The 72089-nt window shown below is 39.2% G+C and overlaps 5 protein-coding genes across 5 annotated transcripts; 3 read left to right on the top strand and 2 right to left on the bottom strand.

Moving 5' to 3' along the window:
- Positions 1-5786: 5786 nt before the first annotated feature.
- Positions 5787-7281, bottom strand: LOC110800248 (uncharacterized). Its single transcript, XM_022005549.1, has 3 exons — positions 7057-7281; positions 6372-6974; positions 5787-6236 (listed from the first exon to the last, which is right to left on the bottom strand). The coding sequence occupies exons 1-3, from the start codon at positions 7279-7281 to the stop codon at positions 5787-5789; spliced, it is 1278 nt and encodes a 425-aa protein (XP_021861241.1).
- A 15346-nt stretch (positions 7282-22627) lies between these two features.
- LOC110800241 (peroxidase 57-like) lies at positions 22628-24221 on the top strand. Its single transcript, XM_022005543.2, has 4 exons — positions 22628-22892; positions 22985-23164; positions 23258-23423; positions 23524-24221. Exons 1-4 carry the CDS (start codon positions 22662-22664, stop codon positions 23934-23936), a joined length of 990 nt encoding a protein of 329 aa, XP_021861235.1. The 5' UTR covers positions 22628-22661; the 3' UTR covers positions 23937-24221.
- Positions 24222-51438: 27217 nt separating this feature from the next.
- On the top strand, positions 51439-52899 carry LOC110781231 (peroxidase 57-like). The gene is made up of 4 exons (XM_021985454.2): positions 51439-51711; positions 51804-51983; positions 52077-52242; positions 52343-52899. The coding sequence occupies exons 1-4, from the start codon at positions 51481-51483 to the stop codon at positions 52753-52755; spliced, it is 990 nt and encodes a 329-aa protein (XP_021841146.2). The 5' UTR covers positions 51439-51480; the 3' UTR covers positions 52756-52899.
- A 2512-nt stretch (positions 52900-55411) lies between these two features.
- Positions 55412-57019, top strand: LOC110800242 (peroxidase 57-like). The gene is made up of 4 exons (XM_022005544.2): positions 55412-55667; positions 55796-55975; positions 56081-56246; positions 56351-57019. Exons 1-4 carry the CDS (start codon positions 55455-55457, stop codon positions 56761-56763), a joined length of 972 nt encoding a protein of 323 aa, XP_021861236.1. The 5' UTR covers positions 55412-55454; the 3' UTR covers positions 56764-57019.
- An 11070-nt stretch (positions 57020-68089) lies between these two features.
- On the bottom strand, positions 68090-69901 carry LOC110800247 (uncharacterized). Its single transcript, XM_022005548.1, has one exon. It carries the CDS (start codon positions 69899-69901, stop codon positions 68090-68092), a length of 1812 nt encoding a protein of 603 aa, XP_021861240.1.
- Between the last annotated feature and the right edge of the window lie 2188 nt (positions 69902-72089).

Genomic DNA, 72089 nt, shown 5'->3' with positions numbered 1-72089 from the left:
GTCAGCCACAAAATCAGCCAGAGCTTGCGACTTGATGGTTGTGCGAGGTTCGTATCTGATGTCGTAACATCCTAATTGTATTTCCCATTTGGACATCCTTCCAGACAACTCGGGTTTCCTCATGATTGATTTCATGGGATAGTTAGTTCTAACAGTGATAGGATGACATTCGAAATAAGGGCGTAATTTAACAGAAGCGACGACTAAAGCAAGGACAAGTTTTTCGAGATGAGAGTACCTTGTTTCGGCGCTAAGTAAGGACTTACTGACGTAATAAATAGGTAGCTACTTTCCGTCTTCTTCCCGTACTAACACCGCACTGATGGTCGACTCTGTAACTGCGAGGTATACTTGTAGCACTTCATTGTTTGTTGGTTTGGACAGTAACGGGGGGTTTGACAGGTATTGCTTGAGTTGCTGCAATGCGGCTTCCTGTCGGTCAGTCCAGCTGAACTTCTCATTCTTCCTGAGGATGTCGTAGAACAATTTGCACTTGTCGGACGACTTGGAGATGAAGCGGTTGAGGGCAGCCACTCTCCCTGCCAATTTTTGTACATCCTTCTGGTTTCGAGGTGATTGTAGGTTGATGATTGCGCGGATCTGATCAGGACTAGCTTCGATGCCTCTTTGAGTAACCATGTAACCTAAGAATTTTCCAGAAGAGACTCCGAACGAGCTTCATGTTGTATTCTCGCAACACGTCGAAGGCTTGTTGGAGATGCGTGATGTGATCCGAGGCTTTCTTGGATTTTACAAGCATGTCGTCGATGTATACTTCCATTGTGTCGCCCAGCTGTTTTCTGAACATTTTGTTGACTAGGCGCTGATAGGTGGCGCCTGCGTTCCTTAAACCGAACGACATGACCTTGTAACAATAAGTTCCCCGCTCCGTGATGAAAGCAGTTTTCTCTTGATCTTCTGGGTGCATCAAAATCTGGTTGTATCCACTGAACGTGTCCATGAATGTGAGCATGTCATGTCCCGCGGTAGCATCAACCATGGCGTCGATGTGGGGTAAGGGAAAAGAATCTTTAGGGCATGCTTTGTTGATGTCGGTGAAATCTATGCACACTCGCCATTTCCCATTCTTTTTCCTGACTACGACGACATTGGCCAACCAGTCTGGGTATTTTACTTCCCTGATCTTTCCTGTATCTAGTAGCTGCTGAACTTCATCGTTGATAATTTGGTTGCGTTCTGGAGTGAACTTCCGCCGCTTTTGTTTGACGGGCTTATGTCGGGGGTCGACACTGAGTTTGTGAGTGATGACGTCTGGGCTGATGCCTGACATATCTTCATGTGAACATGCAAAGCAATCCGCGTTGGCTTTGAGGAATGTAACAAGTTCCGACCTGATGTCGTCGGGTACATCACATCCAATAAAAACGACCTGTTCTGGCTTCGCAGGATCCAAGATGATCTCGTCAAGTTGTTCAGATTTGGGCTCTTCGTAGCTTGCTGGTTCGGAATTGGACTGTAATTGCTATAATGAGGATTTATTTGTGGCCGATGGCTTTAGGGCTGCCTTGTAGCACTCTTTGGACTCTTGCTTATCTCCTTTGATTTCTTGAACCCCCCATCGAGTCGGGAACTTGATGGTTTTATGATATGTCGAAGGGATGGCCTTCATGTCGTGGATCCAGGGCCTGCCCAAAATAATGTTTTAAGATGAAGGGCAATCAATAACACAAAACTTTACCTGTTGGTTGATTCCTTGTGCGTAAACAGGTAGGGTAACTTCTCTGAAGGTGGTTTTTGCTTCGCCGCTAAACCCTATTAGCACGGTAGATTTTTTGACGACATCTGTGTCTGGGTTGAGCCCCATCTCCTTGAGGGCGTCGAGCATCATCACGTTAGTTGAGCTACCATTGTCGACAAGGACTCGTTTGATCATGCAGTTTCCAACAGGAATGGATATTACTAAGTCGTCGTGATGTTTGTCCGAGATGTCCCATGCATTAGATTCATCAAAAGATATAGGGGTTAGGTATTTGGCGGCTACGGCTCGGACCGGTCTGTCTATCTCATTTTCTCGGGCATGTCTCTTCGCTGCAGAATAAGTTAAACCACAAATGTCAGAACCTCCAGCAATAAAATTCACAGTTTTAGTATGAGGGGGAGGTGGAGGAGGTCGGGATGGAGAGTTAGAGTTGTCTTTGTTGACAACGCCACGAGCTTTATCTGACATGACGTCCTTGAGGTAACCATTTTTCAGCAGGTAGGCCACTTCTGTTCTCAACGCAACGCAGTCGTTGGTTGTGTGACCGATGTCGGCATGGAAATCACACCATTTAGAGGGATCCTTCTTTGACTCGGGTTTGCTGGACTTTGGTGGCCATTGCACTGCTTTCCCCATCTTCAAGAGGTGGTTCATCAGACCTACAGTGTCAACACATAAAGAATATTCGTTAATTTTTGGAGGCAGATCCGGGCTGTTCTTCTAGTCGGAGTCGTCGTCTTCCTCCACCACTGCTACATGTTGAGGTCGGGAGTAAGGAGCAGGGCGTTCGTTGCTCCTCTTGGGATAGGGCAATCATCTTTCCGTCTTCGAGTAGTCATTACCCCCTTTCCGAGAATGGAGAGTCTCTTCCAACCTAACTTGGGCCATTGCTTTGGCTTGAGCATCTTCGAACGTCTTGCAGGGGTATTTGATTAAATCCCTCCAGAGGTCGGTTTCGCCATACAATCCCTGCCCGAACGCTTCGATAGCCGTCGGGACATCACATTCAGGAACAGTCACCTTCTCCCTGATGAACCGGGCTATATAATCCTTCAGGGGTTCGTCAGGACGTTGGATCACTCGGTATAAGTCGCTTGTCTGCTTCTCTAAACACCTGCTGCTAGCGAACTGTTGGTTGAACATGTTGTCGAGGTGAGCAAAAGAGGTAATGCACCCATTTGGCAGGCTAGTCAACCACTTCAAGGCGGGCCCAACCAATGTCGAACCGAACCCCTTGCAAAGGCTGGCTTCTCTCATGTGTTTGGGAACTGGAATGGTCATCATCCGCTGCTTGTAGGTCAAGATATGCTCCCTTAGGTCGGTCGTCCCGTCGTACATGGGCCTGTTGGGTGGGCTGAATCGTTTTGGGATGTCTATTGCATCAATGGGATCAGCATATGGGGAGTCGGCATAACTGTCTAGGCTAGCTTCTTTGATTGGTGTTGGTACACCAGGGATTTTGTTTATCATAGTCATGATTTGTTGGAGTTGGTGATTGGTGTTCTCACAGATGCTGTTGAGCACCGGGACGAGGGGGCTAAATGTTTCGGGAAGGCTGGCTTGGAGATGTTGATAATAGGTACTCTGCGGGTATACACCATGAGGCTGATGAGGAGTGAACTGCGGCACCACTTGTTGCATGTAAGGGGGCGTTACTTGAGTAGCGTGGGTACCTGCAACATAAGGGAAAGGAGTTACGAAACCGTGACTAACCGGAGCGACTGACCTGTTAAGAGGAGTGTATGGAGAATAGTTTCGAGAAGAGTCAGGTCGCATTAGGGCGTTTGGTAACGCTGCTTGTGGCGCCTGGCTGGCCAGAGGAACTGCCATCAACTGGGGGGGTGCTCCTGGCGCCGAAGTGACTACGTTAACGACAGGTTGGACGACTTGCTGAGAGAAGAACTGGTCCCATGGCATCTGAGCTACAGGCGCTGATCCTTGTGTCTGAAGTGTAGCGGGTAGAGGCATTGACATGGTTACCATTGGGGGAGGTAACGGTCGAGATGCTGGAGCAGAGGCAGGGACCGATACCATGGTGGATGTCGTCATGCCGACTTGAGATGGGGTGACCCAGGCAGCTGTCGCCGATGTACCTGCGGAAGATGGTTGAGTTGGAGGCGGGGGAAGCCAACTCGGGTTAGAGCGGGGCTGATTCGGTAATGGATCGAATTCGCGGATCTGCTGGAGAACAGGACCCCCAGGTTCGCCAAAGGGTACATGGAGGGGGTGATCTGGAGCAGCATCAAGATCCAAGCGGCGGCTCAGCCCAGAGGTGTATCGTCGGTACTGGAACCTGGATCCGGTGGCGATGGAGGCGGTGGACCTGACTTGGGAGTGCAACGCTCCGTTTTCCTTTTGGAGGATGTTGATGCGCTGCTCCATGGGTTCGAAGCGACGAGTGATATCATCGGACGAGCTAGTATTTCCAGCCATGGTGATTGGAATGGTATTCTCGAGCTGCTTTAATTTGATTGTCAGCCCCACGGTGGGCGCCAAATTGTTTTGGGCAAATTCGACTCAGAGACGAACTTGCCTTGATGAAGGTGCTAACAATCGATTGAGCTAGATAATTGAGAATGGTGAGAGCAAGTTGTAATATCATAAGATAATCGTAGGTTTATTGCTTGGAAATCATGTATGTAAAATAGACAAGACTAAGCCATTTTATAGGCATTTACAACAAGAGTGTAACGTTTATGCTCAATTGCTCATAATTAGATAATAAATGCGTAAAGAAGGCCGACTTCATCAAGGGTTTGTAACGTTCGTTTTGAGCCCAGCAGTTGGGAATACCGTTCGAATAATGCCACCTTGCGTCTTGTTGGCAGCCACGTATGCAATGCTTGCCACGTATGCCCATGTCACCAAGAGGGTATTTTCCCCCTAACAATATTCATCTAAATACTAGATTCGTTCACGTACGTACTATTTGTGTGATCCTACGGGTTCAGTCAAGAGTAAGTTGTGGCATTTATAATATTAATGTCACTTGAACTGAAGCGGCCACTAGCTAGACATTTAGATCACTTGATTTCACTGAATAATTAAATACCTTGCTTAATTAATATTGAACCACATTTTTTTTTGCTAAGCAAGTGAGAGATAAAATTAATGATCAAACAAGAAAACAACCTAGGCTAACTCCAAGAAATACGAACCAACTAGGTTGGACCCTATCTACAAGGAGTCAGCAGAAACAAGCTATACAAGGCTGCACAAAACAAAGTAAACTGCCAAGCATTACAAAGACATAAACCAATCACTATCTCTTCTACTGACACTCTTAGGCATAACAGTTTGGATTCTACCTCTCACCACTTGCTTCAACTTAGTCACAGTGTGACTTACAGTAGGAACACAACTCTCCCAGAAACTGGTATTCCTATATTGCCAAATCAGGTACACTGCTGCTACAATGGCTGCATAACATACATGCTTCTTGAATTTGGAACATCTACTATGACCAACTAGCTTGTCTAACCAGATTGGTCAAGTTGTTACTAGTGACTGACACACCCAACGAAGCTTTGACTGCTCTGAGACACTCACTACTGTAAATACATTGAAAAAACAAATGCTGATGGGTTTCATCTCCTTGACTACAAATCAAGCATTGAGCTGACTGGCTAACACCAATTCTGGCCAGCTTTGAGGTGGTCTGATGTCTTGACTGAATGGCTAACCAACCAATAAATCTGTGCTTGGGAATGTTCAATCTATTCCAGACCACTTTGTCCCAATGCACTGTAGGTTTAGTCCGAACTATTTTATCATACACCTGCTTCACAGAATAAGTAATCATTGCCCCTAAATCTGTCTCAGTGAAGAACTGTTTCAACTGATCTTTTGTCTTACAGATTTCCTTCCAATACCAACTTGCAGAAACTGGAGGTTGATACTCCCACCAATCCCCGTCCTTGAGATACACATAAGAAACCCACTTAATCCACACATTATCCTTCTTGTTAACTAATGCCCATACATACTTACCCATTGCTGCAGTATTCCACAAGATGGCATCCCTAAAGCCCAAACCACCAACTTGCTTCCCACAAAAAGTGTTCTCCTAGGCAATACTACTAGGTTTCTGACTGTAAGCTTGTCCACTCCACAGAAAGGCCCTACATATCTTAACAAGGTCTTGCAACACACTCTTTAGAAGCACATAAATCTGAGCCCAGTAAATATGAAGACTCAGCAGCACAGAATTGATCAACTGCATTCTTGCAGAATAGGAAAGATTCTTAGAGCTCCATACCTTAATTCTGGCCATGATTTTATCCACAAGATGACTACATTGAGAAACTGAAATCTTTTTGGAACATATTGGAACACTCAAATACTTAAAAGGAAGTAAACTTCTGATAAAACCAGACACATCTACAACCCTCTGAACATCTCTTTCTGACATACCATGACAATATATGGAGGACTTCTTTTGGTTAGCTTTGAGACCAGAAGAATTAGAAAAAAGCTTAAAAGCTTGAAGTAGTAACAAGATAGAAGGGTAATCACCCTTGCAGTAGAGGATTAAGTCATCAGCAAAGCACAAATGAGTAAGCTTAATCTATCTACACCTTGGATGAAAACTGGAAAGAGGCATATCACACATTTTGTGCAAGATTCTGGACAAATACTCCATGCATATGACAAATAAGAGTGGAGAAATAGGATCACCTTGCCTCAACCCCCTCTTGGAATTAAAGAAACCATGCATGGAACCATTAAACATCAGTGAGAACATGGGGGTGGAAACACACTGCATGACAAGATCCACAAAATGTTGAGGAAATTCCAAGTATTCTAACATTTCCTGAAGAAACTGCCAATCAACAGTATCATAAGCTTTTTGCAAATCAATTTTCATGAGACAACTAGGCTTCACTCCTTTCCTTCCATACTGTCTCACCAAGTCCTGAACAACCATGATGTTATGAACAATGAATCTACCATTTACAAACCCACCTTGGTTTTCAAGAATGAGATCAGGCAGCACTTGTCTAAGTCTCCCACGCAAAACCTTTGTAATACACTTATATAGAGTATTACAGCAAGAGATAAGCCTAAATTCACTCACATCTTTAGGGAACTTAGTTTTAGGGATTGAAGTAATGACTGTATGATTCAGCTCATTCAAAATTTTACCATGTTGCAGCATATCAAGAACAGCAGCAACAACTTCATCTCCAACAATATGCCATGAGTCTTTGTAGAAATGAGAACCAAAAACCATCTGGACCAGGTGCCTTGGCTCCTGGAATAGAGAAAAGAGCAGCCCTAACTTCCTCTTCAGTGTAAGTGGCATTCAGAATTTCTTTGTGATGAGCCTGGCATACAGGGCCTAACTGCACCACTTGTTTTAAAACTGGAGTTCTAGACTCATGTTGACTCCCCAATAACTGCTTATAATAATCCAGAAATGCACCAGCAACCTCAGTAGGATTTTCCTTCCACACACCACCCATATCATGAATACTGTAAATTTGATTTTTCATATTTCTACTTCTGATACTCTGATGAAACAGGGCAGGTTTTTCATCACCATCTCTCAACCAAGCCATCTTTTCTTTTTGGCTCAAAAACTCCAAATATGTTTTATGTTTAACATTATACTCCTTAATGTTCTCAACTCAGCATCAGCTAATTCCAGATTTATGGGATTCTTATGCATAGCTTCTTGAGCTTCAACTAACTCATGATAAGCTTTCAAATCAGCAGCTTGCACATCAGTAAAACCTGTTTTGTTCAGCTCCTTAAGGGCAAGCTTAACTCTTGTCAATTTCCTAACAACAGTAAACATTTTGCTCACTCCAACCTGAGTGTTCCAAGCTGACTTAACAGTATCAGAAAACACAGGAGAAGCTTTCCACATGGTAAAATATTTGAATGGCTTCTTTCCCCCATCTACCCTAGGATAGACAGTAAGCAAGCCTGGAGAGTGATCAAACTGCCCTTCAGGTAAGAAACATACCTCTGCATCAGGATAGCCATCTTGCCATGCTTGATTTGCTAGAATTCTATTAATCTTTGAAAATACTCTCTTGTTACCTTGCTGTTTATTGTTCCAAGTAAAAAGATTACCCACACTCTTTAAATCACCACACAAAATCCAAGGTTTAGCAGTCTTAAATCTCTCCATAAATCTTGTCTCATAACAGATTCATTATGAGCATAAATGAAGGTGCAGAAGAAACTAAGCATACCACTAACAGGAGTAACATGACAGTGTAAAAATTGACTAGAAGCAGCAACAATATTGACATTAAAGCTTCCAGCCTTCCAAGCAACAATAATTCTACCACCAGGATGATAACTAGCATTACTAGTAAAACACCATTTTGCAAAAACTTTCTGATAAAGCTTACCCAAATTCGACAGCTCCACCTTGTGTTCCAGAAGTCCCACCAACCCCACCTCATATTTCTGAATGAAATGTTTAACTTCATTATGCTTTTGAAGTGAGTTGAGACCTCTGACATTCCAAGCTATCCCTCTATCCATGAGAGCGGGAAGGGTCCCCCCTTCCATGTGTTTAATTACATCCCTTTGTTCAACACTGTTGTTGTCTTCACCATCCATTCCTGCATCTCCATTCAATCTAGTGTCCAAAATCTGAAAGACATTAGATGTTCTAACTGGCTCTCTTGGAGATGTTCTAACTCTAATATGCCGTAAGGATCTTTGGAACCCCTCTGGATCCATCACTGGACTTGTAAACCACATTTATTATATTTCACATTAAATAAAAACTTGGACCAAGAACATATTTCCTTAGCTACAGGCATACACGTGACTACGGGGTAGGTGAGAGTGTGAGACCGCATTAAAAGTTGAAAATCTAATATATATAAATAAAGGGGAGGTTTTTGGAGAACATTTAGGGCGCCATATAGGATTTCCACGTCCTCAAATATATATAACTGATATTTTTTTCAGATTTATTAAAATAAAAATAGATAAATAAAGACCAGGTAAAAGATAAATAAACACTTAGTAAATTTAATAGGAGTCAACTACTGGTAAAAAGATAATAAGAGATAATTCTTTCTAGGAGTCCAAATAAATAAAGGAGAGATTAATAGATAAATAAATACTTTGTAGTTTTAATAGGAGTTAACTACTGGTACGTGAAAAGATAATAAGAGATAAAATTTGTTAGGAGTAATAAATACTTAGTAAAAGATAATATGAGATAAATTTTACTAGGAGTCAACTAACATGCTCTATATAATGCAACTACATTACCACAAAAGAAAACAATCTCATTGACGGACTCAAATCCCGTCTTTTAAGTGAAATATTCTACGATATGCTATCTAATTACCGACATAATATAGGCGTTGATGTGTACTTTTACACCATAAAAAGTAACAAATCATGCATTCTCATTGTAATTTTACTTTATTGATTCGTGCATCGCACGAGCTTAATTATAGTTCTATTAATAATGCGAGAGAGTAAATCAATAGGAGTAAATTAACCCCAATTCAAGAATTTCGATAAGTAACTTTTAACTATTTTTACTTAACTTTTATTGCCATGTAAAATTTTATTGTACACCACATTCCTTTAAATAATAAATTTTGTTCTTATCATACGTTAGGATGGTATGTGATAGAAAAAAAATACACAATGGTTACTCCTTCGATTTCAAAATTGTTGCTTCATTTTTTTATTTAAAATTTCTAAAACACATACAGAATTTGACAATATTTATTTTTAATGTAACATAGAGTATATGTGAAAATGATATATTAAAAGGTTTTGCACGCACAAGGTGTATATTAAATATATTGTATAAGGGATAACTTTCACCGAATTCTTTTTATAGTTTTTTAATATATTTTAGTAACTTTTATATTAAGGAAAAAATGTTGATGGATAAACATTTTAAAAGGTTAAATAGTTACCTCTGTACATTATAAGTGATTTTGAAAGAATAATTACTCCCTCCATCCCGAAATACTCGAAACGGTTTGACCGGCACAGAGTTTAATGCATTGTAATTGACTTATTATTTAATTATATGGTAGTTGGGTATTTTTTTAATATAGGTAGTGGGATGCGTGTCAAACTTTTAAAGGGGTAGGAGGTGGAGGTGGGGGTGGGGGTAGTGGAATTTTTTAATGTTTTTTCAGGGAGTAGGGATGTAGGTGGGGCATTGGGTAAGTAAGAAATTGATATAATATATATTAATAACATTTTTCATTTTTAGAAACGTTGCAAGTAATCCGGGACGACCTTCTAAGGAAAACATTTTGTGTATTACGGGACAGAGGGAGTATTCTTTATTAAAATGAAAAAAAAAATTATCACTAAAAAGTACAATAGATAACTTTTACATATCAGAATAACTTTTAAGCATTTTCATTTAAGTCTTACCCTGATTTACAACATTTATTGTATACTGTTAGGGGGGAAAATACCCTCTTGGTGACATGGGCATACGTGGCAAGCATTGCATACGTGGCTGCCAACAAGACGCAAGGTGACATTATTCAAACGGTATTCCCAACTGCTGGGCTCAAAACGAACGTTACAAACCCTTGATGAAGCCGGCCTTCATTACGCATTTATTATCTAATTATGAGCAATTAAACATAAACGTTACACTCTTGTTGTAAATGCCTATAAAATGGCTTAGTCTTGTCTATTTTACATACATGATTTCCAAGCAATAAACCTACGATTATCTTATGCTATTACAACTTGCCCTCACCATTCTCAATTATCTAGCTCAATCGATTGTTAGCACCTTCATCAAGGCAAGTTCGTCTCTAAGTCGAATTTGCCCAAAACAATTTGGCGCCCACCGTGGGGCTGACAATCAAAAGCAGCTCGATAATACCATTCCGATCACCATGGCCGGAAACGCTAGCTCATCCGACGACATTATTTGTCGCTTCGAAGCCATGGAGCAGCGCATCAACATCCTCCAGAAAGAGAATGAAGCATTGCACTCTCAAGTCAGGTCCACCGCATTCATCGCCACCGGATCCAGGTTCCAGTACCGACGAGACACCTCCGGATTAAACCGCCGCTTGGATCTTGACGCCGCTCCAGACCATCCCCTCCATATACCTTTTGGCGAACCTGGGGGCCCTGTCCTCGAACAGATCCGCGAGTTCGATCCGCTACCAAATCCGCCCCGCTCTTACCCGAGTTGGCTTCCGCCACCTCCAATTCGACCATCCTCTGCGGGAACATCGGCAACAGTTGTCGCCACGACGGCTGCCCGGGTCACCCCACCTCAGGTCGGCATGACGACATCCACCGTGGTGACGGCTCCCGCCTCCGTTCCGGTGTCTCGTCCGTTGCCCCCCCCCAATGGTGACCATGTCAATGCCTCTGCCCGTTACGCTTCCGGCGCAAGGATCAACGCTAGCGACTCAAATGCCATGGGACCAACTCTTCTCTCAGCAAGTCGTCCAACCTGTTGTCAACCTGGTCACTCCGGCGCCAGGAGCACACCCCCAGTTGATGACGGTTCCTTTAGCCAGCCAGGCGCCGCAAGCAGCGTTTTCCAATGCCCTAATGCGCCCTGTCTCTTCTCGAAACTACTCTCCATACACTCCTCTTAACAGGTCAGTCGTTCCGGTTAGTCACGGTTTCGTAACTCCTTTCCCTTATGTTGCAGGTACCCACGCTACTCAAGGAACGCCCCCTTACATGCAACAAGTGGTGCCGCAGTTCACTCCTCACCAACCTCATGGCGTATACCCACAGAGTACCTATTATCAACATCTCCAAGCCAGCCTTCCCAAAACATTTAGCCCCCTCGTCCCGGTGCTCAACAGCATCTATGAGAACAGCAATCACCAATTCCGACAAATCATGACTATGATAAACAAAATCCCTGGTGTACCAACACCAATCAAAGAAGCTAGCCTAGACAGTTATGCCGACTCCCCATATGCTGATCCCATTGATGCAATAGACATCCCAAAACGATTCAGCCCACCCAACATGCCCATGTATGACGGGACGACCGACCCTAGAGAACATATCTTGACCTACAAACAACGGATGATGACCATTCCAGTCCCCAAACACATGAGAGAATCCAGCCTTTGTAAGGGGTTCGGTTCGACATTGGTTGGGCCCGCCTTGAAGTGGTTGACTGACCTACCAAATGGGTGCATTACCTCTTTTGCTCACCTCGACAACATGTTCAACCAACAGTTTGCTAGCAGCAGGTGTTTAGAGAAGCAGACAAGCGACTTATACCGAGTAATCCAACGTCCTGACGAACCCTGAAGGATTATATAGCCCGGTTCATCAGGGAGAAGGTGATTGTTCCTGAATGTGATGCCCCGACAGCCATCGAAGCGTTCAGGCAGGGATTGTATGGCAAAACTGACCTCTGGAGGGATTTAATCAAATACCCCTGCAAGACGTTCGAAGATGCTCAAGCCAAAGCAATGCCCCAAGTTACGTTGGAAGAAACTCTCCATTCTCGGAAAGGGGGTAATGACTACTCGAAGACGGAAAGACGGTTGCCCTATCCCAAGAGGAGCAACGATCGCCCTGCCCCTTATTCCCGACCTCAACATGTAGCAGTGGTGGAGGAAGACGACGACTCCGACTGGAAGAACAGCCCGGATCTGCCTCCAAAAATTAACGAATATTCTTTCTGTGTTGACACTTTAGGTCTGATGAACCACCTCTTGAAGATGGGGAAAGCAGTGCAATGGCCGCCGAAGTCCAGCAAACCCGAGCCGAAGAAGGATCCCTCTAAATGGTGTGATTTCCATGCCGACATCGGTCACACAACCAACGACTGCGTTGCGTTGAGGAGAGAAGTAGCCTACCTGCTGAAAAATGGTTACCTCAAGGACGTCATGTCAGATAAAGCTCGTGGCGTTGTCAACAAAGACAACTCTAACTCTCCATCTCGACCTCCTCCACCTCCCCCTCATACTAAAACTGTGAATTTTATTGTTGGAGGTTCTGACATTTGTGGTTTAACTTATTCTGCAGCAAAGAGACACGCCCGAGAAAATGAGATAGACAGGCCAGTCCGAGCCGTAGCCGCCAAATACCTAACCCCCATATCTTTTGATGAATCTGATGCAGGGGACATATCGGACAAACATCACGACGGCTTGGTAATATCTATTCCTGTTGGAAACTGCATGATCAAACGAGTCCTTGTCGACAATGGCAGTTCAACTAACGTGATGATGCTCGACGCCCTCAAGGAGATGGGGCTCAACCCAGACACATATGTCGTCAAAAAATCCACCGTGCTAATAGGGTTCAGTGGCGAAGCAAAAACCACCTTCGGAGAAGTTACCCTACCCGTTTACGCACAAGGGATCAACCAACAGGTAAAGTTTTGTGTTATTGATTTCCCTTCATCTTACAACATTATTGTGGGCAGGCCCTAGTTCCACGACATGAAGGCCATCCCTTCAACATATCACCAAACCATCAAGTTCCCGACTCGATGGGGGGTTCAAGAAATCAAAGGAGATCAGCAAGAGTCCAAAGAATGCTACATGGCGGCCCTAAAACCATCGGCCACAAATAAATCCTCATTATAGCAATCACAGTCCAATTCCGAACCAGCGAGCTACGAAGAGCCCAAATCCGAACAACTCGACGAGATCATCTTGGATCCTGCGAAGCCAGAACAGTTCGTTTTTATTGGATGTGATGTACCCGACGACATCAGGTCGGAACTTGTTACATTCCTCAAAGCCAACGCGGATTGCTTCGCATGGTCACATGAAGATATGCCAGGCATCAGTCCAGACGTCATCACTCACAAACTCAGTGTCGACCCCCGACACAAGCCCGTTAAACAAAAGTGGCGGAAATTCGCTCTAGAACGCAACCAAATTATCAACGATGAAGTTCAGCAGCTACTAGATACAGGAAAGATCAGGGAAGTAAAATACCCAGACTGGTTGGCCAATGTCGTCGTAGTCAGGAAAAAGAATGGGAAATGGCGAGTGTGCATAGATTTCACCGACATCAACAAAGCATGCCCTAAAGATTCTTTTCCCTTACCCCACATCGACGCCATGGTTGATGCTATTGCGGGACATGACATGCTCACATTCATGGACGCGTTCAGTGGATACAACCAGATTTTGATGCACCCAGAAGATCAAGAGAAAACTGCTTTCATCACGGAGCGGGGAACTTATTGTTACAAGGTCATGCCGTTCGGTTTAAGGAACGCAGGCGCCACCTATCAGCGCCTAGTCAACAAAATGTTCAGAAAACAGTTTGGCGACACAATGGAAGTCTACATCGACGACATGCTTGTAAAATCCAAGATAGCCTCGGATCACATCACGCATCTTCAACAAGCCTTCGACGTGTTGCGAGAGTACAACATGAAGCTCAACCCCACCAAATTCTCGTTCGGAGTCTCTTCTGGAAAATTCTTAGGTTACATGGTTACTCAAAGAGGCATCGAAGCTAGTCCTGATCAGATCCACGCAATCATCAACCTACAATCACCTCGAAACCAGAAGGATGTACAAAAATTAGCAGGCAGAGTGGCTGCCCTCAACCGCTTCATCTACAGGTCGTCCGACAAATGCAAGTTGTTCTACGACATCCTCAGGAAGAATGAGAAGTTCAGCTGGACTGACCGGCACGAAGTCGCATTGCAGCAACTCAAGCAATACCTGTCGAACCCCCCGTTACTGTCCAAACCAAAAAACAATGAAGTGCTTCAAGTATACCTCGCAGTTACAGAGTCGACCATCAGTGCAGTGTTAGTACGGGAAGAAGACGGAAAGCAGCTACCTGTTTATTACGTCAGTAAGTCCTTACTTAGCGCCGAAACAAGGTACTCTCATCTCGAAAAACTTGTCCTTGCTTTAGTCGTCGCTTCTGTTAAATTGCGCCCTTATTTCGAATGTCATCCTATCACTGTTAGAACTAACTATCCCATGAAGTCAATCATTAGGAAACCCGAGTTGTCTGGAAGGATGTCCAAATGGGCAATACAATTAGGCTGTTACGACATCAGATACGAACCTCGCACAACCATCAAGTCGCAAGCTCTGGCTGATTTTGTGGCTGAATTCAGCCCGAGCCTCCAACACGAAGTCGATCACGAAGTCAACACACTGACCAACAATGGATCCTCGTCAACATGGACCCTACATACTGACGGCTCCTCCAACATACGGGGGACAGACCTCGGCATCGTGCTAAAATCGCCACAAGGGGACACCATAGTACAATCTGTCTGTTGCGAGTTCAAAGCTACCAACAACGAAGCAGAGTACGAAGCTTTGATCCTGGGGTTGTCATTAGCACTCGACATAAATATCCGTCGACTTGAGGTACGTTGGGATTCTTTATTGATTATCAGCCAGATTAACGGTTCGTATGCAGCGAAGGACTCAAAGATGCAGGCCTACTTGGAAATAGCAAAAAGGCTCGTGAACAAGTTCGACTCATGCACCTTACAACAAATACCAAGAGACCAAAACACCCAGGCTGACGCCTTAGCCAATCTTGGCTCAAACATCAAACCTAAACTCACCTCCATCCCCGTAGTCCACTTAATGTATCCGGCCATCACCAAAGATAACCTACCCATCACCGAACAGTCCCAACCTACTCAAATGCCCTCATGGCGCGACCCTTACATACGCTGGCTTAAACACAACACCACCCCACCTGGAGTCACCCACGAAAAAGCCTTCCGCATGAAAGCCTCCAGATTTATCCTAATCCATGGAGTATTGTTCAGAAAGTCGGTTGCAGGACCGTACCTGAGATGCCTCGATCATGACGAAATCGAGTCGACATTGCGCAATATACATGATGGAGAATGTGGAAACCACGCCGGAGGAAGAAGCTTAGCCCACAAAACCCTTACCATGGGATATTTCTGGCCCACCATGAAGAAAGACGCAATCACCTTTGCTAGGAAGTGCGACTCCTGCCAGCGGTTCGCTTCCATCTCTCATCAACCTTGTGAAGTACTCCACCCTATCTTGTCCCCTTGGCCCTTCATGAAATGGGGGATGGACATAGTAGGACCCTTACCACAAGCGTCAGGACAACGCGTCTTCATGTTGGCAATGACTGATTACTTCTCCAAATGGATCGAAGCAGAAGCTTTCAAGCGAGTTCGAGATACTTAAGTCATCTCGTTCATCAAACGAAGTATCCTTAGTCGGTTCGGTATCCCTTCCGAGATCGTCTGCGACAATGGTTCTCAGTTCATCAGCAACAAAACCAAAGAATTCTGCAGTAGGTATAACATCACCTTGCACACCTCAACACCAAGATATCCTCAAGCGAATGGCCAAGCCGAGTCAAGTAACAAAATCATCATCAACAACCTCAAGAAGCGCCTCGACGACGCCAAAGGAAGATGGGCAGACGAGTTACCTATGATCCTTTGGGCCGACAGGACGACGCCCAAGACGGCGACCAATCACACTCCTTTCTCCTTAGTCTTTGGTTGCGAGGCAGTCATCCCTCCCGAAGTCGAACTCCCCACAGCAAGAAGCAGTTTCATGGCACCAGGAATGAACGACTCAGTCTTGGCTTATGACATCGATACTATTGACGAACTTAGGGAAGCAGCACTGGTCAGGATGGCCTCCTACCAACAAGCTGTCGCAAACAGCTACAACAAAAATGTGAGGGTTGGGATATTTCAGCAGGGAGATTGGGTTCTGCGCAAAGTCTTCCCAAATAAAAAGGATCCTCGACACGGCAAACTAGCTTTAACATGGGAAGGTCCTTACCAGATCGTGAGACGAACAGGTCATGGTGCGTACGAGTTGGTTGATAGAGACGGCACATCCATTCCATGAAGTTAGAATGCAACACACCTAAAACTGTTTCATTTCTGAACACTCAAGCTCTTTTTCTTGCTTTTTAGTCTTTCCTAACACACAGGCGTACTAGCGTTCGCCGTCACTGTGACGACGCTCCGAAGTGGAGAGGGCACAATGTATCACAAAACCGAGATCATCTCGGAAAGTATACACTCACAAGTAACAAAAGTTAAGTCCCTTTCCTCTATCTTTTTTACTTCTTTTTCTCTCCACATATTATTATCCTTACTGACTTAGGCATCGGAGGGCCGTTGGCTCCACCAACGGCCAATCCTCACGCCATCGTTCTGTTTTGCAGACAATAATTGTGACAACGACACGAAGTGTACACTTAGAAGGAATAAAAAACATAAAGCATTTCGGCTAAGACTTGGTCCAGTACCTCTCTTTAACCTTCCTTTTCTTTTTTCTTCTTGTCGTAATTCCCTCTCATCTTCATGTCGCTCTATACTGACTTAGGCATCGGAGGGCCGTTGGCTCCACCAACGGCCAATCCTCATGCTCTGTTATGTTGACAGTATAATGCCCACATGATGATGGATTCGACAAGAAAAGAAAAGACGATGCGAAGTGTACAACACAACATACAGGAAAACAACATTCGAAACTGAGTGCAAATGATCAAAGAAACAAAGTAGTAGGAAATATTGTTAATTTTATTCAAACATGATTGTATACATTACATATTACAAGTCTTACACAATACAAAACACAATTTAGGCCATTACAAAAACGCTTGGTACACTACAATGTACACTACATACATAATGGAATACAGATTTACATTTTCTACAACATACATTTCTTGCAGGTTCCCCTTTGACAGGCTGGAGGCGTCACCAAAGTCGAACTCGAGGTATGTGCCCAACCTGCAAAACAAAACACCAAACCCAAACACATTTTCCAAACACGCAAGCAGTTCACACAAACTCAACTTAAAATTAAAAAGTCCACAAATATTTACATGACTTGCCCCCTTGGACAAGCCAAAAACACACACAAAGGACTGCCGCCTTCAAGGCGAAACACAGCCACAAATATTTTTACCTTCCCAAAGGCCGAACACACAAAATATTGTTTAAAACAAGCCATTATTTAACAAAACACAAAAATTAAAATTTTAAATTTTTTGAGAGGGGGGGGGGGGGGACAGAACTACTCCTGATGGTCTGTTGGGCCTGCATTCTCCCCTTGTTCGCCATCGCCTGGTGCCGCCATCGTCTCGACATTGGGGCTGGTTGCAGGTGCACCCTCCTCAACGTCTTCTTCATCGCTAACGACACCATGGGGGATATAGTCCTCGGGGAATGCAGTGTTGAACTGAGCAATGTCTTCGTCAGGAGTCCAGTTCGCATGTTTGCCCGCCTTGAACTCCTCCATCATCTCGGCCTTCATTTTCCAAGTGTAGTAACCAGCACACTCGTAAATCCTCGCCTTGACTTTGGAGAGAGACGTTTTCAGCTCGTCGACCTCAGCAACCAGAGTCTCCTTCTCGGCGTTCAACTGTGCGACCTCAGCAGCCCCTTTCTCTTGGCTCACCTGCAGCGCCTCAGCTCTTGTCGTCGCCTCCTTGGCCACACCGCCAAGACGGCCAACTTCCTACTTTGCCTTCTTCATGTCATTTTTCAGTTTTACTATTTGATCTTCTAACATGATGACATTATGACGTGTGGCTAGAGCAGATTGCAGGGCCTGTACGAAAGAAAAATATTTAAAGTCACTAAAATGACGAGATGAGGATGGAGGAGGCGAAGAAAAGAAAAAGAAAAAGAAAACACATACCCTCCATGCATCCGAGACTCTCTCGACAGTTGCAGCTACTGGGGACAAAGATTCCTGGCGCTCCCGGCTTGACGGCATCCAGAGGCGGTCGACTTCGGGCCAAAGCTGAACCCGTGGCGCATCTGCTGACCCATAGTCGTCAGGGAACTCCACTGCAAGCTTCCTCTTCCGAGATGGAGGCGGCAGCTTTTTCTCAGCAGGCAGAAGCGAGCTAGTCTCCCCCGTCACCGTGGCGTCAGTTGAAGCCTTTGGCGGCTTCGGTGGTGACAACACAGTAATAGGTTTGGGTCGAGACATACTTCCCAGTGACTCCAGCCTCTTCCTCAGCAATGCATCCGCAGATGGGGCCTTGCCAGAGCGTGTCGACGGGCCAGTACCTGTTGACAGCATTTATTCGACGACTCAGTCTCGTCACAGCAGTTGTAATTTGTATTTTGTATTAAAAAGGGCGACGAACCCGAAACAAAATGTAAACTAACCCTAATCCATGTTTACCCGTTGATGTCGACATGTTCGCAGGTTCAGAAACTACTTCTTCTTGAGAAGGCTCTTCGCGTTTTGAGGCCGATGAAAGCTCTGTCCTTTAGAGGGACCCCCAACAGCACAGCAGTCTTTTCTATGGCTTCGGCACCGACACCAACTGTGTCGAAAGATGCACCTACAAAAACACAAAAGTGAGACAAAGTCAAATCAATAAGCCCAAAAAACACCAAAAAATGCCAAAAAACAAACAAAATACCTCTAGCCATCCACTCCCCCGTCAAGAAGTCGGAGTCGGGCCCTAAACTAGCCAACTCCACAAAAAAGAACCGACCCATCCACCCGCGGTCGTTCGACTTATCCGCACAAAGAAGGGCCTCCCTGTCGTCCTTGACATGCAGCAAGTACCTACCAGCCCCATAATTTTGGACCTTGTAGGTGTACACAAGGTCCTCAACCCGGAACTCCATGTCTAGTTTGCCGGCCAGATGGTCGACCAAGTGAATTACCCTCCAGACCTGCGGCATCAGTTGCGCCGGCGGCACCGCCAGTGCCCTTAGAACTCCTCGCACCAGTGGCGAGAAGGGATAAGTATACCCAATTCTGAAGGGATACTCGTAGAAGCACACCCAGCCGTCCGATACCCAATCGGCCCGTTCTTCGGGCTGCGGCAAACGAATTACCGCCGACGGAGGAAAACCACACTCCTCCCTGAGCGCCTCCACATCCTGCTTCCCCCAAGTGGCCGGCCGAGCATTCTTTCTGTCCAGAATGTGGGTAGGGCTGAAAATTGGCCCCTCAACCAGATCGCACTCCACCACTACTCTCTTGTGCTTCGCGCGGGTGGATTTCGTTCCCATTCGTTGCGACATAGAGAAAATCGAAGAAAGAAGGAAGGAAAGAAGAACATGGAAGCCGAGCAGTTACCTGAAAAAAGGAGAGAGAAAGAGCGCCGATCGTTTTTTCTGGGAAAGAGAAGAGAGAGATTGCAGAAGTGATTGCGGATGGTTGGAAGCGCAGTCTTATTTATTGGCGCAGATGGACGGTTGGCTTCTCCAAGGCAAAAGTCATCATGACTCTAACGCCGTCAGTGTTGGGGAGGTTAAGAGGCGGTTTCCATTTTTCCTCCGTGAAACCCATTTTTCCTTTTTGAACTTCCCGGAATAAATTCAAAATGGGTTTGGGGACAATTGTTAGGGGGGAAAATACCCTCTTGGTGACATGGGCATACATGGCAAGCATTGCATACGTGGCTGCCAACAAGACGCAAGGTGACATTATTCGAGCGGTATTCCCAACTGCTGGGCTCAAAACGAACGTTACAAACCCTTGATGAAGCCGGCCTTCGTTACGCATTTATTATCTAATTATGAGCAATTAAGCATAAACGTTACACTCTTGTTGTAAATGCCTATAAAATGGCTTAGTCTTGTCTATTTTACATACATGATTTTCAAGCAATAAACCTACGATTATCTTATGCTATTACAACTTGCCCTCACCATTCTCAATTATCTAGCTCAATCGATTGTTAGCACCTTCATCAAGGCAAGTTCGTCTCTGAGTCGAATTTGCCCAAAACATATACCATGTGTAAATAAGAATTTGTAATTAACATATACTATCTTATTGTACACTTCCGTTTCAAAATGATGTTTACACTTTTCATTTTAGTCTGTTTCATAATATTATTTACACTTTGCTTTATTCTATTTTTGGTAATGAAAATTTACTATCTTATCCCTCTTACCCAATAACATTTACAACTATCTACTCACTTTCTCTTACTTTATTCATTTTTTTCTTACACTCACTCACCTCCCATTTACCATACTTTATCTATATTTTATTATATCCACCTAATTTTTATACAATTTTTCTACTTTGTCTTAATATTTATGAAAATAGTTACTGTAAAGATCATTTTAAAACAGATATAGTATAATATTTCGTACTAATAAATTATAACGGTTTTATAACGGTTTTCGTACTAATATTTCGTACTAATAAATTACAACGGTTTTATGTAACGGTTATCGTACTCAATTATAACAGTTTTAATAAGATCTATCTATACTATATATTAAAACGCGTTTCAAAAGAAGTTTATGTGCCACGTGGCGCTCTGCTTGTGATTATTTCATTTCACGTAATCTTCATATATTTCAAAATGTAGCATGTATAAGACTCGAACCCGCGACCTCACGTTTAAACACTGAAGTGTTTACTATCGAGCTATAACACATTGCATGCTATCATTGTAAAAAAATATACTAATAAATGTAATAAAAAGGAACTGATTAATAATATTTTTAAATACAAGTAAGAATAATATAAATGTTACTAATGCAGTAACCCGATGCATCGCCCGGGCCTAAAAACTAGTTAAATATGATAATGTGTTTTCTTATACATTCCACGCGTACTCCTAGTGTATATCACTATATCAGTGACAAAAATATTGTTGAAGTTGACAAAGTTAAACGACAACTAGGGATGTCAATGGGCGGGGCGGATGCGGATGTAGGTCCCTCCATTCCCATCCCCACCTAAAATTTTCATCCCCATCCCCGCCCCATCACCCATGGCGGGTACAAAATCCATCCCCATCCCCGCCCCAACGGGTACAAACTAAAATCCATCCCCGCCCTACCACCCAACTGGGTATCCATCCCCTTCTTATCCCCGCCCCATACCCGCGCCAATACCCGCCTAATTTTTCTTATTTAGCAAATATTTGTCATATATACGGAGTAATGAAAGTTAATTTTAGGAAGAAAAAAAAATCTTATGACTAAAATAACATATATAGTAAAAAAAAATACCCGTCATAACAAAAATATCCAAACAAAAAACTTAAAAATCTCACCTAAATTCATATTATCTCTTAGACATGCAAATAAATTCACACTTACCCCATCACTCATGGCGGGTATGAAGCGGGGAGAGTGGGGATGGGGCGGAGCGGGCGGGGATGGGGCGGGTTCAACACAAAATCCACACCCGCCCCATCACCCATGACAGGTACGATTTTTATACCCATCCCCGCCCCATCACCCGCCAAACCTACCTCCATCCCCGCCTACTTGGGGCGGATGCGGGGCGGGTCTCCCACGAAACCCGCCCCACTGACATCCCTAACGACAACCATTTTAAATATACAACTAGTTGTACTCTATCTATGTATGGAACAACCAATATTGTTTAATTAGTTGTTCATTATTGGAGGCCTCCGAAAAAAAAAATTTAAACAGATGACGCAATAAAATAATTCTTGTTGCAAATTGTTTTTTTCAACCTATTTTTTTAGTTATTTTTTATTTTATTTCTATATTATATGAAAATGACTATACGTAAGAGTTGATCTATTTTTACAAAACATGAACATGTTATTGTCATCCCTAACTAACAGGGACTACATTACCATTAAACTACATTATGCAAATCAAATCTTTAATCTTGAGTTAACCGCTGGACATGGTTTTAGGCCAAGGCTAGTCAACTAAATTACATAGTGGTAGACATTACCTACACAGAAACATTCAATCCAAATAATTTATCAACCATAGGCAACCATCTTTCGTATTATTTTTTCGCAATTTTAGGACTAATAAAATTAAGATTAACCTTTAATATCTCATTGTAAGTCGTTATCATTTGTCAAATTAAAAAAATAAAAAATATAACATCAAAGTGTGCACGTCGATCGTTGGGCACACTTCGTGCATACATGTGTACTAAACAACTTGGTTGTGCATTGAAGCATATAGTTGTGCTATAAATACGAGTCTCCATTTCTTGTATGTCATATCAACAAAAACAAAAACAAAAAATAAATACAATAGTAGCACAAAATGGCTAAGGCTAGAGCAATTTCTTCTTCCACAACGACACTAGCCATTGTTCTTCTCTGCATGACCCTGGTCGGTCAGTCTTATGGTCAGCTGAAGCAAGGGTTCTACAATGGAAAATGTTCGACAAACGTCGAGAGTGTTATTTTCGAGATAGTTTATAAAGCATTCCAAAATGATAGAACCCTTGTTGCTGCTCTTCTCCGAATGCAGTTTCATGATTGTGCTATTAGAGTACGTAATTTAGTGAATAGTACATATGCATATTGATTATTACATTTTCTGATTATATATTAACAAGTGCTAATTTGTTTGTAATGGAAAAGGGATGTGATGCTTCCATTTTGTTGGATGGAAGTGGCTCAGAGAAAGTTGCACCCTCAAACGGCAGCGTTAGAGGTTATGAGCTTATCGATGCTATCAAGACAAGATTGGAGCAATTGTGTCCAGGACTTGTCTCTTGCGCGGATATCATCGCCATTGCAACCAGAGTTGCAGTTGTCTTGGTATGATTTATTACATACAGTTTGATTACAAGTTTTATATGAAAAAATTCACACAAATATAATGTGGAACGTACATATGATCGATACTTTCAGGCTGAAGGAAAGTGGTACGAAGTTGAAACCGGAAGAAGAGATGGATTCACTTCAAGTGCATCAGAAGCCGAAAATGGGCTTCCTAAAACCAACATCCCAGTTTGGGCTGCAGTCAAACTATTCGGAAGCTGGGGATTGAGTGCTGATGATTTCGTCCTCCTCTTGGGTACAATTATGCCATACTCCTAACTCTGTTACATAATGTTCTTAATTAACATGCACTTTTCTTTTAGTTCGTTCCATAATATTCTCAAACGTACGTACAGGTGGAGGTCACACCGTTGGAGTTATTCACTGTAGCAAATTCCTAGACAGGCTGTACAATTACCAGAACACTGGTAAAGAAGACCCATCCATAAACAAAAACACCCTAATTGCCTTCAGAAACACATGCCCTAAATCTGGATCCAACAACTTTGTTTTCGCCGACCAAACTCCAGGAAGTGTATTGAAGGTTGACAATGGTTACTACAAGGCAATTAAGCAAGGCCAAGGTGTACTTGAAATTGATCAACGTATTGAAAGCGACTCAATTACCAGGGATACTGTAAATAGGCTGGCTTATAAGGAAGGGGACTTTGACTACCAATTTGGTGGTGCTATGGTCAGGCTTGGTAGAGTTGGAGTCCTTACTGGCACCCAAGGCCAAGTCAGGAGGAATTGCCGCCGTAACAATTAATAACTTACACCTTCCTTAAATTTGAAGGCTTAACTATTACTAGTCGATGTTAGTTCGATTATTATTGGATATTAAGCACTCATGCACTAGTACTATTCTTAATGATTTCATTTCTTCAAATGTCTTTAATTTAACATGTATTTTCTGTAATATTTGAATTACATATTTGTAAGTTCAAACAACGCTATGCTTGTTTAAACAAATGGTTAACAGCCTACTACATTGAAAGTTATATCCGAACGTTTTCTACGTTACTTAAAGAATTTGAAGGCTCAAGTTGTTTGGTTTTGTTTTCCTTAATCACAAGGCTTGGTTTCTATATTTCAGTGCGATATTTGTTTGTAATCTTGCAAAGCTGCGCAGCCTCCATGTCTTTCTATATATACTCCCTCCGTATTTATTTAAGGGATACACTTGGTCGAGCACGGGTATTAAGAAGAAAAATTAAATGAAATAAAGTAATAAAACAAGTGGGGTTGGGTAGATATTTTAATAAGTAAAACAAGTGAGGCCCATGTCATTTTAGGGGGTCGGGGGGAGGGGGGTGGAGGTGTAGATAGACTATTTAATTAGATAGTGGGTTAATAAATTAATAAAAATGGCATGTGTATCTCTTAAATAAATACGACCGGAAAAAACATGTGTATCCTTAAAGAAATACAGAAGAAGTACTAAGTAAGGTATAACTAAAACCTATAGCATGGACAAACAAAATAAGCAAACTGTACATAGCAGTTGTACATAGGACAAAAATACAAATCATTCTATGATCATGCATTGAGGAGTATGGTACTCCTGTACATCCTACTAGACATATGACACCATTCTTCATTCTTTTCACCGCCTTCAAGTTGGAGCTTCTCCTGTAAGCAGGGACATAACTAGCATATACCAGATCATGTGCCATTTGAATCTGTTGTCGATTTATCTTGTGGATGCTACCCCAATGCATGGTATTACCCAAGGATCGAATCTCCTTCAAATTGTAACGCATTGAAAATAAACATGCGAGCGATTTCGCTTGTAGAGCCGACTCCGCTATTCTTAGTAGCTTGTGCCCCTCTTAATTAAGACCCTATATGTGGAAGAAAGTTGATATTCAAGATACTAACCCATACCAGTAATTCGAGTTTGCTTCTTTCACGAACCATCGATCTGAACAAGCTCACTTGTAGCTTCCATTTCTTTTCCAGTAAGTATAGCTCTAAAAACCCTGGTGGTTACAGTGGATGAAGAAAGCGTAAGTTAGGCAAAGGTTGTTTGATTAAAATTTGATGTTGATTCATTCCCTTTGTGATAAGAGTAAGAACTACTCCCTCCGTCCCAAAATAGTAGCCGTTACACTTACCTTTGCACAAAGTTTTAGGTGATACTCCCTATGTATTTATTTAAGGATATACTTGCCTTTTCCGGCCGTATTTATTTAAGAGATACACTTGCCATTTTTAGTAACTTATCAATCCTACCATCTAATTAAATAATATTTTTACACCCCACCTCCACCCCAATCCCCTAAAATGGCATGGTCCCCACTTGTTTTACTTATTAAAATATCTACCCCACCCCACTTGTTTTATTACTTTATTTCATTCAATTCTTTTTCTTAATACCCGTGCCCGACTAAGTGTATCTCTTAAATAAATACGGAGTTGTTTGGTTATCAATTGTTATTTTATTAAAAAAGTAGATTTGATGGGAGTTAGTGGGGTATTTTTTTAATTGAATGAGAGAGGGTGTGGGGACAAAAAATCAGTGAGAAGAGAGAGACAATATAATAATTGTGGGGTCAGAGGGAGTATATTAAAATTATCCTTAATGTTCATGAAAATCCTGTTATTCCTGGATAACCACAAACCCTAAATAGAAGCATTATAAATTCTATTTAATTATGAATAAGCTTCAAATGTTATTGGTGATATTTCATGAAAGTCCTAATTTCTAAACAGTTCTATAGGTATATGTAGTACTAAAAAAATGGTATATGCATGTTGTCTACTCCGTAATCCGTATGTAGTTAAATGATGCTCACGTAGTCTCTTTATTTGCTCTATTTGTCATGTAATGCTCATTTTTATAATCAATATTAATGTATAGTTTCCTTATTTTCATATTTGACAATCGCCAGTTGAGGAGAGGTGTCTGAACAATACTTTGTAGTTGGAGAAATTGACGAAAAGGAATTGTGTTATTTGATAAGAGGTACTTTTTTCCTTATTTGAAAATACATATTTAATTTGATCGTAGTTTTACACCCGTGATTATCAATTACTATAAATAAGGATTGCATTACGAGCACGAGTATGGAAGCAATCCAAACGTGTGATCTGTCTAGAAATATTGTTTACATATATATTTATATCGCAATGTTTCCATGCATTATTTTTCCTCTTCATTTTCTTCATACATGTTTTATAATTTAAGTAATTCCTTCTAGCGGAAGGAGTATATGTGACTGAAATTCTAAGTAGATAGAATAGCTTGTAACTAAAATATATGAAGTATTAGCAAGTTAGGCAAGAGGTCCCTTTGATATTTTTAGCCTTTGCTTTTGGGTAATCTAACCCTCAATCTGACGTACTACTAATACATCCTTCAAGTTTAGCATTGGTAGGGATTACTTTTGATATTTCCGATGTGTGATGTTGGTTAGGTGTTTTAATCGATTGCTTAACTCGGCTTTTGTTGGAGTGAATTAATGTCACCCTTACTTTAGTAAGCAAAGGTATTTAAACTTTTTTCACGGTAAAATTTATAAGAAACTACAATTTATTGCAATATTTGTGTTATATTTGTAATAACATAATAAGACTAAATATAAGAATTGTTGATGGCACAAGTGCAATGTGTATTACACTTTCTAGACAACATGCTGAGACGATCGTCGATTTTAAAGTTCCGGATATTAAAGAATTTTAAACCATGTAAGTAAATGTTCAAAATTTTGCAAATATATTATATTTATATTTCAACATATATTGACCCAAAATTTTATTCATAATTAGAAATTTGTAGACATCATTTTGGAGGACAACTGACGGAGTGTTTAATGAATTATTTCACTTTCATGCTACATGTTTTCGAGCTAGAGAATGGTGATATCGTAGTTACATCGGATTTTGAGAGTGAGATGGGAAGAAAATTCTACTATTGGAGGAAACAGATCGGCAAGAAAGGAAATTTAAAATTGGAATTTTGAAATGTTTAATTATTTTACTAAGAGTATATGGTTTTAAGAGGGTCTATTTGTAACTATTATCCATTCAAAATTGACTGTGTACCTTTATTTTTATTTCCAATATTATGTATATCCCATGCTTATGCACAGGCACATTCTAGTTAATATAATGGACTTGTGGAATTTTTTGCTTTAACTTAGTAATATAGTAATGGTGTCTATTGTTTATAATTAAGTGACATCATTTTTTAAATTTTTTTTTACATTGGAAATTAAGTAACATCATTAATATTAAAAAAATCCTTAATAATATTAGTAGTAATTGTGCATGCCTAATATTTAAAGTAACACTATTAACATACAAAAGTAACCATAGTAAAATAATCTTTATTAAAGTAATATTCTAATATCTAATTTAAGTGAATAAGTAGCTTGAATAAAAGTGCATCTTATAAAACTATAAAAGTAATGGAGATTATATATAGAATTAACTGATTACAAATAAAAGTAAACCTTAATAATATTAGTAGTAACTAGATTAGGTCCCGTGCAATGCACGGAAGAGACTAAATAATTTTTTTTCTCTATTCTGACTAATTTATTTAAAATAATTTTTAATGCAACAAAATCATATCAAATTTTATCATGGGTTGTTGGGAAATTAGAGAAATTTATTATTTTATTCGAATTATAAAGTGATTAGTGCAATCTTAGGTGTTTAGGGTTTCGACAAAAATACTTATGTTGGGCAAAAAAATACTTATCATACCTTTATCAGGTAACCGTTCTCTTTTAAAATTGAATGATATCCATAACTGTAACAATACCCGTACTCGCTACATTATATGGAAGAAAATAATAATAAAAAAAATGCTTGTTTAGATATGGATATAATAAAAAAAAATTATTTTTTTAAAACTATTGCATGTAGGCTAAGGGTATAATTAATTTTTTTTTTAAAAAGGTTTATGAAAATTAAAACACTGCTTTGCTTTTACGGAGTAGCAACTTACTACATATATTATAAAAACAATAATATCATAAAAAATATAAATTTTCCTTTCATGACCCAAAAATTTAATTTTTTTGGGCGGGTTTGGGAAACACAAAACTACACTTTTTAGTTATAAATTTGGCCCGGCCTGAAAATGGCCCGAAAAGCCCGATAATTTAGGCCCGAAAAATAGCTGATTTGGGCACAAATTTTCGGCCCGAATCTTGGCCCGGCCCGGCCCGACATACCGGGCTGATTTTTTGTGCCCATGCCCGGCCCGGCCTGCCGTTTGATCACGTCAATAATATATTTTGTTAGATTTTTGCCATAATACACATGAAATTGTAAATAAGAAAATTACATATTTTAAAGATTCTTTAATTAATTTTTTTTTAAAAAAAATCTAAGAACACACCAGGAGATGACATGTGTCATTCCTGGTGTGTCTTTTGTTAGGTTATGATACATATGACAAAACATAAATCATGCGGAAAAACCATAAAGCCAGGAAACATATTATTCACATAATCATTTAGCGCGCATAACTCAGATGCATACACTTTGTTGCGTGCCCTCCCTAGCTGCGCCCGAACCGAACAAGAACAAGTCTTTAGGACTCCAAGTCTCGTCCCTCCGTAGATAGTCCACAGCACGTCCGGATCCGCCTTAAGCTTGACCAACTAGAATCGCCCTTAAGGTTACTAGGATTTTCGGCTAACAGGTTGCAAGTGTTTGGCTGATTTTTGCTTCAAAATCTTACCTTTAGAATACTTCAATTGTATCTATAAATTGTGACCCTAGGCACCTATTTATAGAGATATGGAAAAGGAATTATAATCCTACTAGGATATGGATTTATTAATTAGAATCCTATTTGAACTCTAAATAATAAATTTAATCTATTAGGATTAGGATTTAATCAATGCACGAATTCCGATAGGATTAGGATTCGTTACGAACACGAGTCACACGACCACGAGCATCGCACCACCCGCTCAGGCCTTGCGGCCCACACGAGTGAGCGCTGCCTCGCAGCCCGCGAGCATGCAGCCCGCGCTGCCTCGCAGCCCACGAGCATACAGCCCGCGCGCCCCTGCAGCCTTGCTGGGCCTGGCGAGGTTGTGGCCTCTCGTGTTGGGCGCTCGGCTTGCTGGGCGCGGGCCTGGCTTCGTGTTGGGCCTTCGTCTAGCAAGCCTCGTCCGATGCTAATTCGTACGATGCGCTTCTGATTAAATTCCCGGTTACGAAATTCATTTCTGATACGAACAATATTTAATATTTCCGATTCCGGAATTAATTTCCGTTTCGAACAAATATTTAATATTTCCGTTTCCGGAATTATTTTCCGATTCCGATAATATTTCCAATTCTGACAATATTTCCGTTTCCGGCAATATTTCCAATTCCGGTAATATTTCCATTTCCAATAATATTTTCCGATACGTACCATGTTTCCGTTTCCGGCAACATCTACGACATGGATAATATTTATATTTCCGATACGATCCATATTTCCGTTTCCGGCAATATCATCGTTTCCGGAGTATTCATTTCTTACTTGTGACGATCTCAGCTCCCACTGAAACCAAGATCCGTCGATTCCGAATATCCATAGATGGAGTATTTAATGCCATTAAATACTTGATCCGTTTACGTACTATTTGTGTGACCCTACGGGTTCAGTCAAGAGTAAGCTGTGGATTAATATCATTAATTCCACTTGAACTGAAGCGGCCTCTAGCTAGGCATTCAGCTCACTTGATCTCACTGAATTATTAACTTGTTAATTAATACTGAACCGCATTTATTAGACTTAATATTATATGCATACTTGGACCAAGGGCACTATTTCCTTCAATCTCCCACTTGTCCTTAGGGACAAGTGTGCATTACCTAATTCCTTTGTCGCTCGATGCTTGCTCTTGAACATAAGGTAAGAGTTGTCATCCTTATTATGTCCAGAGGTGTTTCTCGGTTTCAGAGTTCAACTGATCAAATAAAACAGATAATCATAGCCTATGATTCATCTGAGCACGGCCATGCATTTTACAGTTTCTAGCTCTCCGAGTGGCCGTGTACAACTTTTAAGCATCTCATCCCGATTTATGGGAGGGCAACCCCAATCTTGCGATCTTGAGATTAGACTTCGTTTGATAGGTGATTACCTGAGTGTTGCCTTTACAGCCTCCTTTTACGGTGCGACGGTTGGTCAACGTCAAAGTAACCAGTTCTCAAACAAGTAATCTCAAATCACTCAGGTATTGAGGATTTAGTGTCTAATAATTTTAATGAAATTTACTTATGACAGATTTTCATCTCTTACAGTAAAGTTTCATAGGTCTGTCCGATACCAGTCTTCCCAAAGTAAGTATCTATGCAAATGATTACGACATTGCCATGTCCACATAGTTCAAGAAACAGAACTACTAGTCATCTTGCATTCCAGTCGTCTAACGTTTTCTATGCGTCCAATTTTATAGAAAACTCCGACCAGGGACCATTTTCAACTTTTGACATTCAAGTTCATTTGATAGACATTTCTTAGTCACGGGACTGGTCCTGACAGTCTATCTTGAATATTTCGTCAAATTTGAAGGGACTCATCATTTAATAAACCACAAATTAAATGGAAAAATGAATTCTATTCATTTATTGTGAATGATTAACCAATAATGTTTTACAAAGAATTAAACTCTAAAACTTTAAAACATTAAATAAGGACATCAAAGCCCTTCTCCAATATGCTTGATTCCCATAGCTGCAGTGTGCGAGTTGTGCTTCGCCTGCGGCCGAGGTTTAGTCAATGGATCTGATATGTTGTCATCAGTTCCAATCTTGCTTATCTCGACTTCTTTTCTTTCAACGAACTCTCGTAGAAGGTGAAATCTACGAAGTACGTGCTTGACTCTTTGGTGGTGTCTAGGCTCCTTTGCCTGTGCAATAGCTCCGTTATTATCACAATACAGGGCTATTGGTCCTTTAATGGAGGGGACTACACCAAGTTCACCTATGAAATTCCTTAGCCATATAGCTTCCTTTGCTTCTTCGTGTGCAGCAATGTACTCCGCTTCAGTTGTAGAATCCGCAATGGTGGTTTGCTTAGCACTTTTCCAGCTTACTGCACCTCCGTTGAGGCAGAAGACAAACCCAGACTGTGATCTGAAATCATCTTTGTCGGTTTGGAAACTTACGTCCGTATAGCCTTTAACAATTAATTCATCATCTCCACCATAGACCAGGAAGTCATCTTTGTGCCTTTTCAGGTACTTCAGAATATTCTTGGCAGCAGTCCAATGTACCTCTCCTGGGTCTGACTGGTATCTTCTCGTAGCACTGAGTGCGTACGCAACATCCGGGCGTGTACATATCATAGCATACATTATTGAACCAATCAATGATGCATATGGAATCCCATTCATTCGTCTACGCTCATCAAGTGTTTTTGGGCACTGAGTCTTGCTTAGAGTCATTCCATGAGACATGGGTAGGTAGCCTCGCTTGGAGTCTGCCATCTTGAACCTATCAAGCACCTTATTGATATAAGTGTTTTGACTAAGTCCAATCATCTTTTTAGATCTATCTCTGTAAATCTTGATGCCCAATATGTACTGTGCTTCTCCTAGATCCTTCATCGAAAAACATTTCCCAAGCCAAATCTTGACAGAGTTCAACATAGGAATGTCATTTCCGATAAGTAATATGTCGTCGACATATAATACTAGAAAAGCAATTTTTCTCCCACTGACCTTCTTGTATACACAAGATTCGTGTGCGTTCTTGATGAAACCAAAGTCACTCACTGCTTCATCAAAACGTATATTCCAGCTCCTGGATGCCTGCTTCAATCCGTAGATTGATTTCTTTAGCTTGCATACCTTTTTAGCATTCTTTGGATCCTCAAAACCCTCAGGCTGTGTCATAAACACAGTTTCTGTTAAAACGCCGTTTAAGAAAGCGGTTTTGACATCAATTTTCCATATTTCGTAATCGTAATATGCAGCGATTGCTAACATTATCCGAATAGATTTTAGCATTGCAACTGGTGAAAAGGTTTCATCGTAATCCACACCGTGGACTTGCCTGTAACCTTTTGCAACCAATCTAGCTTTGAAAACTTCAAGTTTCCCATCCTTGTCCTTTTTCAGTTTGAAAACCCATTTGCTTCCAATGGCTTGGTAGCCATCTGGCAAATCGACCGAATCCCAAACTTGGTTTTCAGACATGGAGTCTAATTCAGATTGCATGGCTTCTTGCCATTGCTTGGAGCTAGGGCTCGTCATAGCTTGTTTGTAAGTCGCAGGTTCATCACTTTCAAGTAATAGAACATCATAGCTCTCGTTCGTCAAAATACCTAAGTACCTTTCCGGTTGAGATCTATATCTCTGCGATCTACGCGGGGTTACATCTCTAGATTGTCCATGAATCTCACCAGAAACTTCTAAAGATCTCTGAGTTTCATCCTGAATGTCATGTTGAGCATTCTCTAGAGTTTGTTGTTCGACTCGAATTTCTTCGAGGTCTACTTTTCTCCCACTTGTCATTTTGGAAATGTGATTCTTTTCCAAAAAGATACCATCTCGAGCAACAAACACCTTGTTCTCAGATGTATTGTAGAAGTAATACCCCTTTGTTTCCTTTGGATAGCCCACAAGGATACATTTGTCAGATTTTGGATGAAGTTTGTCTGAAATTAATCGTTTGACGTATACTTCACATCCCCAAATCTTAAGAAAAGACACATTTGGAGGCTTTCCAAACCATAACTCATATGGAGTCTTTTCAACAGCTTTAGACGGAGCTCTATTTATAGTGAGTGTAGCTGTATTTAGTGCATGTCCCCAAAATTCTATTGGAAGTTCGGCCTGACCCATCATTGACCTAACCATGTCTAGCAAGGTTCTGTTCCTCCGTTCCGACACACCGTTCCATTGTGGTGTTCCAGGAGGAGTCAATTCTGATAGAATTCCACATTCTTTCAGATGGTCATCAAATTCATAGCTCAGATATTCACCGCCTCTATCAGACCGTTGTGCTTTAATCTTCTTGCCTAATTGATTCTCTACTTCACTCTGAAATTCCTTGAATTTGTCAAAGGATTCAGACTTATGCTTCATTAGGTAGACATAACCATATCTACTGAAGTCACCACACTAGTAGAAAAAACCTTTATTGCAGCCCCCTTGTTGAAGGGGGCATAGAAAAATACGCTTCAATAACCAATCGGTCAACGCGGGTCAAACATCATAAAGGGTTGTTGAAGCGACCATTTTTTTTGTTCGCTTCAAAAGCAATTGTTGAAGGGGGCATTAAATGTTCGCTTCAACAGATAATAATCGCATATACTCCAACTTTTAATTCTCTCTCCTCCTCATTTCTTCTGTTAGCGTGAAAGAGTCATTTCTCTCTCTCCTCTCCTCTCCTCTCTCCCGGTTCAAAACTCCTCAAACCATCCGCCCCTTTCCATGGGAGGTATATCTTCTCTCCCTCTCCCTCTCCCTCTCCCTCATTCTCTACAATTTCAAAGAAGGTGTCTTCATAAACACCCTCGATTTCGTTCTCTTTTTCTCTCCTCTTTCAACATTTTATCTTCGTGTTAGATCTAAAAATTTCAAGCGAAAATGAAGGAATTTCAATCCACACCGGTCAAGCTGATATCCAGGTCGAAAATTCTTGCTGGTAGCTTTACTGTCTCGAGCATGGTATTCAGGTATAACCTCTTTTCTTCTCTCTAGATCTATCGTTTCTGCTTTCTTTTTTCTTAATTTTATGTTGTTATTGCAAAAAATTGATGTTATGAGTGTTGAATTTGTTCAATTTGAACTTTTGATGCCGCATTTCGGTATATAGTGTAGATATATGATGTTATGTTGTTTTTAATTGGTTAAATATAATTTTTGATGCCTCGATGCATAATGTGAAGATCTGTATTTGAAATTTATTAAGTTAGGGGTTTCGATATTTGCAATAATCGCAATTAAGGTTTATTTCAATAATTTTCCTCTTTTACGCTTCTAATTTGCATACTGAATTTCTTCGTTATTCATATTAATATAATAAGTCGACATCATAGTATCTGGAATTGAATTGGGTACTTTCAGGCTTAGGACTGTAAGGAGAAGTAGGGACTCAGTAACTCACACTTGCTATTAAGCTTTTAGAGTAATCTTCAGTTCTTTGCGTGTTATTTTGCATTCCTTGACTATCTTTAACAGAAGCAAGCACCCAGAAGTTGTAAACATCTGCTGTCTCTGTTAGCTATCTGTGTCATAAAGACCTAAAATAAGGTGAACTAACATGCCATGACAAGGGATAATATGGTGGACAAGGCTTCTTAAGGAAGCTAAAACTACTTTGGTGACATCTGTTTTCTTGCATAGGTAAAATGAACCATCCTTAGTTCATGTACTGCAGCAAACACCTCACACGTACATACCCACGTGAGTAGACTATGACAGCCTCTGTGCCCCTTACCGCGTTCAATACTTATCAAGACGTGTTCTTTGTGTCCACAATGAAGAATGATGTTAAATCCCAAATGAGAAGTTGAAGCGCTATAGATGTGGGTCATATAGGAACAGTGATAGAGAAATAACAGTAATCGCCCAATCGGGAATTTTGTCCTGACGGAAGTGGGGCCTACCTCATTTTTCCCAACAATTTGGCCCCAATGTGATAATTAGTTAATTACCAGTACTATAGTAAAATAAGTAATTAAGGGGGGTGGCCGGGGACTGGGCCCCAATATATTTGGAAAAAACGTATATGATTGCTTGTGGCTGTAAGTTGTCAGTCATGTATAACAGATGTGTGTTTAAATTATTGCATTGAAATTTTTGCCGTTATCATATAGATGTTCCTGCAACTAGTGTACCCTATAAGATAAATCCTGCTATTCAGCTGTATTGAGAAATTATATAGTAGCGTAGCTTATATATTGTAATCTTGTTGTAGTTAATTATCATTCAAATGCCAACTTGGTATTATGTTTTCTGAGGCTGTCAGGGTTGGTTTTAAACTTATTAGTACTTTGATTATTCTCTCCTTACGCTTTGTCTGGTGTGTGTTAAAAAGCTAGCAATACATGGAGATCATGACAATGTTTAGTGGCAATATAACAACACATTACGAGTTCTGTGCTAGTCATTTTATGGTGGATTAGAAAATCCAAGTTGATTGCTGTACTTAGAGTTAATCATTTTAAGAATCTTCACTCAATCTCAACAAGAACATTTCAAGTCAGAGTGTACTGGATATATTGATGTGGTGAAACAAAATTTGTAACTACTTCTGGTTTGGTCCTGTTTGTCTGTGTTTTGGTCTTTAGTTGCTAGCATTTCTAACTTAGAAAACTTAACTCTGGATTGTGTCATGGTGAAACTGTTCTGGGAACCGGTCACCATATAAGTGCTGGTGCTGTATCATGCATGTTTATGCTCTTATTAATAGGCTAGAGCCTAAGTCTAATGTATCACACATTCGCTTACTTTATCATGGGAAAAACTAATTCTTAATGTTTAAAGACTTTGGGTTTGGATAATGCAAATTTTGTTATTTACAGTCTTTCCAATTTTGATTACATTCTTAAAGTCCCGCAACTAGGAATTAGAGCTCCTAGCCTCCAACATTTTACAGTATATAATGTTCTCAACACCAAACCACGAAATAGTGTGGCCTTGCTGATGTAGGATTTTGAATGGGCAAGATATGTTTTTTCCGCTAGTGTTTCGTGAATTGTTGGATGTTAGACCTTAAAAACACTTGAACAAATGTTGGTTTGATATTGTGAACTTGTATTAGAACTTGTTTGTGATTGACATGGTTATATTTTGATATTGTGACAGTTGCTCTGATGTTCCTAAGTTGATCCTTTTTGGCTGAATTTAAACATGCAATATTAAACATGAATCTTATGGTGTTCTTCTTTTTGGTATTGCTGCATAGAAAACGTCATTTGAACAACAGATGATAATTGCTAGAAATATCCAGAAAGGTCCAGCCAACCAAGTGATAAGATTGTGAGTTATACATTCCCCCGTTTATATATCTCGGCATATATGGAAATTCAGCACACGGTAATAACAGGGATTTCATCTCCTTATACAAATTCAGTTAAGATGGGTTTTTTCCGGATAAGATTTGAGACTTGAACTTTTTCCCCCTTGATTATCTTCCCTTCGAAGTTAGGTTCTTGGTATTTGGTTGAGCTGTAAAATCAGAATGCAGGATATACTCATAACGTTCTTTCGAGATAGTTTTTATCAGTGCACTAAAAATGAGAGAGCGAGTGATAGTATATCAGATATAGATCAGTGTTTGTCTTCGTTTTTTTTTGTTTTTTTACCCTTTTAACATGTAACGACCAAATCTAGTCGAATTTCATGTACTCATTACGTAAATTTACTTTGGTTATTTATCGTGTACTCATTACGTAAATTTACTTTGGTTATTTTGTCCTCAGATTTTGCCCGCCCCAATTTTATGCTCTCTGAACAAGCTTCATTTTCTTGTTTTATGAATTTGACTTGTTCTGTTGTCAAACTTTTAGTTCAGTTTTGTACCTTAGTTTTTCCTTTTGATTACCGAAGTCTGAACTGCAGCTTTATCTTAGTCTTGAATGGTCTTGTGCTTTTTGCTTATGTAATTGTGTTCTTAGCTTAATGTGTATAAATTGTAGGCACTATAGGTTATCCGTGAGCTTAAGCAGAAATTAAAAGTTCATTTCAAAACTCTCTTTTTCCCGTAATAAACTAATTTCAACTGATATATAGTCCTGCATATGTAACTAAATTGATACACAGGAATGGCTCAACTGTCACTATACTCTTTTTCTTATCTATGTTCTTCGTTGCAAGTACTTGACCAACCAGTTGCTTGAGGCTCCTTCATTTCTTATAGAATTGTGTGGCTGTGTCACAACTGTAAATCACAGTATTCTTATATATAACAGATGTATTCTTATAGAATTGTGTGGTTGACAGCTGCGTAAATGACTAAAATTTATTTTTCAATTGTTCAAATTTAGGAACATATTTACATAATATCTGCAATCAAATGTACATAATGCATAGATCTTCTCTGGGAGTTTGGGGTTTATTTATTTTACTCTATGCATTATCTATAGTATGTTTTTGACTGGTTCATCTAGCTATTCTTGTTTCTTGAGGTTTTATGTTTTTTATTCCACTATTTGCATTTTTCAAGAGATTAGTATGAAGATATTGAGTTGCTTAACTTGCTTTGTACGTTTCACCAGGAGTTAAATCAAAGAGAGCAAGAAGACTCTTTAGATGAAGGTCTCCTTTCAGAAGTCAATGCACAACTACGGCAAGTGAGTTGTCTTTTCGTTTTTGTGAAATTTTTCGATCTTCTTCTATTTGATGGCTGAGAACTGTACCTTGTTACTGTAATATGGCCACGTAAATGTAAACCAACCGTTTTTAATAGAATTCATAGAAAAGACTTGTAAGTATGTCTTATGTGCTGTGTCCCATTGAGGCCAACTTGTCACGTGACGTGGTTTAACCTTCGATACACGTTAAGGTGTATCATAAAGTGACAAGTTTAAAATCTTCATATGTTGATTCGGTGCATGATTTACTTTCTTCATGTTGGAGTCTCAATCTAAAATGTTTATAAATTGTCAATGTCATGGGAAAGTTGTGGGTATTGTAGTCATTCATCTTTCCTTGCAGGCGAAAGAAGATGTGGACAATCCAGGAAGAGAGGATGACCCTTTTTTTCACGAGTAGTAAGAGAGGAAGAGCGTCAAGGAACAAAATGTTGCCGCTTAAGTGTTGTCCCTCCCTTTTGTAAAAATAGAATTGTTGATTCAAAGATTATTTTTGTGTGAATTTATATTGTAAAATTACATTAAACAGTATTATTTCAATATTAATGTGAATGAAGTATTTATTGTTTACAATTGTCTATTTTATGAGTATTATGGTTCTTCTATTACCTAACAAAGAAAATTAAAGCAGAATATTAGTGGTAGTAGCCCAGCTTATGTGATGTTGATTAATATTTAAGACTGCTAGTTGGGGCGGGCAACACAATGTTTGCCTCAACAGGCTTGTCTGTTGAGGGGGGCAATTTAATGTTCGCCTCAACAGGCTTGCCTGTTGAGGGGGGCAATTTAATGTTCGCCTCAACAGGCTTGTCTGTTGAGGGGGGCAATTAGTTGTTCGCCTCAACAGACTTGTCTGTTGAGGGGGGCTTTCAAATGCCCGCCTCAACAAATATCTTTTTGAGGCGGGCCAAGCCCGCCTCAACAGATCTCTGACCTTTTGAAGCCCCCTCTGTTGAAGCGGGCCATGTTCGCCTCAACAAGCCCGAAATGCCCCCCTCAACAGGGGTTTTTTCCACTAGTGCCAGTGAAAGTGATAAAGTAGCTGAAACAACCTCTAGCATTTGTACTCATTGGTCCACATACATCTGTATGGATTAAACCCAATAGTTCATTTGCTCTTTCTCCAACTTTAGAGAAGGTTGCTTTGTCATTTTGCCAAGTAAACATGATTCGCACTTACCATAATCCTCTAAGTCAAATGGTTCTAGAATTCCTTCCTTTTGAAGTCTTTCCATGCGTTTCAAGTTAATATGGCCTAATCGACAATGCCACAGATAGGTGAGATCTGAATCATCCTTTTTGGCCTTTTTGGTATTTATGTTATAAACTTGTTTGTCGTGATCTAATAAATAAAGTCCATTGACTAATCTAGCAGATCCATAAAACATCTCTTTAAAATAAAACGAACAACTATTGTTTTTTATTAAAAAGGAAAATCCCTTAGCATCTAAGCAAGAAACAGAAATGATGTTTTTAGTAAGACTTGGAACATGGAAACACTCTTCCAGTTCCAAAACTAGCCCAGAGGGCAACGACAAATAATAAGTTCCTACAGCTAATGCAGCAATCCGTGCTCCATTTCCCACTCGTAGGTCGACTTCACCCTTGCTTAACTTTCTACTTCTTCTTAGTCCCTGTGGATTGGAACATAAGTGTGAGCCACAACCTGTATCTAATACCCAAGAAGTTGAATTAGCAAGTATACAGTCTATAACGAAAATACCTGAAGATGGAACGACTGTTCCGTTCTTTTCATCTTCCTTTAGCTTTGGACATTCTCTTTTGTAATGGCCTATTCCATCACAATAAAGACAGCTTGATGTGGACTTGTCCTGCTTTGATTTAGCATTGCCCTTGGACTTTCCACTTTTCTTGAACGGTCTCCCTTTAGCCTTGAGTAAATCTTTGGCTTCGCAGTCCAGTATTATCTCAACCTTTCTGACAAGGTGAACAAATTCTGCAACTGTTTCTTCTCTTGGTTCACTTAGGTATAGTTGCTTGAAGCGACCAAACCCACTGTGCAGTGAATTGAGCAAGATAGAGACTGCCATCCTTTCGCTTATTGGTGTTCCTAGCAGACTTAGGCGATCGAAATATGAAAGCATAAGATCCACATGGAACCTTAGTGGGACGCCTACCCTTTGTTTAATGCGAAGGAGCTGAACATGTGTTTCTTGGACTTCCATCCTATAACACCTGTTGGGAGAACTAACCTTTAGACCAGACATTGATTCAACTCATGGACGTTCGGGTCCCTGTCCTCCGTGCTTCCACGACAGATATCCCTCAGATTCTTGATGAGCGTAAAAGGTTCATAAGCTACAAACCTTCTAGCCCATTCATCAGGGATATTGTTCAGCATGAGACTCATAACCTTTTTGAGATCCGCATCCCAGGCGGAAAATCTTTCAGGGGTCATGTCTCTGGCATAGCAGCTTGGCATGGGATGTAACAGTACATACTCAAGTCCATTGAGTCTGACTATTTCAACTAGCTTAGCTTCCCATTCAAGAAAATTTGTTAGGTTCAGCTTGACCATAAGCTCAGAACCATGATGATGTTTTGATTGTTGTTTGCCATAGTTAAAACTACAATTGAAAAGAATAAACAAATAAATAATCATTCACAGCTTCTCTTAATAAACTTAAATTCTAGCATACATGCATAATTCAATGTTCATTAAGCATTTTATTCAAGTTATGTGTTCCGGCAGTGTGAATAAAATGATTCCAAGATCCTAAAACCCATTAAAGAATTAAGCACATTATGTATTTAGACTCAATTCTAAAATCTTTCAGGTAAGCAAAAGCCTTTTGCTAATAGTCTAGAAACTACTCTTGGTTGATAGGTACGTCTAAGAACTTATTAGGTAAACCTATCAATTTTTCCACGACATAAAAGGACTCCTTACTTATATCGTTGAGTTTCACCAAAACTAACATGTACTCACAATTATTTGTGTACCTTACCCCTTTAGGACCAATAAGTAACACCTCGCTGAGCGAAAACTATTACTAGATTGATGTAAAGGATATCCAAGTAAGTGTTTATTTTGGCATGGCACCTTTTAACTCAATTTTTAAGTTTGGAACTTAAGGCTCTTACTATGTTGGTTAGATTTTAAGTGAACTAAAATCCTTAATCATGCAACATAATCAAGCCACAATCTCATGCATAATTAAGACATATTTAAAGCAATAAATAACTTAAAGCATGCATAAGATAAATGTGATCTAGTATGGCCCGACTTCATCTTGAAGCTTCAACTTCAAAGTCCGTCTCGAAAATGGAAACTTCGTTTTGAATTTCACCGTGGGAGGCGCCATTTTCTTCAAATAGGATAAGCTATAATTAAACTAATTACAACTATTTGATGGTACGCAGACCATATTTTAAATTGAAAAATAAATTTGGTACATTAGACCAATTACATTCAAATTAATGGTACGCAGACCATATTTTCTATCCTATTTGGGCCATACTAGTCACTCCATAACCTGCAAAACAGTACATATACAATATATACCATTCACCCATTCATTATCATGAATGGCCCACATAGCTGGTTAGTAAAACACGTTATGCATCACATAAATATTTGCAGCAATTAATTAAGGGCACCAATAATCTACCAATTATTTAGTCCTTATTAATTCTAATCAAGTCGTTTAACCTTAAAAAATTTGTAGACCTAATCAAGAGTTTATGACTAAAATGCTCCCACTTAAACCAATACATTCATATGCTTTACTAATTTTAAACATAAAAATGTATTTCTAGTCTAACCGGAAACATACAAATTTATTTAAAATTTAAAGCTCATATAAATTTATAATCGAATCCATTAATTTAATTTAATTGAATTAAACGAATTTAAATTAATTCAAGGTTTAATTTTAGTAAAATAATTAGTATAAATAAAATTTATAATAATTATAATATTGAAAATTAAAATCGTCGCGCCTGCAGGCCACAGGCAACGCATCACTGCAGGCCACACTGCTCGCGCCCGCTTGCTCGTCGCCTTGATTCTGCTTGCTTGCTGGGCGTGGCAGCGCGCGCTGTGGCGCAGCACGCTTGCTGCCCACACGCGTCTGCCACTGGCTTGCGCCTTGCCCTTCGCCCTTGCCCACTCGCCCACATGCGCACAACACTCGACACAGGGCAGCGTGCTGCCTTGTGCTCGTGTGCCATGGCCCTTGCTCGTTGCATCGTACCGCATGGGCGACGAGCTCCCTTGCTCGTCGTCGCATGCCCGCACTATACAACACCCCTTAAGGGTAACACGTAGCGTCCATTGCTTTGTGCGTGCAAGTTTTATGAGCGAATTGCATAAAAAGTAAAACTTTTATTTCCAAAATTAATGACAAATTAATAAATCATATTAATTTCACAATTTTAGGGCGAAAAATCGAAAATTTATTAATCAATTAATTTCCAATTAACATGGATTCAAATCTAGGTCATAAAAATTTAAAATTTAACACAAATTAACAATTTTTATGGTGGTTTTTAAACATTGGTACCTAATTAAATTATTAATTAATTATGAAAATTAAATAAATTCTAAATTATTCGAATTTCAACAAATTAATCATAATTACAAATTAGGTTGTATAATTAACAAGGCTAGGCATTCAAACATGTTAAACATATACAGTAGGTCAATCAAAGATTCAAGATTTAACAACAAGAATCGCAAATACTTAATTTAACATCTTAAATTTACAAAGTTTTGCGTTCGAAAAACTAAAACCTCCGAAAAGTCATAGTTAGGCTTCGAATTTGGGAATTCTGGGTTTCGGCGAAAAGTACTATTTTTGTCAAAATTTTAGAATGCCTTTTACATGCGGAATTGACACAAAAATCACTCGATTTGGTTGAGTAACGAACATTCTGCCGAAAAACTACGTACATATAATTAAATAAACGCAATTTGCAATTACTTAACAATTACGAAAATTAATCACCCCTTTTAATTCCTTGCAAATTTGTAATATTTAACCATGTTTATGCAATTTAGATTATGAAAATAATAAGAGGCTCGTGATACCACTGTTAGGTTATGATACATATGACAAAACATAAATCATGCGGAAAAACCAAAAGCCAGGAAACATATTATTCACACATAATCATTTAGCATAATTCAGATGCATACACTTTGTTGCGTGCCCTCCCTAGCTGCGCCCGAACCGAACAAGAACTAGTCTTTAGGACTCCAAGTGTCGTCTCTCCGTAGATAGTCCACAGCACGTCCGGATCCGCCTTAAGCTTGACCAACTAGAATCGCCCTTAAGGTTACTAGGATTTTCGGCTAACAGGTTGCAAGCGTTTGGCTGATTTTTGCTTCAAAATCTTACCTTTAGAATACTTCAATTGTATCTATAAATTGTGACCCTAGGCACCTATTTATAGAGATATGGAAAAGGAATTATAATCCTACTAGGATATGGATTTATTAATTAGAATCCTATTTGAACTCTAAATATTAAATTTAATCTATTAAGATTAGGATTTAATCAATGCACGAATTCCGATAGGATTAGGATTCGTTACGAACACGAGTCACACGACCACGAGCATCGCACCACCCGCGCAGGCCTTGCGGCCCACACGAGTGAGCGCTGCCTCGCAGCCCACGAGCATGCAACCCGCGCTTCCTCGCAGCCCACGAGCATACAGCCCGCGCGCGCCTGCAGCCTTGCTGGGCCTGGCCTTGCGCTTGGCCTGGCGAGGCTGTGGCCTCTCGTGTTGGGCGCTCGGCTTGCTGGGCGCGGACCTGGCTTCGTGCTGGGCTTTCGTCTAGCAAGCCTCGTCCGATGCTAATTCGTACGATGCGCTTCTGATTAAATTCCCGGTTCCGGAATTCATTTCCGATACGAACAATATTTAATATTTCCGATTCCGGAATTAATTTCCGTTTCGAACAAATATTTAATATTTCCGTTTCCGGAATTATTTTCCGATTCCGATAATATTTCCGATTCTAACAATATTTTCGTTTCCGGCAATATTTCCGATTCCGGTAATATTTCCATTTCCAATAATATTTTCCGATACGTACCATGTTTCAGTTTCCGGCAACATCTACGAGTTGGATAATATTTATATTTCCGATACGATCCATATTTCCGTTTCCGGCAATATCATCGTTTCCGGAGTATTCATTTCTTGCTTGTGACGATCTCAGCTCCCACTGAAACCAAGATTAGTCGATTCCGAATATCCATAGATGGAGTATTTAATGCCATTAAATACTTCATTCGTTTACGTACTATTTGTGTGACCCTACGTGTTCAGTCAAGAGTAAGCTGTGGATTAATATCATTAATTCCACTTGAACTGAAGCGACCTCTAGCTAGGCATTCAACTCACTTGATCTCACTGAATTAGTAACTTGTTAATTAATACTGAACCGCATTTATTAGACTTAATATTATATGCATACTTGGACCAAGGGCACTATTTCTGAAGGAAATAATGCCCTTGGTCCAAGTATGCATTCAATGATAAGTCTAATAAATGCGGTTCAGTATTAATTAACAAGTTAATAAATTCAGTGAGATCAAGTGAGCTGAATGCCTAGCTAGAGGCCGCTTCAGTTCAAGTGGAATTAATGATATTAATCCACAGCTTACTCTTGACTGAACCCGTAGGGTCACACAAATAGTACGTAAACGGATCAAGTATTTAATGGCATTAAATACTCCATCTATGGATATTTGGAATCGACGGATCTTGGTTTCAGTGGGAGCTGAGATCGTCACAGGCAAGAAATGAATACTCCGGAAACGATGATATTGCTGGAAACGGAAATATGGATCGTATCGGAAATATTAATATTATCCAAGTCGTAGATGTTGCCGGAAAGGGAAACATGGTACGTATCGGAAAATATTATCGGAAATGGAAATATTGCCGGAATCGGAAATATTGCCGGAAACGGAAATATTGTCTGAATCGGAAATATTATCGGAATCGGAAAATAATTCCGGAAACGGAAATATTAAATATTTGTTCGAAACGGAAATTAATTCCGGAATCGGAAATGTTAAATATTGTTCGTATCGGAAATGAATTCCGGAATCGGAAAATTAATCGGAAGCGCGTCGTACGAATTAGCATCGGACGAGCTTGCTAGACGAAGACCCAGCACGAAGCCAGGCCCACGTCCAGCAAGGGAAACGCGCGCCACAACACTCCAGCCCAAGGCTGCGCCAGGCCCACCGCAAGGCAGGCCCAGCGCGCGCCCAAGACTGCGGCAGTCGTGGGCTGCGATGCTCGGGCTGTGCGCGCGCGCGCATGGCGCCCCTCGTGGGCTGCTGTGCGTGCGTGGGTGTTTGTGTTCACATACGAAACCTAAAACGTACAGGATTCGTTTAATGATTAAATTCCTAATTCTATTTGATAAATTAATTAAATAAGAGTTTTATTGTGATTCTAATTTAATTAATTCGTATCCTAATTCGATTCCAATTCTCTTTCCATACCCCTATAAATATGTGGCATGGGTTCACAATTTATAACAAGTTTTTTCAAGTATTTAAAGTGAGTTTTTGAGAGAAAAATTCAGACACATTCCTTGCTCAAAAGTGCCGAAATTTTTAGTACCTTAAGGGCGATTCTAGTTGGTCAATCTTAAGGCGGATCCGGACGTGCTATGGACTATCTACGGAGGGACGACACTTGGAGTCCTAAAGACTTGTTCTTGTTCGGTTCGGGCGCAGCTAGGGAAGCCACGCAACAAAGAGTATGCATCTAAACTATGCTATATGATTATGTGTAAATAATATGTATTCCTGGCTAAATGGTTTTTCCGCATGATTTATGAATTGTCATATGAATCATAACCTAACAATTTCCTTCATCTTTTAGTATATAGTACTAGTATAGTACCCGTGCGATGCACGGTTTATAATCTTAATATTAATTTAGCATGAAATCTAAACCATAATTATAAACAACTATTATTAGAATATATAGAGTTTACATATATTCTTCTAATTAAAATTAATCATGGATAGACATGTTATTGCCCCATTCTCTGTCTTATTTATCTAAAACAATAAAAAAGATATGGGTACGTAAATAAAATTAATTTCATCCCCGTTCATCACCCGTGTCATAACTAAAGTTATACTCATCCAACCTTTACTTCAATAATCTTATCCACCATCTAACTCATTACCGGTCACTAATCATATATTTTATTTTTTGCTAAATATAATCATATATTCTTATATTTGTTACCAAAATACTGAAAAGATTTTATAAAATGTTCCTTGTGTATAGAATGACATCTTTTTTTTTTAGGAAAATAGAATCAAATACTTAATTGAATATTGTTAACTAAATAATTTTGCAATCAAGTATTTTATTTTTTTAATATTGTTATATCTAAAAGAGAGGCCAATTATTTGTCATCACCACATTGATTTCCTCTCTTTTAGTATAATATATAGATTGATTGTGTCTATTCTTTAAAAGTAACACCATTAACCTACAAAAAGTAACACCGGTAAAACGTTAAAGTCACGTCCTAATGTTTTAAGTGACTAATGAAGTAAGTAAGTATGTGGATTAAAAGTAACTCTTTTAAAACTATAAATGTAACTTGAATTACAAATAGAAGTAATCCTTAGTAATATTAGTATGTTGTGATTGTGCTTAATGTTTAGAAGTAACATCATTACCATACAAAAAGTAACCCTAGTAAATATTAAAGTAACGTCCTAATATTTTATAAATTAAAGAAACTTTCTAATATTTTATATGATAAAGGCTCCTTAGCTTGATTATATGTGAAGTAATCCATTAATAACTTAATAGGAAAATTACGGTAAAACAAGTGGTCGTTCCCCTATCTCTCTCCTTTTTCTCTCTTCTCTCTCATCTTTTAGGGTTTCAGTTTTCTTTGCCGCTTAGGTCGAAAATAGTCTAATTTCTTCAGAAATTAGACTATTTTCGATCATTTTTCTTGTTTTTCATTTTCTTTCTTTATGGTTTTTCTTGTTTTGGTTTTGTTTTCAGTTGATTTGTTCCCAATTTATTCTTGGGTTGTTCCCAATTTATTTGAGTTTTTGCTAGAGCTTTCTAGGTTCTTGATTCTCATACATGTATGAGAATTTTTTTAGGGTTTCAATAATCGGGAAGGAGATTTGGATTCATACAGGTTTAGGGTTTATCATCAACTTGTCGATCAAAACAATTCGTGCGCAAATTGCGAAGGGATCTACTTGGAAAGATGCAAAAACATCGAAAATCACTGCTCGTGTTAAGCTAGAAGCGGTGGAGTACGAGATGTGCTTTAGGATGCAGAATAGTAATTGTTTTGATTGTAACAGTTATGTATTCTCTTTGAATCTGTGGTATGCAGATCTATTTTATCATTGTAGATGCCATATGGCTGATTATTAATGAAATTGTTCTTTCTCGTCAAAAAAAAAACTTAATAGGAAGATATTTTAAAAAATTACAAATAAAAAAAGAAACGAAATACAAAGAAGGAAAAAAAAGGAAGAAGAATGTGAAAGGATAACTTGCAGTACTCGTGAATCAATATCGTGACCAGATTGGAGAAAAACTCTATGTAGGACTAGGCACCACAGAAACAATCATCATTAAAGTGTTGTTAATGTAGCCATTTATTATAATAACCGCTTTCAATGAATATAGGCCGCGTAAATTATGTCACGTGTGAATGCGCCACGCCGTCAATTGATGGTGTGAAATTATAATAAAGTTTTAAACAATATATGTAGTTTTTGTTGTATTTTACAATCTCAACCGTTACTTTTCACTACAAGAATTAGTAGCAAAGAGGGCGATTTTTTTGTACAAGAAAGGGCAACTAAAAAATCGTCCTCGTAGAACAAATCAATGAGGGCAAAAGAAAATTGTCCTTGTTGATAAAAACAAAGAGGGCGAAATTGGTCTTTGTCTTCTTTGGTAGTTAATGAAAAGGACGACTTTCAAACTTTCCCCCCCTTTGATCAATTTAATTAAAAAAAAAAATTAGCCGGGAGAAATTGGAGGTTGCCTTCTTTGATAATTAACAGAAAGGGCGACTTGTAAACTTTCTCCCTCTTTGATCAATTTAATTAAAAAAAAAAGAAATTGCCCCTTCAACTTCAGACTGAGACGCCTCTACCTAAGCTTCGTACAACGCTTCTTCGACATTGTTTCCCAAAATGAAAAACCCTCTCCATCTTCAATTTAGCTTTCTCTCTCCCTAAATCTCAATTTAGCCTTCTCTTTCTCTCCCCTAAATCTCTCATTTATCTTTCTCTCTCCCTCTCCATCTTCAATTTCGCAGTTCATAAACCCTAATTTTATGCGTTTTGGGTGAGTTCGTATGAAATTTGGTTGAGTTCGTCTGAAATTTGCTTGAGTCCTGCAATTTAATCAAATCGCACATATTTGCTCGTCTCTGAAGTTCGTCTGGTATCATATTTGCTCAACTTCTTCTTCTTTGCGTAATATTTGCTAGTTACTGGTGCAAATTACTGTTATCATATTGCGTTTGATTTTTTTTGCTAGTTCATCATGATAACAGTTTTTGATGTTGAAATTGTTGTTGAAATTTGGACAATTTAGCTCCTCTTTATTGTTTTTGATGATTTAAGTTTCACATTTATTGCTGAAACAGGTCAGCGTTTTCTGCTGCAATATAAAATATGGAATCCAAGGTAGTGTATTGAGGTTTTTGGATTAAAGTGTTATCTAGTGCTGTCAGAGTTTTAGTTTGCATGGCAAATTTATGTAGTGAAAAATACAATGTGTGATTTTAGCTAACAGTATGCTTGAAAGTATCAAAATACTTAGTCATCCTAGTTGCTTCGTTCTGTTCCGGTTCCTAATTTACCTTTTCTGCAGGATTTGATGCTTAACATGTCCTACTTTACCTTTTCTGTCGTTCTTGGCAAGCATAACATGACAATCTTGCTTACTTCTACTTGATCCTGGTATATGATTGTAGGCATATCTTATCTGGAGAAGAAAGAGATACGTGCCCTCCTAATCCAGGTCAGTATTGGGTGGGAAGTTGTTTTGTATTGCTTTTGTTTTAGTGGAAGGGATGTCATTACTCAATGGTTTTAGATGTCATGAAAAGAAGTATAGTTTAATAAAAGGGAATTTCGCTTGCCTAAACTTTCCCATGTCTAGAGTGAGGGGGTTAAGTAAGAGTGATATAAGAGTGGGGGTTAAGTAAGAGCTCTAAAATGAATTACTTCATGAACTGAAATAACTAATTGCTTCTTTCATTGTCCATCATAAAGTTCTTGTGATATATTGGCAACAATAGAAGCTATGTACTTGATACATTTTGGCACTGCATGGATGATTACAGACATTATAAGCTGCATCAGTAACTCGCTTTCCCATATCGGCTCTCTTTCATTCGTCCGATCCCGGTTTTGGACATTGCACATCGTATCCACTTTGTTGCAGTTTTAAAGAACGATTTCTAGGAAACACATTTCACTTATAAAAACAGATTCCAGCCTAGGAAAATAGCATGAAAGATGATACCTGCATACTTTTGCTGTTGTTCTGGTTCCTCCTAGGAGCTGATGTTATACTAACATATGGTTCGCTCTGTCTTGAAAATTCTTACTCTATCATCGCTGTTTATTTACTTATAGAATTTATTATTGATATCATTTTCTTCTTATTCTTCTTTGTTTTCTTGTGCCTTTTGCTTTAGGTAAGGGTCTTGTGTACGATCACACAACTTATTCTGAGGTAATTATTTAATATTTGAATTCGTAACACTAATATAAACATAAGAAGAAAATAAAACCCTTCAAACAGTCCAGGGATCAGATGTATGTATTCTCATAAGATTGATCACAAAAATGTTAACAGAGTACAACTTTTTTCCCTGTAAATATGTGACTTATTGCAGATGGAGCAACTGAATGAACAATCCTTGTGGAAACTTGCAGTTCGGGGTACATTACACTGTCGTTGTTTCTGCATTGTCAACAATAGATATGCAGATTGGTTGTATGCCCCTTCTGCCTCAGGTTTGCTCTTAAATCATACTATCTGCGTACCTTATTGATTTGTCCCTTCTGTTTTAGGTTTTCTCTTGAATCGTACATGTTAAATATGAACCTTGTTGACTTGTTGATCTGTATGAAATCGACAATATGCAACAAAAATTTTCATAAATTTAATTTGAGTGCCTTATAGTCCATTTTTTGGCACCAAGGTATATGCCACCAAAACTCTTTATAAGAGGTCAGTCAAATGTTGTTTCATGAAGTAAACGAGCGGACCTGGACATAATTTGGAAGACTGTATGACAGTCAAGCAAAACTTGAATGCACTATGCTTTGGATGATTTGAACATGGATTCCACTTAGCTGGTGATGTATGCTTTGAAGAAGCTGTATTCACCAAGTTATTCACCAAGTTATTGAAATCATGACTCAAGAGAGATGGGCAACAATTTTACAGGTTACAATTTCAAGAAAATTATCTGTCTGTTCAAACCTTGCATGTGTGTGTATGCCATTTGTGCGTATGTGTATAATTTAAATTAAATCATTGAGAATTCTGTGCTTCTGAGTTAATTTGCAACAAAGAAATGGCACTATTAGATTATCTTACTTGCCTCTGATTACATGTACTTTGACTCACCTAAAGTTTGATCATCTGAAATCTGATCTACTGGTTTAGAAAGTCAGTATACTGAATATGAGAGTTGCAAACCTCATATTCAGTTATGTTGGTGTCTACACCATATGCAGCTAATAAATGCCTTACGTTGGAAAATGTATTGGTCTTGTAGGAAAACTGAGGAGCATAAAGCGTAGAGACGAGCACAAAAGAGAACAAGCATATGATGATTGATCGAGTAGGTTTTGAGTTGGCTGGACAATCATTTGATATAAGCATGTAATAGCTATAGTGAATTGTTCCTCTTTTTTTTTGATGGAAATATACCGAAGTTGGTTCTGATTTAACCATAATCCTTATATGGATTCAAATGCTTGTTGTCTATATACTTTTACTCTCCCAAGATGGACATAAATGTTAAAGTCCCAGTATCATAGTTTGTGAAAGGTGTAATTTACTTGTTAGTTCACCAGATTTATTTTTTTAAAAATAAAAAATAGAACAAAGAGGGCGACTCTATCAAGTTGCCCTCTTTGATTTTGAACAAACAGGGCAAAGAGAATTGTCATATTTAAACTATTTTAGAGGGCAAAAAACAATCAAAGAGGACAAGATTTAAGTTGCCTTCCTTGTTTTCAAACAAAGAAGGCGAAAATTATTTGCCCTCTTTGCTTTTGATAAAAAAAAAGGGCGAGCAAATGCAGTTGCCGTGGGAAGCTAATAGCACGAACCTAACAGGGCGAGTTAAGGGCGATTTTTATTTCGCCCTTAAAAGTTAAAAGGGCGATATTTGTTTGTTGTAGTGTTTACCTAACACAGCTAACCGTTACTCTCTACTTTGACATTTAACTGTTATCCGCTATTATTGACCGCTACCATCTACTCCAATAAGTACACGCTACTCAACCGCTAAACGCCACCCGCTACCTCTAGTTTTGTCGAACATGGCACAAGTCGTTAACATTAAACTACATTATTCAAATCAAATCATTAATTTTTAGTTAACCCTTGGACATGGTTTTCATTTAGGCCAAGGCGTGCTAGTCAACTAAATTACATAGTGGTAGACATTACCTAAATAGAAACATTCAATCCAAATCATTTATCAACCATGGGCAACTATCTTTCGTATTAATTATTCGCAATTTTAGGACTAATAAAATTAAGAATAATCTTTCTCACAGTAAGTCGTTGTCATTTGTCAAATTAAAAAAATAAAAAATATAACATCAAAGTGTGCACGTCGATCGTTGGGCACACTTCGTGCATACATGTGTACTAAACAACTTGGTTGTGCATTGAAGCATATAGTTGTGCTATAAATACGAGTCTCCATTTCTTGTATGTCATATCAACAAAAACAAAAAACAAAAAATAAATACAATAGTAGCACAAAATGGCTAAGGCTAGAGCAATTTCTTCTTCCACAACGACACTAGCCATTGTTCTTCTCTGCATGACCCTGGTCGGTCAGTCTTATGGTCAGCTGAAGCAAGGGTTCTACAATGGAAAATGTTCGACAAACGTCGAGAGTGTTATCTTCGAGATAGTTTATAAAGCATTCCAAAATGATAGAACCCTTGTTGCTGCTCTTCTCCGAATGCAGTTTCATGATTGTGCTATTAGAGTACGTAATTTAGTGAATAGTACATATGCATATTGGTTATTACATTTTCTGATTATATATTAACAAATGCTAATTTGTTCGTAATGGAAAAGGGATGTGATGCTTCCATTTTGTTGGATGGAAGTGGCTCAGAGAAAGTTGCACCCTCAAACGGCAGCGTTCGAGGTTACGAGCTTATCGATGCTATCAAGACAAGATTGGAGCAATTGTGTCCAGGACTTGTCTCTTGCGCGGATATCATCGCCATTGCAACCAGAGTTGCAGTTGTCTTGGTATGATTTATTACATACAGTTTGATTACAAGTTTTATATGAAAAAATTCACACAAATATAATGTGGAACGTACATATGATCGATACTTTCAGGCTGAAGGAAAGTGGTACGAAGTTGAAACCGGAAGAAGAGATGGATTCACTTCAAGTGCATCAGAAGCCGAAAATGGGCTTCCTAAAACCAACATCCCAGTTTGGGCTGCGGTTAGACTATTCGGAAGTTGGGGATTGAGTGCTGATGATTTCGTCCTCCTCTTAGGTACAATTATGACATACTCCTAACTCTCTTACAGAATGTTCTTAATTAACATGCACTTTCCTTTTAGTTCGTTACATAATATTCTCAAACGTACGTACAGGTGGAGGTCACACCGTTGGAGTTATTCACTGTAGCAAATTCCTAGACAGGTTGTACAATTACCAGAATACTGGTAAAGAAGACCCATCCATGAACAAAAACACCCTAATTGCCTTCAGAAACACATGCCCTAAATCTGGATCCAACAACTTTGTTTTCGCCGACCAAACTCCAGGAAGTGTATTGAAGGTTGACAATGGTTACTACAAGGCAATTAAGCAAGGCCAAGGTGTACTTGAAATTGATCAACGTATTGAAAGCGACTCAATTACCAGGGATACTGTAAATAGGCTGGCTTATAAGGAAGGGGACTTTGACTACCAATTTGGTGGTGCTATGGTCAGGCTTGGTAGAGTTGGAGTCCTTACTGGCACCCAAGGCCAAGTCAGGAGGAATTGCCGCCGTAACAACTAATACGTTTCCATAATCTGAATATTGTTAATTCTTGAATTGATCGATACTCGGTCTTTCGATTCGAGGTCTTATGCATTTTGTCCTTTTATTTACCATTTAATTTCTTCAAATTGTATTTCATTTCCATAAGTTGTTATGGAGCAACTGAGTGTCTCAATTATGTATGGAACCATATAGGTTCTAATTTTCCTTTTTTTTGTATTAACAAATGGCTTATAATACAATCGGATGTACTTTTCTTATGATCAATGAACAAGATCGACATTTATAAGGGAATGCTTTATTTCTATTTTATATGTTAAAAGATAAGATGAAGCTTTATTTTGCAAACATGGGGAAATATGTAGGGGTTCCCTCTTGTAAGAAACAAGAACCGAAACCCAATCATAGGGGTGGAAGGAAGGCCTCCAACTATTGGGCCAACCCTTGATTCTTTAACACCTTATTAACTACGTACTCTATAACTTCATGTTGAATGGTATTACCTCTTGCGTTCCCATTTGCTTCGTGTGAACTTGTGAATGCACCACCACCTTCATCCAAATCGCTACTGTATTCATTGTCAAATCTTACTAGCGGAATATAGAGGTATTTTATTATTTTAAGCAGAACGGGCCAATTATGTCTTTCACAATGAATCGATAGATGGAGCTGCCATGACACTGACTTATTAGCATCTTAATAGATCACTTAGCAAGGGCATATACGGAGTACTATGGTACATCATATATACATCCTGGATCGGATGAAGTAAATACTTTGCGATTCCAGCGAGCCACGTACTGCTACTTCAATTGCTTTATACTATTTATCTTTATCCTATAATCACATATAATTTATCATATCATATACGGAATACTAACAACCTAAAAATAAGGTTCGGCCTAACCTGCTGGAAGTTCGGCCGCACTCTTTGATGGTTCGACCGAACATGAAAAGAGTCAGTAGCTTGGAGATTTTGGAGGTTTGGCGAAACTTTGGGTTGGTTCGGCCAAACCTTTAAAGGTTCGACCGAACCCTGCGGGTGAACTGTTTTTTCTTCTCCGCAAGCTTCAATCGATGTGGTCTTTTCTTGACCCTCAGATTGTTTTGATGTCTAACACAATAAATACTAAATGTAATGAGATTTTCAATTCAAGAGAATGAAACACAAGTGAGGTTGAAACCCTAGATCTAAGCATACATAGAATTCTCTCTTCTTCACCTTTGAGAATTTCTCTTTGTAATTCTTTCTCCGTTGAAGAGTAATACAAGCTCCAAACGCTCTCCCAAGGTGGATGTAGCTCATTAAAGAGTGAACCACGTTTAATCTTTGTGCGTGTTTTAATTTCTTCATTTATTTCTTCTAATTATTCCAACATTAAATTTGTCATACAAATCAACATTCAAGCCCAAAAGGGTGATTCATTCATAACAAATATCCATGTCAAATAAAAGAAAAAGAGGGAGAAGAAGACATAATATCGTGTTTGAAATCCAAAATTGCAATTCGATATGATCATCATTATTGATGGTATGTTTGCCTGGTATCTCTTCATTCACTACCACTCTATTACATACGAAGTACTCCGTATATAAATGTAAATAGTTGCGTTTGTAACTGATTCGATCCATTATCCATTTTTCCTAGCACCACCAGTTCATCTATTTAATTGGATTTTCACTTTTTTACCTCATACTCCCTTCGTCTCTAAAAGATCGTCCCATAGATTTTCTTTTGTTATGAATTGAGTATAATCAAAAGCAAATGGGTAATAGATTTGTCTTTAGTTAAGTTAAATAATACTTCTTCCGTTCTTATTTACATGAAGCAAATTTCTTTTAGGGAAATTTTTTTTTAGTTGACACAATTCTATTATAGAAAAGTTTTGCTTGGTGAATTGTCATATTTATATACCCTCACACTTTGGAGATTTGGTGAAAGTGAAGGTTGGTTGATTGTTGTTAAGGGATACTTTTATCCTTTAATTTTCTCTTTTACCTCTCCTTAAAATATGTTCCAAAATCAATTGTGTCATGTAAATAAAACCGGAGGAAGCAGTATGAGGAGAGATATGTAGGGACCACAAAATAAATAAGGTACGGACAAACAAATAAAGACATCTATTTATACTATATGAGACAATCCTTTAGGGACAAAGGGAGTAGTTAGATTGAGTACTCATGCCGGGGGATATGATTCGGGTAAAATTGTCATCCCAGAATCGGAGTTTGATGTAGACACATCATGTCATTCCACCAATTCCCCCAACACATAACTAGGGGTGGATGGTAAGCCCGTCGGCATTGACATAGTGGTAGACAATGCCTACATAGATTCTTTTAATGCAAAATCTCTCTTGAATAAAATAAGATAATAATGGTTATACAAACCAAGTCATCGATCCAAATCCAAGGGGGGAGAATAACATTTCTAATTGTGGTTGTCAACTAGTACAGAACTTGAATAATTCCATTTCGTCAAATGGTTGAAAAAAAATTGAATTAGTTCCGACGACGTCGTTTCATGATTAATAATTTTAGTGAAATGCACGTTAATTTGGGACAATTCGTGCATACATGTATCAAACATGCACCTTACAAGTTAGCTTCGAATTCTCTCTATAAATACGAATCTCTATTTCTGGTAACTCATATTAACAAACAACAACAACAATTAAAAAAACAAAAAAAATATATATCTTAGAAAAAAATAAAATATGGCTAGGGCTACCACATTAGCTATTTTAGTTTTGTGTATGACCCTCGTCGGTCAGTCATATGGTCAGCTGAAGCAAGGGTTCTACAATGGAAGATGTGGGACTAACAACGTCGAGAACATTATTTACAGCATTGTTGCTAATGCGTACCAATATGATAAAACTCTTGTCGCAGCTCTTCTTCGATTGCAGTTTCATGATTGCTTTGTTAGGGTAATTATTTCACCCGACTTATTAGACAGTGTTTAAAGTATATTACGCACGTACTTATGCATGCATGTGTTTGTTGATGAACATGATGTCTAACTTCGGTTGTTTATTTTAATTTGTATGGAAAAAAGGGATGTGATGCATCCATTTTGTTAGATGTAAGCAACTCAGAGAAAACTGCAATTCCAAATGGTAGCGTTCGAGGTTATGAACTTATCGATTCTTGCAAGACAAAATTGGAGCAACTGTGTCCAGGAGTTGTCTCTTGCGCAGATATCATTGTTATAGCAACTAGAGCTTCAGTTCTGTTGGTATGTATTACTATTATAGTCATGGTTTACAAATTACATATTTATATTTACATAATGATAACGGAAATACATTTGTATGTAAATTTGTAATTATAAATTATTTAGGCTAAAGGAAGCTGGTACAACGTTGAAACCGGAAGAAGAGACGGATTCATTTCAATTGCTGACGAAGCTCTAAATAACCTTCCTGGACCAGCAATCTCAGTTGCAGATGCAGTAACGTCATTTGGAAACAAAGGCTTGACTGCTGATGATTTTGTGCTCCTCTTAGGTACACTAATTCTATCTCGAAATATATATTATATATACTTCCTCAGTTTTTGTCATTTTATCTCTAAAATCTAGTATATAACGAGTGTTATACGTACTAAACAGGTGGTGGTCACAGTGTTGGAATAATTCATTGTGTCCATTTCTTAGACCGTCTTTATAATTACAAGAACAGTGGTCGAGCAGACCCATCGATGAACACAGCCACTCTATCGTCCTTTAGACAAAGATGCCCTAGCACTGGATCAACCAACTTCGTTTACGCCGACCAAACTGTAGGAAGCGAATTTCTGGTAGACAACGGTTTCTTCAAGGCAATAGAACAACGCAAGGGTGTTATCGAAATTGATCAACGTATTGAAAGCGACACACTTACCGCCAATACTGTTAACAGGCTGGCTTATTCTACAGACTTTGCATCCCAATTTGGTGGTGCTATGGTTAAACTTGGTAGGGTTGGAGTCCTTACTGGCAGTCAAGGCCAAGTCAGGAAGAGTTGTCGCCGTAACAATTATTAACTGGAGTAACACCTTCCAAAATCTGATCGAATGGTGCATCTTAATTTGACGTTACTTGACTATATTCAAGCTCGATTTTATGCATTTCTACTTTTCTTCCTCCAATTGTCTTTGATTTTAATATTTTGTTCTGGGGTAACAGAGTGTTTCAAGTATATTTGGGACTATAACTTAAGTTCCAATAATTCGATTTTTGTATCAACAAATGGCTAAAAGCCTAATACAATTATGAATGCAAGGTTTAGTTTTATCATACCTACCATACTTGTTTTGTACAATGTGTCACATGTTCGAATTTCTATCTTTCGTTTGTAATTTTTATTGCCCTTTTTCTACTCATTTGCTGCAAAAAAAGAATTACATGTTGTGATTTTGATTGGTATTGGTAAAGTATACATACTGTTAGAATTGAGGAAATACGAAGAAAGGAAGAAGAAAGCATGGAAGCCATTGCTGTTAGAGCTTGATAGCTCGTAACCTTGAGAGAGAAATAATGGACTACATTTTGTATTAATTGTGTAACTAATGACAATAATACAAGCTTAGGTATTTATACTAACATATGTACAAGTTAGTATTCTAGTAACAAACTTCCTAAACTAAGGAAACAAACTAACAACTTATACTAAAATATAAGTTCCAACACCCCCCCCTCAAGCTGAAAATGGTGTTAAACATTTTTAGTTTGAAATCTTGAAATTAATGAAGCAGTTGTTGCTCCTCTTGGCGATGAGAACTGCAACCACAACATCTGGAACACTGTCAACGGGAGGTATCTGAAGTTCTGAACACTGCTAACCTTTGTGTTTCTCCAACACTTAGCATCTGAAAATTGTCATGTGAATCCATGCATGGTTGCTTCCTTACCAGGATCAACAACTTGATTGATGAGAAAACCACCAGAATACTGCATACAAATGGAACTGACCAATCAGAATAATGTTTTTTGAACCAACCACCATGAATCAGCTTCCTGCTGTCCAAAAGATCGACACCATTGGTCATCAACCAATCACACACATGCACCATAACTCCAATGTGAAGAATGAAGGATAATGTGTTTGAGAGGAAAAGAATGAGAAACTCAGCTATGAAAATAAAGCTGAAGATAGAAATTGATAAAAAAAAAAAACAATTTGAGAATTTGACCCTTTGGGTCTTTTGAGAATTGACCACTTTGGGTCGAAAAAGGACCACCGTGGGTCTGAAAATGACCTCTATGGGTCGAAAAGAATGAGCCACGGTCTCATCAAAAGAAAGATCACAATGCATCATGAAATTGATCTTTATAGATCAATGAGAAAGGACCACTATGGGTCACAAAATGAACTCAACCTCTGTTGGGTCATCACAAAACAAACCTCAACCTCTGTTGGGTCACAAACAAACTTCAACACGAAAAAAAAAAATTCAATGTTATTGGCAACAAAGCATGCCAACATTCAACAACCAAACTACACTTTCTGCAATACTAGTGCTGAATTCCCATATTGCTCACACCATTCTCCAGGAGAAACTGTCAGCTTTTAAATCCTCAAATTAAATCCGCAACCCCAAAACCGAATCGAATCTGATAATGCAAATGCAGCCTGGGATATACCGTTGGAGGCATGCTTACACGAAGTACCAACAAATCCATTAGAACATGGGTCTCAATTGCCAATTTTCCAATTAAGTTGCCATCAAGGTTGGATAAAACTCCTAAGTCTTAACTGGTTAACAGACTCTGAGGCTGGGGTTTATGGCAAAGCAACTCCAAAGGATATGATTTCAACTCCTAATTACATTTCCAGAAAAGAATCCCAATATTCATGTAACTATATTTGGTTTAAAATGGTCACTACACCAAGATGAAAAAGGGACCTTCTGTAACACATTCATCAAAGAAAGTGAACTAAATCTCACGAATCCATCCAAAGATTGAAACAATTTTCACTCCAGTTCTCACACAAGAACCAGCAACAACAAAAATTCAATTTCGACTGGACAAGAAAAAACTCCAACAATTCTCAAATTCACAAAACATCATCGGCAGCAACAACAATTACCCAGCAACAATTTAAATTGCGGCGATACAACTGAGATGATTCCAAAAAAAATGACGAACCAACAACAAAAATTTCGGAAAGAGAAAGAGAGGTTCAAGGGTTTAAGTATTACCAATAACATCATCGGCAGAGAAAGCCAAAAAATCAAACCGAATCTTAGCAGAAGCAGCCGTCGAAGAAGACGACGACGGAGGAGCACGTATTGGGTGCTGCTGTTCTCAAGAATCGCAACCAAATCGATCACCGTTCAAACCTCCGATCAAAACACCGCCGAGGAATACGGAAACGAAAATTTCTTCAAGAATCTATCAGCAATGCCAGATTCTTGCAAATATTTCAAGAACCCTAGAATTTGGGGAAAACTCAAGAATCAAAAAATTGTTTGATTCAAGGTTCTAAAGAAGATATGTGAGCGAAATTAGAAGATATTAGGGCAAATTAAAACCCTAATTCGTCGAATTTAGACCCGATTCGACAAAAATTTCGAAGAAGAAAATTTGTGGAAGCTTTGCTGAGGTGATTTGAACGAAAGTATTATGCGGAATTGAAGAGTCGGGATTGTTCTCGCTCTGATACCATGTTAGAATTGAGGAAATAGGAAGAAAGGAAGAAGAAAGCATGGAAGCCATTGTTGTTAGAGCTTGATAGCTCGTAACCTTGAGAGAGAAATAATGGACTATATTTTGTATTAATTGTGTAACTAATGAAAATAATACAAGCTTAGGTATTTATACTAACATATGTACAAGTTAGTATTCTAGTAACAAACTTCATAAACTAAGGAAACAAACTAACAACTTATACTAAAGTATAAGTTCCAACACATACAACTACGTATCAGTTTAAGATCATGATAATTTTCATAATATTTATGAGTAAGTATCAGGATCACGGCCATCTAAACCATATTTGTGGGCAAATACCCATAATCATGTTTTTTTTTCACCCTATATCTTTTGAAGAGCTAGTATAGCCTGCATGATTATTGTAACACCCCGACAATTCTCTCTTTTCTAAAATAACCTTTTAATATAAAACGTAGAGAATTATCATGGCATTATCGCCCGTGTGAAAACGTAACGGCTTATTCAGAATTTTGCAGCGGAAAACATAAAACTAACTTTTAGGTTCATAAATAATCGATTACATATTAAGTCCAAAACCAATTAACGGAAATAAGGAAATACGAATAGTACGACAACTTTCAAATCCAAGTTAACAAACCAAATCACTTAATAAAACAAATATAACTACAAGCTCTCTAATCCCGATCCCAATGATGCATCATCTTCAAACCTGTAGATGGACAACGCTTATTGATCCTTAGAGACTGCTCACCAAAGATGGGTCATCACAGGATCAAAAAGGCATAGCCATGATCAACACACACAAACAAAGCACGTAATCAGCAAAGCTGAGTACTACATACTAAAAGCAATAATAATCCTAACATGATACTATCAACGAACCATCCTAACATGATACTAATGAACATAAATAAGGGCAGACAAACATGATAATTTGACGACCATACTTGACTAGACTAGGCTAGACTTATAACAATAATATTATTTTAGTTGAAATAGACAATGGACCGAGTTTTCTAGCTAGAGGCTTCACTAAGGAAGACGAGGTACGGGCGCGACTCCGTAACCTCAATGACCTGCGATATCGAGGAACGTTTGAATAAAATAGGACACGGTGATCAATCCGGTCCGAATTAAAGGCCATGGGCTACCACCATGAACCCCAACTCCAGTTTGTCCGTCACTTTAGACGTGCACAGTCTAAAGCTATTGCTACTCAGTTTCACTTTACATGATTTACAAATTGAAACCCTGTTATGACTCAACAATCACATAAGGGATACAAACCACATGTATTCACAACTGTTTTTATCTTGGAATTAAGTAAGTGATCATAAAGGGATCAAACAAGACTCATTCCAATTAAATCTAACCTTTCCTTTAATACTGATTAACCCCTCTATATGGGTATAAGGTTTCAACTTACTAAACAAGGTCCTCGGCCCTCATAAAGTAGTGAAAAGCTAAAAGGGAACAACAATCAACTGATCTGAATCAATATATACAAAGTAATCTAGTGTTCCCAATCAAACATGTTTGCATCAATCATCCATACTAACATGTTATAATTCTCATAATGCAATATAGGTTCAATATGTCCATGCAACAGTATTAAACATGCAATTTCAACCTGACTAAGTTCGTCAATAATATCAACATCACCAAGTTCAACAATACTATCAACATAGCCAAGTTCAACAACAAATTCAACATGGTTTCAACAATTAGCACACATTCCAAGCACACAGGTATGTACGTACCTTGTGTAAACAAACTGCAAGACCACTTTAATAATTCAAAAGTCGCCTACAGAGAATTCTCCGCCTAAAACAACCAACAAATATTCCCAATCAACTTCTAATCATTCACAACTATACTAACACATTCTAACTACATCCTAAACATATTTAGAACTTTTCTCAAATAACAAAACTTGAATATTTGATTTCCTAGCATAACAATTATTGAATTAAAGATTGAAATTCGTTGAAAACTCTTTGCAAATATCATACTTAAATTTTCAGCAATATAAATTCGTTTACAAACTTCCCAAAACCAACTTATCATGCTTAGAACATAAAAATAATAGTTTCAATAATTCATACTCATTCTACCATGATTTAAAACCATTAAAACATTAAAATTCATGCCTTAAATAATTCAAATTCTTGTTTCAATCGAATTATGTAATCTGAAATTTGATAATTTAATTATGCAAACAAGTAAGTCTTAAATTCGTAATTAAATCATAAAATCATAAACTTAACTCAAGAAAAATATAAATTGAATTAATAAAACTTAATTAAATAATTAAATTAGCTTAGGGTTTAAAAGGAATTAACCAAAAGAGGGAGAGAGCAAGGCTGCCAGCAGGCAAGGCACGGCGGCAGCAGGTACGGTGGTCACTGGCTGGGCGGCACGATTAGCGGGTACAGCCAGGGGTGGTGGCGCGAATGGTGGTGTAGCTTGCGAAAGAAGAAAGCAAAGAAAAGGGAAGCAAGAAGAACGCTGGCCGAAGGCAACAACGATGGCTTGCGCACGGGTGGTCGGTGGCACAGCGCGAGACGGTGGTGCGAACGGCGGTGGCCGGAGGTGTCTAGTTGAGTGAACATAAAACAAGCATTAAGGAGGAGAGAAAAACAAAATAAAGAAAAAGAAGAACGAAAGAGGAGTACCAGAAGGAACTGACCGGACGGTTGAGGAGGCTAGCGCCGGCGGTTGGGTGGTGGTTGGCCAACGGAGGTGGCGGCGCAGCAAGGAGGAGATTTAGTTACTGCTTCACGTGAAAGGGAGGAAGAGCAGGTTTGAGAGTTTATGAGGGGTTTTTTTTTTCTTTTCTATTTCACGTGAAGAGCAAGGAGAAGAGAGTTGGGCTTGGCTATTTTAATTGGGCTAGAATTAGGATTCTTTTTCTAACTTTAATAGTGTTCGAGTCAAACCCGAATAGGAATACTTTTCTAAAACCGAATTGTTTCTATGTTTCAAATCTTTTTTTTTTGAATTATGATTCCAAAAATGTTTGATTTCATAAATCATTAAAATATTTGAAATGCATTTAAATAAAATAAATATACATTTAATATATATTTATTTCTAAAATTCACAAATTTCATTTAAATATAAATAATTAAACGTTAAAATATATTAATAACTTTATAAATTTACGGGTATTACAATCTACCCCTCTTAAAAGAAGTTTCGTCCCGAAACTTGACACGAAAACTCACACATTTTTCAAAAGTCTTTAACTAGTTCTTACTAGAGGAGTACTTGTGCCACCTATGTGCACTCTTTTGCCAACTCAAAGCTGTTTGTGTTACTCATGAACACCCTTTTCTTATGCGGAGAATCTATTTACTTTACATCAACATGTATAAGTTATAAAAATGGGCTAACAGAGTGTCTTTGATTTTAATATTTTGTTCTGGGGTAACAGAGTGTTTCAAGTATATTTGGGACTATAACTTAAGTTCCAATAATTCGATTTTTGTATCAACAAATGGCTAAAAGCCTAATACACTTATGAATGCAAGGTTTAGTTTTATCATACCTACAATACTTGTTTTGTACAATGTGTCACATGTTCGAATTTCTATCTTTCGTTTGTAATTTTTATTGCCCTTTTTCTACTCATTTGCTACAAAAAAAGAATTACATGTTGTGATTTTGATTGGTATTGGTAAAGTATACATACTGTTAGAATTGAGGAAATGGGAAGAAAGGAAGAAGAAAGCATGGAAGCCATTGCTGTTAGAGCTTGATAGCTCGTAACCTTGAGAGAGAAATAATTGTTAGTTTCACGGAGTTCCTCAAGAGTGGGGGGTGAATTGATATTTTACGGTTTTACAAAAATCAAACTACTGGGAACAGATACAGTAAAATATGCAAGCAAGATTTAGCGTGAAAAACTCTCTAGGCCCAATAGAGAGGAAAAAACCACGGCCCCTTTGGGGACTTAAACACTTTCACTAATTAGGCAAAATAACTCAGTTTCTTTACAAGCCTAATCTACTCGGGCCACAATCTGTCAATCGCCTCTGATTACAGATAACTAGGAACAACCCTCTTTGTTCCTTCCCTTATGAAAACAGTCCCTCAACTGTTTCACCTCACAGATCTCTTGCGAGATCTTAACTCTTGCTTAAGTAAGCCTGACTCAGGCTTATCATACAATCACTCAACACAATAATGAAACGAATAGATATTAAACTTAATACTAACACAAAATATAAAACCAAGTAACAAATACTACTCTATATGGGAACAGGAACAGACACTTTAAAGATTAAAACTTTAAGGGTGATACCTGAAAGCTTCCGGTTTGATAGTAAAAAGTCTGATAAAAAACTTTCGAAAATAACTTGAGGTCTATTTATAAAAAACGAAGAGTTAACCCTAGATTCCAATTCAACACAATTTAGGACTCTTTTCAAAAGATAGATTTTCGCAAATAAACTCATTAAAACGCGTTTTGTAAAATCTATCTCTACGGATTTAAGAGTTGTATAGCAACTCAAATTCTCAAGCATATTACCTCAAGTAGGATTGTGAAATCAGTTTCAAACTTCTAAGCTTATCTAGAAATAAACTGATTTATTTTTGTTTCAAAAATATAACTTGGACTCTACGAAAGACTTTGTTCCCATACTAAGCAGTATCTAAATTACACTGATCTTATACCTTTCGATACTTAGAAGACTTGCTAGCCTTCATTCTTTTTGGTCTTGGCTCAATCTTAATTCCTGTTTTGAACTTGTTTTCTTCATGGCTTCTCAGCTGGTATCTTTGTATTTTGTTCTTCCTAAGTGTACTGATTGCTTCATGTTAACCTGTTCCTGACATTCCTTAGATAAACAGTTGTGAGTATAGCTTAAGTTTGTCATCGTCAAAACTCAAGAATCAACAATTTCCCCCTTTTTGATGATGACAACCTTACAACTTGATAAGAATAAAATATGCAGATATTGACTAAGGAATGAAACATGGAGCAGCTGACAATCATACTTCAAACCTCAATCAGGAACAGATGTGTCACATACTGAGGTTTCGAACCCACGCATAGATACAAATATTTGAACACAAGTTGCCCCCAAATATCTTCCCCTTTGGAATCATCAAAAAGGGTGTAGTTGAAAAACGATTTCACAAGACAGAGGGAAGAAAGAATAGAGAATTATGTTACCCCAACAGGCCGATCAAGAAGCAGTTTGCAGCTCAAGTCGATCAACGAGTTTGATCGCACCCCTGCAAGCAAAACAAGGCAACAACAACATAGAGCACAACACAAGCAATAATTCTACATGTCAGTGTGGGTCAACTATCAGAACGTAGGAAAAGCGCACTAATGAGCATTAGTCATAAACTTGGCGCATTCAAAACATCCAAAATAAAATGTTCAACGATCAAAGAAAGATTTAATTGTTTATCAGAGAGCAAAATATATGGGGTGGGGTAAGGCAGCATAAGTAGCAGGGTCAGGCTTGGGGTGATCCAGGAGCAGCATCATCATCATTTGCCACCTCCTCTATGATCATATCAGCAAGGCGCTCCGTCATGTCGTTGAAGAACTCTGCCTGATCCTGCTGCATCTTGTGTATCAGCTCCTGCAAAGATGTAACAGCAGACAACAGAACCACATTGTCCAGCTGTAGTTGATCCACTTTAGCCATCAGGAGATGAACTGAACCATCTGGTGAGGGAGCAGCAGATTGAGTTTCACCGTCCTTGTCTGAATCCGAATCTTCGACCCTATAGACCGGAGGTACACCTTTTGAAGAGCTGGCTAGGCGGCTGCTGCGACGAATGGGTTGATAAGATGAGGTGGCTGGAATGTTCTTGGGAGATGAGGTGGCTTTGGTAGGGCTTTTCTCTTTTGGGCACAGGTCAACAGGAACACCCTCTGTCTGACCCTCTGTCTCTGGACAGGGAAATGGTACCTCCACCTCCTCATCTGAGAGCTCGTCCCCCTCATCTATCTCCTCTTCTACATCCTCTATGTCATCCTCTGCGTCCTCATCCTGTGGGGTTGTGTCTCCAACCAACAGCTTCCCAACACAGACAACCCCATCAACAACAATCAGACTTACACCATGTAAACAAGCTTTGTTAAGAATGTGGGCTGGAGTATGTGGTTCAGATGTATATTTAGTGAGATCAACCCCCACTTTTCGCATGATAAAGGTCAAAAGAGAGCCGTATCCAACCATGTTGTTTTGAGAAATATTGTGGGTGAGGTGAGCAATAAAGACCATGGGAAAGTTGATTTGGCGTTGAGATTCAAGAAGAAAGATGTAAATGAGGTCTAATCTACTGGCTAGGGCTCGTTTATCGTGACGCGGAACAAGTCCTCGACGCACCACATTAAACAGGACTTTCTGAAAGGGAGTTAGAAGAGATTGATTTAGGGCTTTTGGGTGTTTTCCCTGACCCCCAAAATAAGAGTAGACATCCGCCATTGTAGCACCTCCCAATTCAATTGGACCTTTCCCCTTATGGTAAACATCCTCCCCCAGGACAGGAACTTTGAACCAAGTCCCTAATTTTTCAGCATCAAAACTGAATGACTTTCCATTTACCTCCGACTGACAAACCCCCCCTTTGTTTATGAAATTTGAACAGAATTCTCCCATAGCCTCAGGATACATGCAAGCTTTAGAGCACACTTCAAACAAATATGTCCACCCCTGTGACTCAATTGATTCTAGTAATTCAACAAAACCAACCTCTCGACACCAACCAAAATCAGTACTCAACCCAGGGAGCATGCGATCGGGGGGAAAATAATGAAATTTTGGGGATTCAAGTTTTACCTTTTTCTCGACTTGAAGGTGTGGTTCCCCCTGAATTGGTGAAGCGACTTCCTTTTTCAGAACGAGTTTCCTTTTTATGGCCAGCTTGGCGGTGGACTTAGCTGCTGATGCTTTGGGTGTGGGTTGCTTCGGAGCCATACTTTATTTCTTTCGAATTCATTTAGTTCCTCCTGCATTGCAATGATCCAATCAGAGTCAGTTAGTGCTTCTTTATAATTTTTAGGTTCAATCATGGATAAATAAGCATAGAAAGCACAAAAGTTTTTGAGTTGGGATCTCGTTGTTGTTCCACGTCCGAGATCACTGATTATTTGGTCAAGTGGGTGTGCGCTTTGATGTTTCCAAGGTCTGGGTTGGAAAGGTGTAGTTGTTTCTTCAACAGGCTGTTCTACTTGTTCATTTTTCTCTGTACGATCTTCATTCTGTATCGGTTCCTCTTCAATTATGTTATCTTCAGATGTCTCTTCAATTTGAGCTCGTTCTTCTATTTGGGAATTTTTTCTTATCTCTTCGTCTTCAGTTACTCTAGTAAGTCCTAGTTCGAAGTTTCCATCAAAGGTGGTACCTGCAATAGAGTTTTGGGAGTCAGTTTCATCAAATATAATATGTATGCTTTCTTCCATGCACATGGTCCTTTTGTTGAATACTCTATAAGCTTTGCTGTTTGAGGCATATCCTAGGAATATAGCTTCATCACTTCGTGCATCAAATTTTCCCAGTTGATCCTTTCCATTGTTGTGGACGAAACACTTGCATCCAAAGATTCTGAGATGTGTTATAGAGGGTTTTCTTCCTCTGTACAATTCATATGGGGTTTTGTTTTTGATGGCTCTAATTAACACTCGATTGAGCACATAGCATGTTGTATTTAGAGCTTCGGCCCAGAAACTTTTTGGAAGTCCACTAGCAATCAGCATTGTCCTTGTCATGTCTTCAAGAGTTCGGTTCTTTCTTTCTACAACACCATTTTGTTGAGGTGTTCTGGGAGTAGAGAAATTGTGGTCTATTCCTGAATCTTTACATAGATCATCAAACCTTTTATTTTGAAATTCTGTACCATGATCTGATCTGATGTGGACTAGTATGTGACTGCTTTGTCGTTGAACCCTAGTGGCGAAAGCCAGGAATTCCTCAAATGTTTCTTCCTTGCTGGCTAGGAAAATCACCCATGTGTACCTTGAGAAATCATCTACAATTACGAGTACGTACTTCTTTCCACTCCTACTTTGAGTTCTCATTGGACCACATAAATCCATGTGGATCAGCTCCAGTGGTCTTGTTGTACTGATTACTCCTTTTGTCTTAAAAGACGTTCTTACTTGCTTTCCTTTGATACAGGCATCACAGACTGATAGTTTTGCGAACTTTGTATTCGGAAGACCTGTGACTAAATTTTTCGAATTCAATTTGTTCATTAGAGAAAAACTAGCATGACCAAATCTTTTGTGCCATAACAAAGGATCATCTTCAATAACACTTAGACAGGTCAGATTGGAGTGAGGAACCGAGTTAAGGTTAACCACATATGTGTTCCCTTTCCTCTGTCCCTCTAAGATCACTGTTTCGGTGTTACTGTTGATGATTAGACATTTATTTGAGAAGAATTTTGCATAGTTTCCTTTGTCACATAATTGAGAAATGCTTAATAAACTGTGTCCTAGTCCTTCAACTAAAAATACGTTGTCGATGGAGTGAGACTTTGACTTACCAACTTTACCAATGCCAATGATGTTACCTTTCTTATTATCGCCAAAAGTCACGGTTCCACCTTCATAGGTCGTGAGTGAGAAAAATCTGTTTCTGTCTCCTGTCATGTGCTTGGAACAACCGCTATCTAGGTACCATGTGTTGTTCCCCCTCACTTCGACCTGCATGAAAATTTTTAGTTAGAGTTTTTAGGAACCCAGCATAGCTTGGGTTCCTTGCTTGGAATCAAATCGCTCTTCTTTACCCATTTGGTCCTGGTGTATTCAATGTTCTTTTCCAAGCCTCTTTGGTTCTTGGGGCATGAGTCTCTATAATGACCAATTAGACCACAGAAGGAGCATACTATATCATTGTAAATATCTACTCTGGTCTTTCTAGGGTGACGTTTCTTGTGATTGAAACCTAATCCTTCTATTCGTTTGGTTCTAGCTTCTTCTATCCATTTTGGTGTTCCTTCTATTCTGTGTCTAGTTTTTCTAGCCAATTCATCTTCTAGGATGGTCTTTTCTTGGTGAATTTTGACTAGTTCCAGTTGAGTTCTTTCTAATTCACCTTTATAAAGGGTTTTAGTCTTGGCTACTTCTAGGTCAATCAATTCCTGCTTTAGCCAGGAGTTCTCATTTCGCAAGGCTTCACAGATTTCTTTTATGTGGAGGTTCTGATCAAAGAGACTAAAGAAACGATTGTCTATATCTATGTTTGTATTTTTAGTCCGTTCTAGTTCCTCAGTGAGTTCCTTTATAGTAGTCTGGTGTTCTTTATCAGAATCTAACTTTTCTTTTAGGAGATCCTCGTAATCACTAGTAAGACAGGAAAGTAGGTCAAACAGTTCTAATTTTGAAAGAGATTCAAGTTTATTTTTAATTTGAGCAAGACTTGCCTGGAATTTTTCGGATTCTGAGTCTGATCTGTCTTCTTCGTGTTCAGCTACAAGGCACAGGTGAGCTGTTTCTTCATTGGGTTGTTCCTGTTCCTCATCTGAAGAAGAGTTTCCCCATGCATCAATCATGGCTTTTCTTACCTCAGTTTTGGAGAATGAGTTCCTGTTATCTTTGAATCTGTCTTTGGCTGTTTCCTTTCCTTTTCCTCGTTCTTGATCCCAGAGGGGACATTCCCTAATGCGATGTTCCAAGTTTCCACACTTATGGCATCCAGTATCGGTCTTGGATAATTTTCGGTTTGGTTTGCCTCTGTGATCTCCATCTTTATAGTTTCTGAACATTCTTCTGAATCTCCTAGCAAATAAAGATGTCTCCTCGTCTTCTTCAGAGTTTTCATCATTTTCAGTTTTTAGAGCAAGGGCCCTGTTTTTGGTGTTCTCTGAAGGTCGTGCATTTAGTTGCAGTTCATTAGTTAAGAGAGATCCAACCAGTTGTTCCAGGTTAAACTTGGTAAAGTATTTAGTTTCCTGAAGAGCAGTGACTTTGGCCATCCAGGGATCTTGTGGAAGACTTCTTAGAACCTTCCTAACTTGTTTCTCGGGAGTTATGATTTTGCCAAGAGAGTTCAATTCATTGATGGTGTTTGTGAAGCGAGTGATCATGTCTTGAATTGTTTCAGAGGGCTTCATGGAGAACAGCTCATACTGGTGCATTAAAAGATCAATCTTTGATCTTTTGACTTCGTTTGTTCCTTCATGAGTGACCTGGAGCAGATCCCAAATCTGCTTTGCATTCTTGCAGCCCATTACTCTATTGTGCTCGTTTGGGCCTAGTCCACAGTGTAGAATTTTGACAGCCATGGCATTAAGCTCAAGCTTTTCATAGTCGGCTTTGTCAAATTCAGCAATCGGTTTAGGAATAGTTTCTCCAGAGGCATTTAGCTTAGTGACTTGGAAGTCTCCTACTTCAATGACTCTCCATACTTGATAGTTCTCAGCCTTAATGAAAATCTCCATCCCGTTTCTCCAATAAGAATAGTACTTGCCACTAAACATCGGAGGTCGTTGTGTTGAGTATCCCTCTTCGAGTTTCTCAGTAGTGTTCATAGCTTCAGAATCGTTTTTCCCGACAGAGTTACCTGCAATTAAAGGGTTCTAGCTCTGATACCAATTGTTAGTTTCACGGAGTTCCTCAAGAGGGGGGGTGAATTGATATTTTACGGTTTTACAAAAATCAAACTACTGGGAACAGATACAGTAAAATATGCAAGCAAGATTTAGCGTGGAAAACTCTCTAGGCCCAATAGAGAGGAAAAAACCACGGCCCCTTTGGGGACTTAAACACTTTCACTAATTAGGCAAAACAACTCAGTTTCTTTACAAGCCTAATCTACTCGGGCCACAATCTGTCAATCGCCTCTTGTAGACACCTACTTTTGTCCCTGTTCCCGCAAGGGAAAGGTTCGATGATGAAAGCATAAAAACTCCACTTGACAACGCATCTCCTATAAAATAAACGAATCTCGATTCCCATTTCATTTCACCTGAAACCTGCTATTTATGGAAACCTGCTAAAAATAGTAACTGCCGTAAAGGTAGCTTCTAAAAGTGGCAAATCATAAAAGATAGAAACCTGTCAGAATTAGGTGTTGCACTCCAACATAAATCCTAAATGAGATAGAAAACTGTGAGAATCCTATTCCTAATAGGATTCGAAAATAAGAGTTACGTATTAATTAAAATCCTAACGAACCTAGAGTTCGTAACGGGCCCAGACGCATTCCGTCATGAAATTGATACGCGCTAAAAGACTCGAATTAATCTCAAACTCTAGGTATTTTAGGAATCCGAATCTGACAAAACAAAACTGCCCGGATCCTATTTTCAACGCCTGGCTCTGGGCGCCGAAATCTTCGGCGCCCAGGCCTGGGCGCTGAAAGTACCTGGGTACGTATTTTTTCCTAACTCTTTGCGGATTAGAACTCTGCAATTCTATCTTTCCACGAACTCTTCCCTATAAATAGGCCCCTAGTTTCGACGTGAAACGACACACAACAACACACAATGATATTCTGAGTATTGACTCAACCCTTAGCCTAAGCCTATCGCTGCGAAACTGTTCACGCGTTCTGTCGCAATCGATCCATAAATCGAACAGAACGTATCCTGTCCCATAATTCAGATTCGTTAAATAAAAAGGAGAAATAGCAAAGTCAAAGTGGTTAGTTTTCTGAGAACCGTGACGCACCTCTCAAGGGTGCGTCGTAACGTGTCCCTTTTCGATGATTTAACTGATTTCCTCGCCCTTTTTATGAACTGTTAAACTAACCTAATATGATTGTTCTATCACGCCTAACAAATATAATATTTTTGGGAAATCGGATTATCATGCTAGGTCTCTTAATGCTATTTAAATCAGATAATCACGATCGAATTAGTATTATATGTTGCATATTGCTAAAATCAACTCAGATTAGTTTAATAGTTAATGCATGTCCCTTAAATTATTTATGCTGAGCTAGTAAGGATATCGTGCCTCTGGAGTTATCGACGAGCGAATTACTCCTCTCGGTAGTTACAGTCCCCCGAACCCTCAATCTCTACCTTGCGGGTGTATATTGAGAGATCTCCACACCAGGGATCACAAGGGAACCTACGGCCGTCGTGGTCAAACATAATTGCACTCCCTTTATGTCACGATAACCGGGTTTTGTCAGTTTTTCTCATTGTTGTTAAAAACTGAATGTCGACTCCTATATTACTAGTCAATTGGGTGTATACTCACAGGAAATCCAATTACACTTGATTGAATAAAAAGAATCGTCACACCCACGAGGGACAAGGTCACGCATTAGCCTCGCGCTTTTTCGACCCTTCTCACAGTGGCGACTCCACTGGGGATAGTGAAGGAAATACTCGTGCTTGTAGGTAATCAAAATAGCCGAAGGGTGAAACGATCCTACCCCGCGTTTATTTCCCCATCAAGTTGGGACGACCTGAAAATCAGCATATTAATGTGAACGGGCAGAACAACATAACGAATCTCGGCTCCCTCGGGAGTTGGGACTAAGGATACCTTTTTTTCGCCAATAGGGGGGTGCATACGCCGCGCATGTCGCCCACTCGGTACTTGTGCAGGTAGTACACCTATCCCGAACCCAATCGCTCGCTCATTAGGTCCCTCTCGCCTGCATGCCCCCTTGGCTTGCACTTGCGGGTTGGCCTCTCGGGCGAAATTCGTCTGTTGAAGACACTACCTCGACCGGGGCATGTGTTGGATCTACGATAGAAGCGG

The sequence above is a fragment of the Spinacia oleracea genome, chromosome 6 (assembly GCF_020520425.1).
Source record: "Spinacia oleracea cultivar Varoflay chromosome 6, BTI_SOV_V1, whole genome shotgun sequence".
NCBI lineage: Eukaryota > Viridiplantae > Streptophyta > Magnoliopsida > Caryophyllales > Amaranthaceae > Spinacia > Spinacia oleracea.
This window is presented reverse-complemented; position numbering and strand designations above follow the sequence as displayed.

Bases quoted from the DNA above. Each gene is read 5' to 3' on its own strand.
- LOC110800248 (XM_022005549.1), bottom strand. From the start codon at position 7,281: ATGGCTTGGTTGAGAGATGGTGATGAAAAACCTGCCCTGTTTCATCAG. The intron at 6,975-7,056 runs GTATGCCAGGCT...TCTCTATTCCAG, and splicing joins AAGTGGTGCAGTTAGGCCCT to GAGCCAAGGCACCTGGTCCA. The intron at 6,237-6,371 runs GTCATATGCATG...CTCTACTGCAAG, and splicing joins CTATTTCTCCACTCTTATTT to GGTGATTACCCTTCTATCTT.
- LOC110800241 (XM_022005543.2), top strand. From the start codon at position 22,662: ATGGCTAAGGCTAGAGCAATTTCTTCTTCCACAACGACACTAGCCATT. The intron at 23,165-23,257 runs GTATGATTTATT...CGATACTTTCAG, and splicing joins CCAGAGTTGCAGTTGTCTTG to GCTGAAGGAAAGTGGTACGA. The intron at 23,424-23,523 runs GTACAATTATGC...ACGTACGTACAG, and splicing joins TGATTTCGTCCTCCTCTTGG to GTGGAGGTCACACCGTTGGA.
- LOC110781231 (XM_021985454.2), top strand. From the start codon at position 51,481: ATGGCTAAGGCTAGAGCAATTTCTTCTTCCACAACGACACTAGCCATT. The intron at 51,712-51,803 runs GTACGTAATTTA...GTAATGGAAAAG, and splicing joins TTCATGATTGTGCTATTAGA to GGATGTGATGCTTCCATTTT. The intron at 52,243-52,342 runs GTACAATTATGA...ACGTACGTACAG, and splicing joins TGATTTCGTCCTCCTCTTAG to GTGGAGGTCACACCGTTGGA.
- LOC110800242 (XM_022005544.2), top strand. From the start codon at position 55,455: ATGGCTAGGGCTACCACATTAGCTATTTTAGTTTTGTGTATGACCCTC. The intron at 55,668-55,795 runs GTAATTATTTCA...TATGGAAAAAAG, and splicing joins TTCATGATTGCTTTGTTAGG to GGATGTGATGCATCCATTTT. The intron at 56,247-56,350 runs GTACACTAATTC...CGTACTAAACAG, and splicing joins TGATTTTGTGCTCCTCTTAG to GTGGTGGTCACAGTGTTGGA.
- LOC110800247 (XM_022005548.1), bottom strand. From the start codon at position 69,901: ATGAACACTACTGAGAAACTCGAAGAGGGATACTCAACACAACGACCT.